The following is a 72089-nucleotide window of genomic DNA, read 5'->3' as shown; positions in this document are numbered from 1 at the left end:
TTGTTGTTGAATGCTTAAGCATTAAAGAGGAGTCCATTATCTGTTGTCTATGTTGTCCCGGTATGGATGTCTAAGTTGAGAATAATCAAAAGCGAGAAATCCAATGCGAGCTTTCTCCTTAGACCTTTGTACAGGCGGCATAGAGGTACCCCTTTGTGACACTGGGTTAAAACATATGTATTGCGGTGATAATTCAGGTAATCCGAGCTAATTAGGACAAGGTGCGGGCACTATTAGTATACTATGCATGAGGCTTGCAAGTTGTAGGATATAATTTACATGATGCATATGCTTTATTACTACCGTTGACAAAATTGTTTCTTTTTTTCAAAACCAAAGCTCTAGCACAAATATAGCAATCGATGCTTCCCTCGTCGAAGGGCCTTACTCCTACTTTTATGTTGAGTCAGTTCACCTATTTCTCTCCATCTTAAGAAGCAAACACTTGTGTTAACTGTGCATTGATTCCTACATACTTGCATATTGCACTTGTTATATTACTTTATGTTGATAATATCCATGAGATATACATGTTACAAGTTGAAAGCAACCGCTGAAACTTAATCTTCCTTTGTGTTGCTTCAATGCCTTTACTTTGAATTTATTGCTTTATGAGTTAACTCTTATGCAAGACTTATTGATGCTTGTCTTGAAAGTACTATTCATGAAAAGTCTTTGCTATATGATTCAATTGTTTACGCATTATCTTACCATTGCTTTGAATCGCTGCATTCATCTCATATGCTTTACAATATTATGATTAAGATCATGTTGGTAGCATGTCACTTCAGAAATTATCTTTGTTATCGTTTACCTACTCGGGACGAGTAGGAACTAAGCTTGGGGATGCTGATACGTCTCCGACGTATCGATAATTTCTTATGTTCCATGCTTGTTTTATGACATTACCTACATGTTTTGTTCACACTTTATGATGATTTTATGCGTTTTTCGGAACTAACCTATTGACGAGATGCCGAAGTGCTAGTTCCTATTTTCTGCTGTTTTTGGTTTCAGAAATTCTAGTAAGGAAATATTCTCGGAATTGGACGAAATCAACGCCCAGCATCTTAGAATCCCACGAAGCTTCCAGAACACCCGAGAGCCACCAGAGGAGGGCCCTGTGGGCCCCAGATGATAGGCTGGCGCGGCCAGGGGGTGGGCCGCGCCCCTCTACTGTGTCGCCGCCTCGTCGACCTTCCGACTCCGCCTCTTCGCCTATATAAAGGTCCCTGACCTAAATCTTCGATACGGAAAAGCCACGGTACGAGAAACCTTCCAGAGCCGCTGCCATCGCGAAGCCAAGATCTGGGGGACAGGAGTCTCTGTTCCGGCACGCCGCCGGGACGGGGAAGTGCCCCCGAAAGGCTTCTCCATCGACACCGCTGCCATCTCCACCGCCATCTTCATCACCGCTGCTGTCTCCCATGAGGAGGGAGTAGTTCTCCATCGAGGCTAAGGGCTGTACCGGTAGCTATGTGGTTAATCTCTCTCCTATGTACTTCAATACAATAATCTCATGAGCTGCCTTACATGATTGAGATTCATATGATGATGCTTGTAATCTAGATGTCGTTATGCTAGTCAAGTGAATTTTACTTATGTGATCTCCGGAGACTCCTGGTCCCACGCGTGTAAAGGTGACAGTGTGTGCACCGTGTGGGTCTCTTAGGCTATATTTCACAGAATACTTATTCACTGTTATGAATGGCATAGTGAAGTGCTTATTTATATCTCTTTATGATTGCAATGTGCTTTGTATCACTATTTATCTATGTGCTACTCTAGTGATGTTATTAAAGTAGTCTATTCCTCCTGCACGGTGTAATGGTGACAGTGTGTGCATCGTGTTAGTACTTGGCATAGGTTATGATTGTAATCTCTTGTAGATTATGAAGTTAATTATTGCTATGATAGTATTGATGTGATCTATGCCTGCTTCATAGTGTGATGGTGACAGTGTGCATGCTATGTTAGTACTTGGTGTAGTTGTGTTGATCTATCATGCACTCTAAGGTTATTTAAACATGAATATCGAATATTGTGGAGCTTGTTAACTCCGGCATTGAGGGTTCGTGTAATCCTGCACAATTAGTGGTGTTCATCATCCAACAAGAGAGTGTAGAGTATAGCATTTATCTATTCTGGTATGTGATCAATGTTGAGAGTGTCCACTAGTGAAAGTATAATCCCTAGGCCTTGTTCCTAAATACTGCTATCGCTGCTTGTTTACTGTTTTACTGCATCTGTACTGCCTGCAATATTACCACCATCAACCACACGCCAGTCGTAGCATCAAGCTATTTTCTGGTGTCGTTACTACTGCTCATATATATTCATACCACCTGTATTTCACTATCTCTTCGCCGAACTAGTGCACCTATACATCTGACAAGTGTATTGGGTGTGTTGGGGACACAAGAGACTTCTTGCATTGTGATCGCAGGGTTGCTTGAGAGGGATATCTTTGACCTCTTCCTCCCTGAGTTCGATAAACCTTGGGTGATCCACTTAAGGGAAAACTTGCTGCTGTTCTACAAACCTCTGCTCTTGGAGGCCCAACACTGTCTACAGGAAAAGAAGCGTGAGTAGACATCAGTAGCACATGTTAATTTACTTGGAGTGGCGGTGAAATACCATATATAGGTAGGTATGGTGGACACTTTTGGCATATTTTGGTTTTTGGTGGTTGGATGCACGAGTAGAGATCATACTCAGTACAGAATGAAGGCTAGCAAAAAAAAAGATAGCGACCAACTAAGAGAGCAATAATGGTCATAATCATTCATAGCGACAAAACTTATTAATTAAAGCATATGGTGATATTAAAAGTCTAAACTAAATTACCAATTCAACCCAATTGAAACATCAGAGGAGATCTTCCATTTGCATCACTATTAATATGAAACCTTTTTACTCGTACCCAACACAAATCAACTTATTTGAAACAACTCTCATTTATAATATTCATTAAAGATCAGAGAGCTAATCATATATAACTGAAGAATACTAACAAGCTCTGAACAAAATAGGAGTGAAAAACCAGAGCTAAACGCAGTACTAGCAAAAATAAAACGCTCGTTGAACAATAAGAGTGAAAACTAGAGCGTTCATACAATTAAAACGGAGCGTGTCTCTCTCCCAAACAAACATGGTATGATGGTGCCCACTATATTGAAAATAAAATACACAACAGAAAATAAAGACATTCCAAGAATAACACATAGTATATGAAGCAATAAAAATATAGTGAACAGAAACAGGACCTGATATTTTTATTGATGAAGAAGGGGATGTCTTGGGCATCCCCAAGCTTTGATGCTTGTACTTCTTGAATATATCTTGGGGTGAAATGGGCATCCTCAAGCTTGAGCTTTTGTCCATTCTTCATCTCATCTCATCATTCTTCTTTCCTACACTTGAAAACTTCCTTCATACAAAACTCATCACAAATCTCATTAGCAGCGTTAGTGCAATGATAATATTAATCAAATCTACAAAGTTCAGTATGACATATGAAAAGCATTTTAATAAGCATTAGATACTGTAGCACAACTTCAATAAGGTTCTTTGATCAAGAGAACTCAAAAAGGTGGGCAAAAAGATGCAAATGCAAAACAGTGCAAGAATCTGTCAAAACAGAACAGTTCATAAAAATTGATTTTTGAAAAATAGTTACGCTGCGTAACTCGAAAAACTCTGAACTAATGAAAGTTCGGTAAATACCTGGGGAAGATGCTCTTAAATTGGCAGCTCAAACTTACGCTCTGTTGATTTTTGGCGATTTTTCTCGTGACGAACTAGAAACAGTAAACAAGATTGCAAATCTCCTAAATACCACTTTCTTACCATTAGTGGCAATTCTTGGCACAAAAACAAAGCAAACATGATAAGGAGAGGTCATTACAGTAGTAATGATTTCCAAGACTCAACAAAGCAGTAAATAACAGAAATATAAACATATTGGGTTGTCTCCCATAAAGCTCTTTCTTTAGAGCCATTTAAGATGGGCATGATTATTTGATGGAGCTCTCAAACCCCCTTTTTTTTTTGTTGTTTTCCAATTATAAGTGAAACTGACAAAGAAACAAGAACCAAATAAAGAACCTAATAAAACTAAATAGGATAAAACCAAAGATAATAAAAGCAACTATATACAATGCTTACATGTGGATGGGTAATATTGAGTTTGAAGGAGACAACCTCATGTTGGTTGATGAATAGAGGGATGCCTTGGGCATCCCCAAGTTTAGATATTTGCATCTTCTTGAATATTCTCTTGGGATCCATCTACACATCCCCAAGGTTGAGCTCTTGCATCCTCTTGCTCATCTCATATCACCATATTGATTGGAACTTAAAAACTGCATCCACATAAAGCTTCACAAAACTCATTAGTAGGTTAGTACTCATTAAATAAAATCCATAAGTGTTCAAGTATCCATAATTTCTATAAAATCTATCAAATATTTAGCCACTGTAATACTGAAGTTTCTTATTATTTCAATCGTACGTCGAAAACGAAGGAAACTTTTGAATCCTAAGTATAATATTTAAACAAAGAGAATAGAAATCTGTCAAAACTGAACACTCTGTAAAGATATCACTCAATGAGATAGTTACGTAGCTCAAATCGAAAAACTCATGATTAATAAAAGACAGATCATAACCTCAGGTCTATGCAAAAAAAAATTCAGATCAAAATGCCATACTGAGATTTTTCACGAATTTTCGCAGCATAGCACAGAAAATCTGTCTCAACAGAATCAGTCCGTAAAGATTGAATTATTAGATCTGTCTACGTACCTGAAATCAGAAAAGTCAGAACTAACTAAAGTTAGATAGCAAGCACTACTATGCACTCAAGAAATTTCAGATCAAGATCACATTCTGGTGATTTTTAAAATTTTCTACAGTAGAGCACAGGAAATCTGTTTTCTAGGCAGCATAGTGACAAACTTGCATAACAAACTAGGGGTTATCTATACATTCTATTTACAGCGTGATATGTACACTATATACACTATATACACTATTTACAAGTTTTTAATGAAAAGATTCCATGGAAAAAATTGTTTTGGTTTCGCAGGCATGAACACAAGTGTTCAAGGTCGACCCCCACTTCACCATTACTCATCTTTCCAATCACTTTTCTTTTCTGAAAACATTTTTTATTTTTTTATATAAGAAGTACAACTAATTTTTTTGTAATTCGCATTCCCTATCCATACAAGAGATAGAGAACAACTAGATACAAGAAGTAAAACTACTTAGATAAAGCAAACAAGTGCACACGAAAATATTCACCTACGCTATGGCTCCCCGGCAACGGCGCCAAAAAAGGTCTTGATAACCCACAAGTATAGGGGATCGCGTGTAGCCTTTTCGATAAGTAAGAGTGTCGAACCCAACGAGGAGCTAAAGGTAGGATAAACATTCTCTCAAGTTCTATCAACCGCTGATACAACTCTACGCACACTAAGCGTTTGCAATATCTAGTAAATAAAACTAGAGCGATAACGGGTATGAGAGGTGACTTTGCAGAACAATAAAATACACGGAATAAATGTTAGTGCTGCAGCAATAAAACAAACTAAACTAACAGTACCATGAGTGTGGAAAGGTGGTGGTAATAGTGGTGGCTTTGTCCAAGATCGATTAGTGCAGATCTTGGGTTCAATATCTTCGATGCAGCTTTCTATGTATGAGAGGCTAAATATACATGCTCTCCCTCCGGGATTACAAGTACTATATGATTGGCTTGCTAGCAAACATCCGTAAATACTAGCAAGCATTAAGGTTTCCCCAACCATAGGATTAAGTAAATGGTCCTCTTACTCCCATACATGCAACTATCCGGTTCGCGTCCTTAGGTTTCTGTCACTCCGGCAGAACTTCCCCCTTCTAGTATACAAGTACTACCAACCCTATGGTGCTTGATCCATGCGCGCACAAATATAATGGGCACCAAGGACGGTAACATATCAACATACAACTCTAATGAACCAAAGAGAAACAACCAATCAATCAAAGAACAAATAAACTATGGCAACATGACATAGATCATAGGATTATAACTTATAGCATCAAACACCATGTTTACATAGGGCGGTTGATACGTCTCCAACGTATCTATAATTTCCGATTTTCCATGCTTGTTTTATGACAATACCAACATGTTTTGTTCACACTTTATATCATTTTCATGCATTTTCCGGAACTAACCTATTAACAAGATGCCACAGTGCCAGTTCCTGTTTTCTGCTGTTTTTGGTTCCAGAAAGGCTGTTCGGGCAATATTCTCGGAATTGGATGAAATCAACGCCAAACCTCCTATTTTTCCCGGAAGCGTCCAGAACACCGAAGAAGAGTCGGAGAGGGGCCAGGGGGCCACCACACGACATGGCGGCGCGGGCCAGGCCTAGGCCACGCCGGCCTAGGGTGTGGCGCCCCCAGGTGCCCCCCTGCGCCGCCTCTTCGCCTATAAAAGCCCTTTCGACCTAAAAACGCAACACCAATTGACGAAACTCCAGAAAGACTCCAGGGGCGCCGCCGCCATCGCGAAACTCCAATTCGGGGGACAGAACTCTCTGTTCCGGCACCCTGCCGGACGGGGAATTGCCCCCGGAGCCATCTCCACCGCCGTCTTCACCGCCATCTTCACCGCCATCGCTGCTTCCATGATGAGGAGGGAGTAATCCACCTCCGAGGCTGAGGGCTCCGCTGTAGCTATGTGGTTCATCTCTCTCCCATGTACCTCAATACAATAATCTCATGAGCTGCTTTACATGATTGAGATTCATATGAGTTTGTATCACAATTTATCTATGTGCTACTCTAGCAAAGTTATTAAAGTAGTTCTATTCCTCCTGCACGTGTGTAAAGGTGACAGTGTGTGCACCGTGTTAGTACTTGGTTTATGCTATGATCATGATCTCTTGTAGATTGCGAAGTTAACTATTGCTATGATAATATTGATGTGATCTATTCCTCCTACATATGCATGAAGGTGACAGTGTGCATGCTATGTTAGTACTTGGTTTAGTCTGTTGATCTATCTTACACTATAAGGTTACTTAAATATAAGCATTATTGTGGAGCTTGTTAACTCCGGCATTGAGGGTTCGTGTAATCCTACGCAATGTGTTCATCATCCAACAAAAGTGTAGAGTATGCATTTATCTATTCTGTTATGTGATCAATGTTGAGAGTGTCCACTAGTGAAAGTGTAATCCCTAGGCCTTGTTCCTAAATACTGCTGCGTTACTACTGCTTGTTTACTGTTTCGCGTTACTACTGCTGCAATACTACCACCATCAACTACACGCCAGCAAGCTATTTTCTGGCACCATTGCTACTGCTCATATATATTCATACCACCTGTATTTCACTATCTCTTCGCCGAACTAGTGCACCTATTAGGTGTGTTGGGGACACAAGAGACTTCTTGCTTTGTGGTTGCAGGGTTGCATGAGAGGGATATCTTTGACCTCTTCCTCCCTGAGTTCGATAAACCTTGGGTGATCCACTTAAGGGAAAACTTGCTGCTGTTCTACAAACCTCTGCTCTTGGAGGCCCAACACTGTCTACAGGAAAGGAGGGGGAACGTAGACATCAAGCTATTTTCTGGCGCCGTTGCCGGGGAGGAAAGGTAAAAGGCACTCATACTCCGGTTCCAGGTAAAGTACTTTTCTGGCGCCATTGTGTTTGTGCTCGAAGCTATTTCCTTTAGATCCTGCAATTGCAACTTTTTGTTTCTTGTTTACACTAGTTAGGCATAATGGAAAACAACAAAAAAATTAGTGAGCTTTTTAATCTTTTTCCTGATTTAGAATTGTTTGATGCGAAAATTAAAAAACCTATGGAACCTTATTTGCATGCTAGTAGCGATGTTATTAGTATGAATGCAATTACTGCTAATGCTATGAAGAAGTCTAAGCTTGGGGAAGCTAGTTTTTGTGGTCTTTTTAGCTTCCCATCTTTAGGGGAGAAAATTTGTTCTGATAATGCTTTATCTCCCATATGCGATAACTCTAATAATGCTTCTGATATTTTAAATCCACCTGCTGAAAGTATTCCGTATAAAATACCCATGAAAATTATTGAACATGTTATGGACAACCACTATAAAGGGGATGGAACTGTCCATCCTAGAGATCATTCTTGTTTTTGCACGAATTATGTGGGTTATTCAAGTGTGCAGGTATCTCTATGGATGAAGTGAAGAAGAAGCTATTCTCCGTTTCGCTGTCTGGTAAAGCGGCGCATTGGTATAAATTGTTGGAGAATAGGCATTCTCTTGGTTGGGAGGAAATTGCATCTCTCTTTTATTCTAAATTTTATCCTCCGCATGAAGTGCATATTGATAGGAATTATATTTATAACTTTTATCCTCGTGATGGAGAGAGTATTTCTCAAGCATGGGGGAGATTGAAATCACTAATGCTCAAATGTCCCATTCATGAGCTCCCCCGTAATGTTATTGTTAATAATTTTTATGCGAGGCTTTCAGGACAACACAAGGACTATCTGGACGCGTGTTCGGAGGGATCTTTCACAAGCAAGGAGGTTGAAGCTAGGTGGGATCTTCTTGATCGGATTGAGGACAACGCTGAAGGATGGGAGAACAATGAAGGTAAAGAGTCAGGTATAAATTATGATTATGAATGCATTGAAGCTTTTATGGATACCGATAAATTTCGAAATATGAGTGCTACTTATGGTCTTGACTCTCAAGTTGCTGCAAATCTTTATAAAGCCTTTGCTTCTCATTTCGAATTGCCTAAAAATAATTTTGATAAGTATCATGAACCTTTTAAAGAGGCTTGCATGAAGAATGAAATTGTTGTTAATTATTGCCATAAGCATGCTCAAACTCCTAAGAGTGCTATTTCCTATAAGCATGTTAATTTTTGTGGAATACATAGACCATGTGGAATTAATCAAATCAAAGATGAATATTGTATCCATCATGCTAATGAAAAAACTAGAAAGTGGTTTAGGGCTCTAGATGATCTTGGTAAAAAAGTTTGTGCCCTCTATCCTTTTATTTGTGAAGTTTGCCATGAAGTGGGTCATTTTAATTTTCAATGCTCCTCCAGTGATATATTGAACCCAATGAGTGCTGCAAATTTGTATTGTGATGATGAAATTACTCCTAATCAGCATGATGAACTTACTTTATTTTTGGGGTGTGAAGAATTGTCGAGAAAAATCTCTTTGTTACATATGAGTGATCTTGATATTGATGATGTCCTGCATGGGTGTTTTTCTTATTGCATTGATAATAGCCATACAAATACTTACATACAAAATATTTTAGAAGATGACACCTTGCCAAAATATGATAGGACTGCTGTGTGTTTTCAACTAATTAATGAAAAGGAGGGATTCCCCCAAGTTTCTTCTATTGTTTCTGAAAGTAAATCAGGTTATGCGGACAAGCCACCCTTCAAGCCTCTTCCACCTAAAGGAGGGAACGAGGAGAAGGAAGAGAAGAAGAAGAAGGGAACGAAGAAGAAGAAGAAGAAGAAGAAGGGGAATAAAAAGAAAGAGGTAACATCATATCCCCGCGTATATGAGATAACAATAGGTAACCGTAAGTATGTTGCTCCTAATGATTATTGTGATAATGAATCTGAATATGATGATCTTCCTATGCCCTTTACATACATTAGCAATCATGATTTGAATGAGCACACCACTTTTGATATTACAAATCTCTCGGGAAATTGATTCTATTTCTTATGATGACACTATGCCTCCGATCTCTAATGATTATTATAAAGAATGCTATGATGTAGGTTCTAATTATCCTTATGAAACTTGTCATAGTCATGATTGGATTACCAAAAACAATTCCCTTAATAGGCAACTTGTTTACCATGTTCAAATTCTTGATAATAATCTTACTCCAATTACTATTAATGAGAATAACTCTTCTTATGCCAAATTTAATGATACTTCTATGCATATGAACCATGATAAGAATGTTTTAAGTGATGGGTATATTGTGGATTTCATCAATGATGCTACTGAAAGTTATTATGAGAGAGGGAAATATGGTTATATGCATCTTAATGATATTAAGTTTCCCCTCTTTATGTTGAGAATCTTGAAGTTACTCGTGTTTTATCCTCTTATGCTTGTCACTTTGTTCTTCATGAATTCATTTGTGTACAAGATTCTTCTTCATAGGAAGCATGTTAGACTTAAATTTGTTTTGAATTTGCCTCTTGAAGCTCTCTTTTGCTTCAAATACTATTTCCCGCGAATGGATTATTAAAACTGCTGAGCCCATCTTAATGGCTATAAAGAAAGAACTTCTTGGGAGATAACCCATGTGTTATTTTGCTACAGTACTTTGTTTTATATTTGTGTCTTGGAAGTTGTTTACTACTGTAGCAACCTCTCCTTATCTTAGTTTTGTGTTTTGTTGTGCCAAGTGAAGCCTCTAATCGAAGGTTGATACTAGATTTGGATTTCTGCACAGAAACAGATTTCTATCTGTCACGAATCTGGGATTTTCTCTCTGTAGAAAAATCAGAAAAATATGCCAATTTACGTGCGTGTTCCTCAGATATGTACGCAACTTTCATTAGTTTTGAGTTTTCTGATCTGAGCAACGGAAGTATTTATTAGAAATTCGTCTTTACGGACTGTTCTGTTTTGACAGACTCTGCCTTTTATTTCGCATTGTTTCTTTCACTGTGTTGGGTGGATTTCTTTGTTCCATTACCTTCCAGTAGCTTTGAGCAATGTCCAAAAGTGTTAAGAATGATTGTGTCACCTCTGAACATGTGAGTTTTTGATTATGTACTAACCCCTCTAATGAAGATTATGAGAAGTTTGGTGTGAAGGAAGTTTTCAAGGGTCAAGAGAGGAGGATGATATACTATGATCAAGAAGAGTGAAAGCTCTAAGCTTGGGGATGCCCCGGTGGTTCACCCCTGCATATATCAAGAAGACTCAAGCGTCTAAGCTTGGGGATGCCCAAGGCATCCCCTTCTTCATCGACAAATTATCAGGTTCCTTCTCTTGAAACTATATTTTTATTCGGTCACATCTTATGTGCTTTACTTGGAGCGTCTGTATGTTTCTTGTTTTTGTTTTTGTTTGAATAAATGCTTGTGTGGGAGAGAGACACGCTCCGCTGGTTCGTATGAACACATGTGTTCTTAGCTCATAATATTCATTACGAAGGTTGAAACTGCTTCGTTAATTGTTATATGGTTGGAATTGGAAAATGCTACATGGAGTAATTGCTATAATGTCTTGGGTAATGTGATACTTGGCAATTGTTGTGCTCATGTTTAAGCTCTTGCATCATATACCTTACACTTATTAGTGAAGAAATACATAGAGCTTGTTAAAATTTGGTTTGCATGAGTGGTTTCTCTAGAGTCTAGATATTTTCTAGTAAGATGTTTGAACAACAAGGAAGACGATGTATAGTTTTATAATGCTTGTAATATGTCTTTTATGTGAGTTTTGCTGTACTAGTTCGTGCTTGTGTTTGCTTCAAACAACCTTGCTAGCCTAAACCTTGTATCGAGAGGGAATACTTCTCATGCATCCAAATCCTGAGCCAAACAACACTATGCCATTTGTGTCCACCATACCTACCTACTATGTGGTATTTCCTACCATTCCAAAGTAAATTGCTTGAGTGCTACCTTTAAACAATTCAAAATTTATCACCTCTGATTTGTGTCAATGTTTTATAGCTCATGAGGAAGTATGTGGTGTTTAGCTTTCAACCTTGTCATTTACTTTTGACGGACTCTCATATGGACTAGTGGCACATCCGCTTATCCAATAATTTTGCAAAAAGAGCTGGCAATGGGATTCCCAGTCCCAAATTAATTAACAAAAATAGACACTCCTCCATGGTATGTGATTGTTGGACGGCACCCGAAGGATTCGGTTAGCCATGGCTTGTGTAAGCAAAGGTTGGGAGGAGTGTCATCATAATAAAACTAAAATAAAAAGGCACTCCTTCATGGTATGAGATTGTTGGCAGGCACCCGAGGATTCGGTTAGCCATGGTTTGTGAAAGAAAGGTTGGAAGGAGTGCCACCCAAAAATAAAATAATTCATGGGAGCCGCTCTTGGAAGTCCGGTTGGCGAGGTAGTTAGTGTACCCATTACCATTCGTTGACAACAACAAACACCTCTCAAAACTTTACTTTTTAGGCTCTCTATATGTTTTCAAAACCAAAGCTCTAGCACAAATATAGCAATCGATGCTTTCCTCTTTGAAGGACCATTCTTTTACTTTTATTGTTGAGTCAGTTCACCTATTTCTCTCCACCTCAAGAAGCAAACATTTGTGTGAACTGTGCATTGATTCTTACATACTTGCTTATTGCATTTGTTATATTGCTCTGCATTGACAGCTATCTATGAGATATACATGTTACAAGTTGAAAGCAACCGCTGAAACTTAATCTTCCATTGTGTTGCTTCAATACCTTTACTAAGAATTTATTGCTTTATGAGTAACTCTTATGCAAGACTTGTTGATGCTTGTCTCGAAAGTACTATTCATGAAAAGTCTTTGCTATATGATTCAATTGTTTACTCATTGCATTTACATTGTTTCGAATCGCTGCATTCATCTCATATGCTTTACAATGGTATGATTAAGATTATGTTGGTAGCATGTCACCTCAGAAATTATCTTTTATCGTTTACCTACTCGAGGACGAGTAGGAACTAAGCTTGGGGATGCTGATACGTCTCCAACGTATCTATAATTTCCGATGTTCCATGCTTGTTTTATGACAATACCAACATGTTTTGTTCACACTTTATATCATTTTCATGCATTTTCCTAACTAACCTATTAACAAGATGCCACAGTGCCGGTTCCTGTTTTCTGCTGTTTTTGGTTCCGTAAAGGCTGTTCGGGCAATATTCTCGGAATTGGACGAAATCAACGCCAAACCTCCTATTTTTCCCTAAGCGTCCAGTAACACCGAAGAAGAGTCGGAGAGGGGCCAGGGGGCCACCACACCACATGGCGGCGCGGGCCAGGCCTAGGCCGCGCCGGCCTAGGGTGTGGCGCCCCCAGGTGCCCCCCTGCGCCGCCTCTTCGCCTATAAAAGCCCTTTCGACCTAAAAACGCAACACCAATTGACGAAACTCCAGAAAGACTCCAGGGGCGCCGCCGCCATCGCGAAACTCCAATTCGGGGGACAGAACTCTCTGTTCCGGCACCCTGCCGGACGGGGAATTGCCCCCGGAGCCATCTCCACCGCCGTCTTCACCGCCATCTTCACCGCCATCGCTGCTTCCATGATGAGGAGGGAGTAATCCACCTCCGAGGCTGAGGGCTCCGCTGTAGCTATGTGGTTCATCTCTCTCCCATGTACCTCAATACAATAATCTCATGAGCTGCTTTACATGATTGAGATTCATATGAGTTTGTATCACAATTTATCTATGTGCTACTCTAGCAAAGTTATTAAAGTAGTTCTATTCCTCCTGCACGTGTGTAAAGGTGACAGTGTGTGCACCGTGTTAGTACTTGGTTTATGCTATGATCATGATCTCTTGTAGATTGCGAAGTTAACTATTGCTATGATAATATTGATGTGATCTATTCCTCCTACATATGCATGAAGGTGACAGTGTGCATGCTATGTTAGTACTTGGTTTAGTCTGTTGATCTATCTTACACTATAAGGTTACTTAAATATAAGCATTATTGTGGAGCTTGTTAACTCCGGCATTGAGGGTTCGTGTAATCCTACGCAATGTGTTCATCATCCAACAAAAGTGTAGAGTATGCATTTATCTATTCTGTTATGTGATCAATGTTGAGAGTGTCCACTAGTGAAAGTGTAATCCCTAGGCCTTGTTCCTAAATACTGCTGCGTTACTACTGCTTGTTTCTTTGTTTTTCTTTGCATTACTCGCTGCAATACTACCACCATCAACTACACGCCAGCAAGCTATTTTCTGGCACCATTGCTACTGCTCATATATATTCATACCACCTGTATTTCACTATCTCTTCGCCGAACTAGTGCACCTATTAGGTGTGTTGGGGACACAAGAGACTTCTTGCTTTGTGGTTGCAGGGTTGCATGAGAGGGATATCTTTGACCTCTTCCTCCCTGAGTTCGATAAACCTTGGGTGATCCACTTAAGGGAAAACTTGCTGCTGTTCTACAAACCTCTGCTCTTGGAGGCCCAACACTGTCTACAGGAAAGGAGGGGGAACGTAGACATCAGCGGTACAGAGGTTTGTGAGAGGATGGACCACTGAATACAATAAGGAGTTGGTGATGGAGATGGCGGTGAAGACGTTGGAGGGCTCAGCGAGGAGCGCCGGGAGGCGGAGGCGTGGGCGGCGCCGGCGGCGGCGCGGGGGACTCCTTCCCCGCCGCCGGCATCATGGGGGAGCGCCGTCCCTTAGCATTCTTCTTTCTTGAGTTGGTGCTGGTGTAGATGAGTGTTTCCCCCTCCTTGGGAGGAGGATTTTCGTCACAATGCTTGCGGGCCTCCAAAAATAGGGTTTCCCATCAATATATAGTGTTGGAGATGCAATCTAGGCCATGGGATGGATGCCCGTTTGATCCAAGGGCTCTTGGGCACCTCTAGAACCTTCTTAGGACTCCCCTCTGTCCTTCATGAGCCTCACAACTCGTGGCTGGGCCGAAATATCCAGGTATGAAAAGAGTTTGTGTCAAATACTGATGCGCGTGGTTGACGTATTGTCTTTCCGTTCGACACACGTCCGTTGGGAACCCCAAGAGGAAGGTGTGATGCGCACAGCGGCAAGTTTCCCTCAGTAAGAAACCAAGGTTTATCGAACCAGTAGGAGTCAAGAAGCACGTGAAGGTTGATGGCAGCGAGATGTAGTGCGGCGCAACACCAGGGATTCCGGCGCCAACGTGGAACCTGCACAACACAAACCAAGTACTTTGCCCCAACGAAACAGCGAGGTTGTCAATCTCACCGGCTTGCTGTAACAAAGGATTAGATGTATAGTGTGGAAGATGATTGTTTGCAAAAAACAGTAGAACAAGTATTGCAGTAGATTGTATTTCAGTATAGAGAATTGGACCGGGGTCCACAGTTCACTAGAGGTGTCTCTCCCATAAGATAAATAGCATGTTGGGTGAACAAATTACAGTTGGGCAATTGACAAATAGAGAGGGCATGACCATGCACATACATATTATGATGAGTATTGTGAGATTTAATTGGGCATTATGACAAAGTACATAGACCGCTATCCAGCATGCATCTATGCCTAAAAAGTCCACCTTCAGGTTATCATCCGAACCCCTTCCAGTATTAAGTTGCTAACAACAGACAATTGCATTAAGTATTGCGCGTAATGTAATCAATAACTACATCCTCGGACATAGCATCAATGTTTTATCCCTAGTGGCAACAGCACATCCATAACCTTAGAGGTTTCTGTCACTCCCCCAGATTCACGGAGACATGAACCCACTATCGAGCATAAATACCCCCTCTTGGAGTTACTAGCAAAAACTTGGCCAGAGCCTCTACTAATAACGGAGAGCATGCAAGATCATAAACAACACATAGATATAAATTGATAATCAACATAACATAGTATTCTCTATCCATCGGATCCCAACAAACACAACATATAGCATTACAGATAGATGATCTTGATCATGTTAGGCAGCTCACAAGATCCGACAATTAAGCACAATGAGGAGAAGACAACCATCTAGCTACTGCTATGGACCCATAGTCCAGGGGTAGACTACTCACACATCACTCCGGAGGCGACCATGGCGGCGTAGAGTCCTCCGGGAGATGATTCCCCTCTCCGGCAGGGTGCCGGAGGCGATCTCCTGAATCCCCCGAGATGGGATTGTCGGCGGCGGCGTCTCTGGAAGGTTTTCCGTATCGTGGCTCTCGGTACTGGGGGTTTCGCGACGAGAAGGGCAGGTCAAGCGGCGTCGCGAGGGGCCCAGGAGACAGGCCGGCGTGGCCAAGGGCTGGGCCGCGCCGCCCTACCTCCTGGCCACCTCGTGGGCCCACTTCGTTGACTCTTCGGTCTTCTGGAAGCTTCGTGTGAAAATAGGCCCCTGGGCGTTGATTTCGTCCAATTCCGAGAATATTTCCTTACTAGGATTTCTGAAACCAAAAATAGCAGAAAAACAAGAATCGGCTCTTCGGCATCTTGTTAATAGGTTAGTGCCGTAAAATGCATAAATATGACATAAAGTATGCATAAAACATGTAGATATCATCAATAATGTGGCATGGAACATAAGAAATTATCGATACGTCGGAGACGTATCAGCATCCCCAAGCTTAGTTTCTGCTCGTCCCGAGCAGGTAAACGATAAACAAAGATAATTTCTGGAGTGACATGCCATCATAACCTTGATCATACTATTGTAAAGCATATGAGCTGAGATCAAATCATTCAAAGCAAGTATCTATATTGATATAAGAGATGATAATGCAAGAGTTAGACAAGCTAGAAGTTTTCATGAACTATTGCGTTAAAGACATGCAACCGTACAAAGTTCATTAAAGATGTATTAAGTATTCAGCATAGAAGTTCTATCCTTCATTCCAAGCATCAAGTAAATTTTCACAACATAAGAAGGATTCAGTCAAGTAAACATAAACATGAACGTCATGAATCAACTGTTTCGAAGTCTACTCAACCGGTGAGCGCAAGCATTTGGTATTAGCACCAGGATGTTATGGCATAAAGAACATTAATGGGGGTTTGGAAGGCCAAATGGAAGAAAGGCTTGCAAAGCTGTAAATGACCATTAGACAAGAGGAAGCCTTATGATCGAAGCTATGCAAGGAGTAGTGATTGCCATGCAACGGATGCACATAGAGCTATATGTGTATGAAAGCTCTCCAATGGAACTAGTGGGGGTGCATCCAACTTGGTTGCTCACGAAGACCTAGAGCACTTTTGAGGAGGCTCATCATTGGAATATACAACCCAAGTTCTATAGTGTAAATTCCCCACATAGTTATACTAGTAAAACATGAAAACTCTCTCATATGAATGTAGGTGCTAAACATGAGCACAAATGATGACTATGAATAATGCGGGTGCTAAAACATGAGCACAAGTGTGGATAAAAGATAGTAATGCTGCCCCCTTTTTCTTTATTCTCTTTTTTCCTTTTTCTTTTTTTTTCCTTTTTTTCTTTCTTTTCATTTTTTTCTTTCTCTTTTCTTTTTTTTTTCTTTTTGATGGCCTCCACGGCTCTTTTCATTTTTAGGGGCAACATCCTAATTATGACAACACACTTTTTGGTACAAATAACTCATAATGAATGAAACATGATGTATGAAGTTGTATGCCTCTGCCAGTGTAGCAGGATGTGCAATGATCTAGCGTAACATGGGTAAACCACACATCAGCTGTATATGATCATGCAAAGCAATATATAAATAATAAATGACAACATGGCATGTAATGTAAAAATGGATATTGCATGGCAATATATCTCGGAACAGCTATGGAAATGCTGTGGTAGGTAGGTATGGTGGCTGTTTTGAGGAGATGTATGGGCTTATGTGTAGGAGAACAAGAGAAAGTTCTCCCACGGGTTTGGATGTACCGGCGAAGTATGCACAATTCTCAATGTGAGCAAAAGGCAATGCACAGTACCGAAGAGGCTAGCAAATTTGGATGGTGGAAGTGCCAAAAACCGTAGCTTAACATTAGTCAAAAAGAACTCACAAGCTTATTGCAAACAACTAGCAGGTTCATCATTAAGAGCATGATTAAAATTTACTCCAAGGAGGGCCGTTCACGGTGGCACAAGTACCCCGCTAGCTCCCTCGACCTTCAGCACAACTTAGTTATTACGATGAACTCTCAGACATGGAAAGCTATCAAGTCCAACTACGCCTTCAACTATTTAAATAGAGTTTGTAATACGGCACAAGCTTAAAGACAACAATCCACTACTAATTTTAACTTATTTATCCAGCAAGCCTTACCATCTAAATACCTCAAAACATTTGCAAAGAATCAAGTTATCAAAACTCAATGTTCTACAAGTATTTTATTATACACTACCACATGCAACATTTCCCGTTTCCAACCATACAACAATTTAACGAAGAAGATTCAACCTTCGCCATGAATATTATGAGTAAAGCCTAAGGACATACCTGTCCATATGCAATAGCGGAGCGTGTCTCTGTCCCACACAAAGAATGCTAAGATCCATTTTATTCAAAGAAAACAAAAACAAAAACAAACCGACGCTCCAAGCAAAGCACATAAGATGTGATGGAATAAAAATATAGTTTCAGGGGAGGAACCTGATAATGTTGTCGATGAAGAAGGGGGTGCCTTGGGCATCCCCAAGCTTAGACGCTTGAGTCTTCTTGATATATGCAGGGGTGAACCACCTGGGCATCCCCAAGCTTAGAGCTTTCACTCTCCTTGATCATGTTGTATCATCTCCCTCTCTTGATCCTTGAAAACTTCCTCCACACCAAACTCAAAACAACTCATTAGAGGGTTAGTGCACAATCAAAATTTACATGTTCAGAGGTGACATAATCATTCTTAACACTTCTGGACATTGCACAAAGCTACTGAAAGTCAATGGAATCGAAATATCCATCGAACATAGCAAAACAGGCAATGTGAAATAAAAGGCAGAATCTGTCAAAACAGAACAGTTCGTAAAGATGAATTTTATTGAGGCACCAGACTTACTCAAATGAAAATGCTCAAATTGAATGAAAGTTGCGTACATATCTGAGGATCACTCACGTAAATTGGTATAATTTTCTGAGTTACCTACAGAGAATTTTGCCCAGATTCGTGACAGCAAAGAAATATGTTTCTGTGCAGTAATCCAAATCTAGTATGAACCTTACTATCAACGACTTTACTTGGCACAACAAAACATAAAACTAAGATAAGGAGAGGTTGCTACAGTAGTAAACAAATTCCAAGACACAAAATAAAAACAAAGTATTGTAGTAAAAAAACATGGGTTGTCTCCCATAAGCGCTTTTCTTTAACGCCTTTCAGCTAGGCGCAGAAAGTGTGTATCAAGTATTATCAAGAGACGGTGCATCTACAACGGGGTGTGGAGTTTTCTCAACTATGCATTTTATCTTTTCTATGTGAGTTTCAGAGGCTCCCTTTTCATTAGTCTTAGGTTTGCTACTCTCATCAAACAAATCTTCAGGAACAATCCAATCAAAATTCTTTTCTAGTGCCTCGCACATTCCCAAGAGCTTGCAAGGTATTGATGTTTTAATATCCCCCTCATAATTAACTTCATTAGTGTACTTTTGTCTATCTTTTTCCATCTTCTCAAGGGTACTGGCAAAGTTGGTATAAGAGCCTAGCATATTATATTTAGTGAAGACTTTTCTAGCTTCTCTTGCTATTCCCCCAAATTCCTTAAGAAGGGTTTCTAATACAAAATCTTTCTTTTTTCCTTCTTCCATATCACTGAGTGTAAGAAACATATGTTGAATCACAGGATTAAGATTAACAAATCTAGCTTCTAACGCGTGTACTAAAGAAGCAACAGCAATTTCGTAAGTAGGAGCAAGCTCTACCAAGTGTCTATCTTCAAAATCTTCAACCGTACTAATATGAGTGAAAAAATCTTCTATATTATCTTTCCCAAGGATAGACCCTCGGCCTACCGGTACATCTTTAAGAACAAACTTAGGAGGAAACATGATGAAATAAGTAAAGTAAATGCAAATAACTAATTTTTTTTGGGTTTTTGATATAGAGTGCAAACAAGATAGCAAATAAAGTAAAACTAGCAACTAATTTTTTTGTATTTTGATTTAGTGCAGCAAACAAAGTAGTAAATAAAATAAAGCAAGACAAAAACAAAGTAAAGAGATTGGGATGTGGAGACTCCCCTTGCAGCGTGTCTTGATCTCCCCGGCAACGGCGCCAGAAATTTGCTTGATGCGCGTGGTTGACGTATTGTCTTTCCGTTCGACACGCGTCCGTTGGGAACCCCAAGAGGAAGGTGTGATGCGCACAGCGGCAAGTTTCCCTCAGTAAGAAACCAAGGTTTATCGAACCAGTAGGAGTCAAGAAGCACGTGAAGGTTGATGGCACGGAGATGTAGTGCAGCGCAACACCAGGGATTCCGGCGCCAACGTGGAACCTGCACAACACAAACCAAGTACTTTGCCCCAACGAAACAGCGAGGTTGTCAATCTCACCGGCTTGCTGTAACAAAGGATTAGATGTATAGTGTGGAAGATGATTGTTTGCAGAAAACAGTAGAACAAGTATTGCAGTAGATTGTATTTCAGTATAGAGAATTGGACCGGGGTCCACAGTTCACTAGAGGTGTCTCTCCCATAAGATAAATAGCATGTTGGGTGAACAAATTACAGTTGGGCAATTGACAAATAGAGAGGGCATGACCATGCACATACATATTATGATGAGTATTGTGAGATTTAATTGGGCATTACGACAAAGTACATAGACCGCTATCCAGCATGCATCTATGCCTAAAAAGTCCACCTTCAGGTTATCATCCGAACCCCTTCCAGTATTAAGTTGCTAACAACAGACAATTGCATTAAGTATTGCGCGTAATGTAATCAATAACTATATCCTCGGACATAGCATCAATGTTTTATCCCTAGTGGCAACAACACATCCATAACCTTAGAGGTTTCTGTCACTCCCCCAGATTCACGGAGACATGAACCCACTATCGAGCATAAATACCCCCTCTTGGAGTTACTAGCAACAACTTGGCCAGAGCCTCTACTAATAACGGAGAGCATGCAAGATCATAAACAACACATAGATATAAATTGATAATCAACATAACATAGTATTCTCTATCCATCAGATCCCAACAAACACAACATATAGCATTACAGATAGATGATCTTGATCATGTTAGGCAGCTCACAAGATCCAATGAGGAGAAGACAACCATCTAGCTACTGCTATGGACCCATAGTCCAGGGGTAGACTACTCACACATCACTCCGGAGGCGACCATGGCGGCGTAGAGTCCTCCGGGAGATGATTCCCCTCTCCGACAGGGTGCCGGAGGCGATCTCCTGAATCCCCTGAGATGGGATTGGCGGCGGCGGCGTCTCTGGAAGGTTTTCCGTATCGTGGCTCTCGGTACTGGGGGTTTTGCGACGAAGGTTATTTGTAGGCGGAAGGGCAGGTCAAGGGGCGTCGCGAGGGGGCCAGGAGACAGGCCGGCGCGGCCAAGGGCTGGGCCGCGCCGCCCTACCTCCTGGCCACCTCGTGGGCCCACTTCGTTGACTCTTCGGTCTTCTGGAAGCTTCGTGTGAAAATAGGCCCCTGGGCGTTGATTTCGTCCAATTCCGAGAATATTTCCTTACTAGGATTTCTGAAACCAAAAATAGCAGAAAACAGCAACTGGCTCTTCGGCATCTTGTTAATAGGTTAGTTCCAGAAAATGCATAAATATGACATAAAGTATGCATAAAATATGTAGATATCATCAATAATGTGGCATGGAACATAAGAAATTATCGATACGTCGGAGACGTATCAAATACGTCACCAACTTTTGGAGTCTCGAGACTGCACGAACCACCGCAATAAATCTTCTCTGCCGGATGCATCCGTTGTCCGTTCTGGACGAATAAGATGTCCAAATTGTTCGGCCTGAAATTCTCTACAACTTTGTAGTTTACGACTTTTCCATCGGACGTCATTTTGATGGAGTTTTGAAGCGATATTTGAAAAGTGTTCAGCAGGGACAGATTCCGGGAAATTCCAGATTTCACCATAATGAGCTATTTCCTTCCATATTTGCCTATTTCCTGCACAACAAAGTTGAAACCAAGAACTTGTGCACTTTTGCAACTATTAATAGGTTAGTCCCTTAAAACATATAGTAATTGGTGTAAAACAAGCATGGAACATCAAAAATTATAGATACGTTTGCGACGTATTAACAAGCATTAAGCACAACAAGATTGCAGCAACAATAACTTCACAAACTTTATAGATAAACATAATATGACAATTTATCGGATCCCAACAAACACAACACCGATTACATCAGATGGATCTCAATCATGTAAGGCAGCTCATGAGATCATTGTATTGAAGTACATGGGAGAGAGAGAGTACCAACTAGCTACTGCTAGAACCCGTAGTCCATGAGGGAACTACTCACGGAGCATGATGAAGGCGGTGGCATCGATGGAGAAGGCTCCGGGGGTCGATCCCCGTCCCGGCAGGGTGCCGAAATAGGAACTTCTGACCCCCGAAACTAGGTTTTGCGATGGCGGCGGCGCTCCGGGAGTCTTTTTTGGAGTATGATAGATATATTTCGGGTTTTTGCGTCGTGGGGGAATAAATAGGCAAAGAGGCGATGTCGGTGGAGTCCCGAGGTGGGCTCCCCACATGCCGGCGTGCCTGTGGGCCTGGCCGCGCGGCTGCATGGGGAGGAGGCCGTGGGCCTCCCCCTGGCTTGCCCTTCTGGCTCCGTGTGTCCCTCGGAAAAATAGGAGGTTTGGCTTTTGTTTCATCGAATTCCGAGAATATTGCCCGAACAGCTTTTCTATAACCAAAAACGGAAGAAAACAGGAACTGGCACTGTGGCATCTTGTTAATAGGTTAGTCCCAGAAAATGTATAATAATGATATATAATGCATATAAAACATGTGACAATGATACATAAAACAGGCATGAAACATCAGAAATTATAGATACGTTGGAGACGTATCATTTACCGTCACAAGCAACTCTTTTTCTGGTGCCGTTGCCGGGGAGATCAAGACACGCTGCAAGGGGAGTCTCTCACATCCAATCTCTTTACTTTGTTTATTGTCTTGCTTTACTTTATTTTATTTTCTGTCTTGTTTGCTTTCTTTATATCAAAAACACACAAAATTAGTTACTTGTTTTACTTTATTTAATTCGGTTTTGCTTAGTTTATTTTTATTATTGTTAAAATGAGTAATCCTGAAGTTGAAGTTCGTTCGTTTAAGCAACAAGGGGGAGAGAGTTTTAAAGATGCTTGGTATAGAATTAGTGATGCTCATCATAGGTGCACTAAGAAACACTCCACTATTATCCTTCTTAGAAACTTTTATGTTGGTATCTCTAGCTGGAATAGGTATGTTCTTGATACTCTTGCGGGGGTAATTTCCTAGGCACTCCTGCTTTAGAAGCTAGTTGCATTATTGATAGTCTAGTTGGAATATCACCTGTTAATGAAGCTAAAATTGAAATCTCTCTTGAGGATGTCATGAAAAAGTTGGAGGCCATAGATAAAAATCTTCCAAGTGTTGAGACTAAATTGGGAATATTACTTGATAACACTGATAAACTTGATAAATCTCTAGGAGGAATTAATGAAAGAATTGTTGTTTTAGAAACTTGTGCTATCCATTATAATCAAACCCATAGGATTGGTGAAATTGAAGAAGCTATGGGAACCTTGGGTTCAACTTTTTCTTCTCTTAAGTTTAAGGAGAAAGCTTATGTGGGTAAGGAGCAAAAGTTCATGTATGTCTCCAAGGTGCCTAAGCCAAAGAATTATTATAAGCTTAAAATTGATAAAACCCTTAGTACCACTATGGGAAATTTAGATAATGGAGCATCTAAGATACCTACTGCGACAAGTTGTGTTTTTAAGGAAAATTATGATGTTGATGCTTCTTCTCTTGATGTTACTTGATTTACACTTTCTGCGCCTAGCTGAAAGGCGTTAAAGAAAAGCGCTTATGGGAGACAACCCATTATTTTATTTCTGCAATTTTTGTTTGAGTCAAGGTGCTTGTTACTACTGTAGCAATACCTTTGTATCTTTACTTTATTGCATTGTTGTGCCAAGCAAAGTCTTTGATAGTAAGGTTGATACTAGATTTGAATTTCTGCGCAGAAACAGATTTCTAGCTGTCACGAATTTGAGTAGATCTCTCTGTAGGAAACTCTAAAAAATCTGCGAAAATTCATGAGTAATCCTCAGATATGTACGCAACTTTCATTCAATTTGAGCTTCTTCATCTGAGCATGTTAAGTGCCTCGAAAAAATTCGTCTTTACGAACTGTTCTGTTTTGACAGATTCTGCCTTTTATTTCACATTGCCTCTTTTACTGTGTTTGAGTGGATTTCTTTGCTCCATTAAATTTCAGTAGCCTTGGGTAATGTCTAGAAGTGTTAGGAATCATTGTATCCTCTGTGAACATGTGAATTTTTGATTATGCACTAACCCTCTAATGAGATTGTTTTGAGTTTGGTGTGGAGGAAGTTTTCAAGGATCAAGAGAGGAGGATGATATAATATGATCAAGAAGAGTGAAAAGTCTAAGCTTGGGGATGCCCCCGTGGTTCATCCCTGCATATTTCAAGAAGACTCAAGCATCTAAGCTTGGGGATGCCCAAGGCATCCCCTTCTTCATCGACAACTTATCAGGTCACCTCTAGTGAAACTATATTTTTATTCCGTCACATCTTATGTGCTTTACTTGGAGCATCTGTATGTTTTTATTTTTGTTTGTGTTTGAATAAATTCGAATCCTAGCATTCATTGTATGGGAGAAAGACACGCTCCGCTTGTTCATATGAACACTGGTGTTCTTAGCTTTACTTTTAATGTTCATGGCGAAGGTTGAAAGCCGCTTCATTCATTGCTATTTGGTTGGAAACAGAAAATGCTTCATGTGGTAATTGGTATATGGTCTTGAATAATTTGATACTTGGCAATTGTTTTGAGCTCTCAAATAGATCATGTTTAAGCTCTTGCATCATGTAGTTTAAACCTATTAGTGGAGAACTACCGTAGAGCTTGTTGAAATTTGGTTTGCATGATTGGTCTCTCTAAAGTCTAGATATTTTCTGGTAAAAGTGTTTGAACAACGAGGAAGACAGTGTAGAGTCTTATAATGCTTGCAATATGTTCTTATGTAAGTTTTGCTGTACCGGTTCATACTTGTGTTTGCTTCAAACAACCTTGCTAGCCAAAGCCTTGTACTGAGAGGGAATGCTTCTCGTGCATCCAAAACCTTGAGCCAAAACTTATGCCATTTGTGTCCACCATAACAACCTATTATGCGGTATTTTTCTGCCATTCCAAGTAAATTACTTGCGTGCTACCTTTAAAAATTTCATTCCTTGTCTTTGCAATACATAGCTCATGGGAAAGTAGCCTAAAAACTATTGTGGTAAAGAATATGTCGCTTATGTATCTTATTTCTTATAAGTTGCTTGTTGAGCGGTAACCATGTTTCTGGGGACGCCATCAACTGTTACACCTTTGTTGAATATCATGTGAGTTGCTATGCATGTTCGTCTTGTCTGAAGTAAGGGAGATTTGCCATGAGTTGAATGGTTTGAGTATGCATATTGTTAGAGAAGAACATTAGGACGCTAACCAAAGCCATGTATCATGGTGGAAGTTTCAGCTTGGACATTAATCCTCAAATCTCTTATGAGAATATTATCCGTTGTTGAATGCTTAAAGCATTAAAGAGGAGTACATTATTTGTTTTCTATGTTGTCCCGGTATGGATGTCCTCAAGTTGAGATCTATCAAAATCGAGAAATCAAATGCGATTTATCTCCTTGGACCTTTGTACAGGTGGCATAGAGGTACCCCTTTGTGACACTTGGTTGAAACATATGTAATGCAATGACAATCCATGGAAATCCGAGCTAATTAGGACAAGGTGCGAGCACTATTGGTATTCGATGCATGAGGCTTGCAACTTATAGGATGTTTTATGCATAACACATTTGAATTATTACTACCGTTGACAAAATTGTTTCCATGTTTTCAAAATAAAAGCTGTAGCACATGAGTAATCCCTGCTTCCTGATACGTCTCCGACGTATCGATAATTTCTTATGTTCCATGCCACATTATTGATGATATCTACATGTTTTATGCATACTTTATGTCATATTTATGCATTTTCCGGCACTAACCTATTAACGAGATGCCGAAGAGCTAGTTGTTGTTTTCTGCTGTTTTTGGTTTCAGAAATCCTAGTAAGGAAATATTCTCGGAATTGGATGAAATCAACGCCCAGGGGCCTATTTTCACACGAAGCTTCCAGAAGACCGGAGGACTAACGAAGTGGGGCCACGAGGCGGCGCCACAGTAGGGCGGCGCGGCCCAGGAGCTGGCCGCGTGGCCCTAGCGTGTGGGCCCCTCGTGACTCTCCCGACTCTGCCCTTCCGCCTACATATAGCCTTCATCGCGAAACCCCCAGTATCGAGAGCCACGATACGGAAAACCTTCCAGAGACGCCGCCGCCGCCAATCCCATCTCGGGGGATTCAGGAGATCGCCTCCGGCACCCTGCCGGAGAGGGGATTCATCTCCCGGAGGACTCTACACCGCCATGGTCGCCTCCGGAGTGATGAGTGAGTAGTTCACCCCTGGACTATGGGTCCATAGCAGTAGCTAGATGGTTGTCTTCTCCTCATTATGCTTCATTGTCGGATCTTGTGAGCTGCCTAACATGATCAAGATCATCTATCTGTAATGCTATATGTTGTGTTTGTTGGGATCCGATGGATAGATAATACTATGTTATGTTGATTATCAATCTATGTGTTGTTTATGATCTTGCATGCTCTCCGTTACTAGTAGATGCTTTGGCCAAGTTGATGCTTGTAACTCCAAGAGGGAGTATTTATGCTCGATAGTGGGTTCATGTCTCCGTGAATCTGGGGGAGTGACAGAAACCCCTAAGGTTATGGATGTGCTGTTGCCACTAGGGATAAAACATTGATGCTATGTCCGAGGATGTAGTTATTGATTACATTACGCACCATACTTAATGCAATTGTCTGTTGTTTGCAACTTAATACTGGAAGGGGTTCAGATGATAACCTGAAGGTGGACTTTTTAGGCATAGATGCATGCTGGATAGCAGTCTATGTACTTTGTCGTAATGCCCAATTAAATCTCACAATACTCATCATATCATGTATGTGCATGGTCATGCCCTCTCTATTTGTCAATTGCCCAACTGTAATTTGTTCACCCAACATGCTATTTATCTTATGGGAGAGACACCTCTAGTGAACTGTGGACCCCGGTCCATTTCTTTACATTGAATACAATCTACTGCAATACTTGTTCTACTGTTCTCTGCAAACAATCATCATGCACACTATACATCTAATCCTTTGTTACAGCAAGCCGGTGAGATTGACAACCTCACTGTTTCGTTGGGGCAAAGTACTTTGGTTGTGTTGTGCAGATTCCACGTTGGCACCGGAATCCCTGGTGTTGCGCCGCACTACATCTCGCCGCATCAACCTTCAACGTGCTTCTTGGCTCCTACTGGTTCGATAAACCTTGGTTTCTTACTGAGGGAAAACTTGCCGCTGTACGCATCACACCTTCCTCTTGGGGTTCCCAACGGACGCGTGCTGTAAGTGTATCAAGACTGTTTTCTGGCGCCGTTGCCGGGGAGATCAAGACACGCTGCAAGGGGAGTCTCCACATCCCAATCTCTTTACTTTGTTTTTGTCTTGCTTTACTTTATTTACTACTTTGTTTGCTGCACTAAATCAAAATACAAAAAAATTAGTTGCTAGTTTTACTTTATTTGCTATCTTGTTTGCTATATCAAAAACACAAAAAAATTAGTTACTTGCATTTACTTTATCTAGTTTGCTTTATTTACTGTTGCTAAAATGGGTACTCCTGAAAATACTAAGTTGTGTGACTTCACAACCACAAATAATAATGATTTCTTATGCACACCTATTGCTCCACCTGCTACTACAATGAATTCTTTGAAATTAAACCTGCTTTACTAAATCTTGTTATGAGAGAGCAATTTTCTGGTGTTAGTTCTGATGATGCTGCTGCCCATCTTAATAATTTTGTTGAATTATGTGAAATGCAAAAGTATAAGGATGTAGATGGTGACATTATAAAATTAAAATTGTTTCCTTTCTCATTAAGAGGAAGAGCTAAAGATTGGTTGCTATCTCTACCTAAGAATAGTATTGATTCATGGACTAAATGCAAGGATGCTTTTATTGGTAGATATTATCCCCCTGCTAAAATTATATCTTTGAGGAGTAGCATAATGAATTTTAAACAATTGGATAATGAGCATGTTGCACAAGCATGGGAAAGAATGAAATCTTTGGTTAAAAATTGCCCAACCCATGGACTGACTACTTGGATAATCATCCAAACCTTTTATGCAGGACTGAATTTTTCTTCGCGGAACCTATTGGATTCAGCTGCTGGAGGTACCTTTATGTCCATCACTCTTGGTGAAGCAACAAAGCTTCTTGATAACATGATGATTAATTACTCTGAATGGCACACGGAAAGAGCTCCACAAGGTAAGAAGGTAAATTCTGTCGAAGAAACCTCTTCCTTGAGTGATAAGATTGATGCTATTATGTCTATGCTTGTGAATGATAGGACTAATGTTGATCCTAATAATGTTCCGTTAGCTTCATTGGTTGCTCAAGAAGAACATGTTGATGTAAACTACATTAAAAATAATAATTTCAACAACAATGCTTACCGGAACAATTCTAGTAAGAACTATAGGCCATATCCTTATAATAATGGCAACAGCTATGGTAATTCTTATGGGAATTCTTACAACAATAATAGGAACACACCCCCTGGACTTGAAACTATGCTTAAAGAATTTATTAGTACACAAACTGCTTTTAACAAATCTGTTGAAGAAAAGCTTGGGAAAATTGATATACTTGCTTCTAAAGTCGATAGTCTTGCTGCTGATGTTGATCTTTTGAAATCGAAAGTTATGCCTCATGAAAATCATAATAATAAGATTGTTACTACAGCAAATGCCATCCAAGTTAGAATTAATGAGAATATAAGATTGATGGCCGAATTGCGTGCTAGGTGGGAAAGAGAAGAAAATGAAAAAGAAGATAATATAGCTAAAGTTTGGACTATTACCACCACTAGTAATACTAATGCTACACATGTTGCTGCAACTCCTACTATTAATGGTAAAAGAATTGGTGTTGGCAATGTTTCCACTTCTAATGCAAAGCGCGAAAAACTGCCTGAAACTGCTAAAATCATTAAATCGCTCGTGATAAAACTGCTGAAATTTTTTCCAACATTGGGGATGATGATCCCATTGCTTTCGATCATAATGGTTTAGATTTTGATGATTGCCACATCTCTGAAGTTATAAAGTTCTTACAAAAACTTGCTAAGAGTCCTAATGCTAGTGCTATAAACTTGGCTTTCACGAAACATATTACAAATGCTCTCATAAAAGCTAGAGAAGAGAAACTAGAACGCGAAGCTTCTATTCCTAGCAAGCTAGAGGATGGTTGGGAGCCCATCATTAAGATGAAGGTCAATGACTTTGATTGTAATGCTTTATGTGATCTTGGTGCAAGTATTTCCGTTATGCCTAAGAAAATCTATAATATGCTTGACTTGCCACCATTGAAAAATTGTTATTTGGATGTTAATCTTGTTGATAATTCTACAAAGAAACCTTTGGGGAGAGTTGATAATGTTCGCATTACCGTTAACAATAACCTTGTCCCCGTTGATTTTGTTGTCTTGGATATTGAATGCAATGCATCTTGTCCTATTATATTGGGAAGACCTTTTCTTCGAACTGTTGGTGCTATCATTGATATGAAGGAAGGTAATATTAAATATCAATTTCCTCTCAAGAAAGGTATGGACCACTTCCCTAGAAAGAGAATGAAGTTACCTTTTGATTCTATTACTAGGAAGTGGAACGCGCGGCGCACGCCGCGCCCGTGCTGTCTATCAGGTGGGAGGAAAATTTTATTGTAGAAGGCTCCACATAGAGCCGTTCTTGTTTAGGCCCACTTAGACTGCAACATAGCGTTTTTGATGGGTTGTCGTTGTCTGAAACACAGAATTCGGCGAACGGTAGTCAGTGCGAGTGGAATTTATCTTTCCTCAGTGAAAAACAATGCGGATGGAGCTTCTATTACCTCCCCTTTGTTCTTCTTGGACGATGAATTTTTGCGGTAGGATCTGTATGAGCGATAGACGGAGTTGGGGATGCGATAGACGGAGTTGTTTTGGGATAGGCGGAAGAAGGGAGAACGGCGTGCTCATCGAAATTTCATCTGTCCCTTTTGGATTTGACGATGGGTGATCCGTCGGGCACAAACTGGAGAAGCAACTGGTAATGGCTTCCACCTAGGACATCTCGGGATTCGAGGCAGCGGAGCACATAGGGCAAGCAGAGCTAGGCTAGGATGCTTCGCTATTATTGGGGATGTGCATATGAGGAGGCGGCAGCCGTCGACTTTGCCACCGACAACGGTTCTTCGTCTTTGCCGCTGTTGCCTCCCTCCCTCCTTGTGCTCTTCCTATCGCATCTCAAGCGGAAGCAGACCGCCGTCGCCGTGGAGGTATATGCTTGATTTGACTGTTTCTTCATGTGTGCAGGTTGGGCTGGTGGTCGGCAAGCTCAGGGCCTCCTCCGACCACACCCTCGTCTACTCCCTGCTGCCCACGCCGCCCACCAACGCCGGTGAACCCGCTTGTTCCCTTCAGGCAGCCGCCCCGTAAACTGTCAAGGCCAAGTTCAAGGGAGGAACGAAAGGGGCGCCACAGCTTCTTCAGACACGCCGCCGACGCTCCAGTTTGATATCGATTGAGTCGCTGAGCATGCTTGCAGGTGCAATCTCCTGTCATCCATTTAGGGTTGCAAGATTTGGTCATCCTAACATTGCAAGAGGATAACATTAGTCGCTAGGCCTATACCCTTTCAATGTTTTAATGTGCATGGGTTGCCACCGTGCCACTACCCTGTTATCATACAAACACATAATTCTAGCTAAGAGCTGAGTGTCGTTCTTCTGTTTTATTTTCTTTGTTGGTAGGAATCACAAAAGTGTGTTCTCCTCTTTACCCTCTCGCTCCATGAAAGGGGAGAAATTAGAGGGAAAGCTTCTGTGAAACACACTGGCTCTATCTATTTATCACTCTTCAAATGTTTTATGTTCTTTTGACGTTTTCAGCTGATTCTTCTTGGCAGTAAGAGGTAGATCACTCGGTTGTTAGATTGTGCCATGATTCCGCGCATGAATTGAACTTCAAATTTCTTCCTGTATTTTGTTTATCATTCTTTATCTAGAAACCACACATATGTAAGAACTATCTCCAATGTTTCCCTCTCATCTCGGCATCTAAAAATCGCCAGTTCTTCGTTTCTTGTCCAATAGGGAGTTAAAAACGTTGGTGATATAGATGAAAATCTTGAACAATGAAGGTAGACAACATCATTCAGTGATATATAGTTAGATTAACCATGGTACCACAGCTTTTGCTATGTAGTAAGCCAGCATAAAGAGTTGGGGTACGGTTTAAACAGGAGATGGTGGAGTTGCAGAGCACACATGTGTACAGAAACAACGTGTCATTCCAAAAGACTCCAGTTCCGACTACCGGCTGCACAAACTCTTTAGAACTAACTATCAATATAAGAGACATAGAAGCCTGCAATTTTAGCGCTGGCAATAAAAAAAAAACCTCACCACTGCTGTACTGTTATAACAAAAAGCTTCAGCACAAGGCACTACCATACAGCGGAAGGATAAGCACCTATCTAGGTTGGTGGAGCTGAAAAAGATCCTGAAAAGGAAGGACATAAAACAACATTAATTCAGTAAGCATGCAGTGTATACATACTGAAAGCATGGATCTTTTCTAAAAAGAAGCTAACTCCATTTGGCAGCTGCAATAGGCGGATAAATGTGGCACGCGCTGTACTCTATAAAGCATCAACAACAAATCCTTATTATACAAAAACGCTTACTCGAAAAATCTATGCAGACTTAGTAGATGGCACCATTTTAGTAATTAGTTCGCCTTACATGACCACATAATGTTCCGACAGGGTGCTCTATTTTCTAACAGATCTGACGTAGCGCTTGACCTGAAAATAGCAAGTTCTATAATCCACTGAGTTAGCTGGAGAACATGATATAAGTTATTCGGAAAATTAATTGGAAAGTTTTGAGCCCTCTGCTACTGAAGTTAGTACATTACCTGTCCTGTTGCAGGCAAAAACCATCTTGAAATCAGCCCGTAGTTGAACACTGGAGTAATACTTTGAAACATGGCCCTTTAATTCGTGTGTACGACACAAAAAAACTGTAGCTGCAGAAAGATGTTTGTGAGGAAATTAAGCAATGATTCCTGAAGAAATAAATTCTTAAATTGTGGTGAATATAGCTACCTGATGCAGTGATGCCTTATCTCTGTCTCATGCACTGGCTACTGTATTATAGTTGAACAAATTACTTGTGAACCCTATAGAAATGACAATTCACCTCTCAAGGGCGGGAGCAGCTTGAGGTCAAAGTTAGAATCAGCTCACCTTCAAGCAAAGGAAAACGTTATCTGAACGGTAGCAAGCAGATGGTTGAGAATCTGAAATACAGTACAGTGGTTAATCTCCATCAGGGAATATGTCATGGAAGATCATTCAAAATCTCAAATACTGGTACAGTACTTAATCTCCATTAAGTATATATCTTGTCAATTTCTAGAGGAAACCACACCATTTATGGCATTGGCTACATTATTAGTAGGACAACCTATAGCACGCTGTGCCAGATAAGATGGATCGGAATAATTTCCAGAAAATTAATCATATATTGCATTAACAATAGCAGAAACATGGCGAGAATCAGGTTACAATATCATATTGGGTGGTATAAAAATCTAAGAAGGGGTAGCTTCCCTCCTTTGGGAGTGATTAGTACAATTCCGTTCTTGCATTGAGAACCCACTATGCAAACACCGCTAGATCCTGCCTCTCTTCAGGAGAGACCGTAGAATTAAAAAGCTTAACAGAACCACAGTAACATACTGAAACAGCGGTGAAACAGCTTAGATACATAGTTTGGTATGTAGTTGAGACTCTGCAGAGATGATCTTTTGGGAGACCGCAAAACCTATCTGAAAACAGAACAAAATAAGATTCCAGGATCAATCCAAGATTTTTTTTGTTGGGTCTCAAAGGAGAGCTAGCTCACCGTGTCCTTTGCTATAAGGGATTGGGAAAGGGCATTTTGCCCCATCCAATCGATGGCTTGGTCACCTCTAGACTCATGGCCGAGCCGCGGCGACCAAGCACAGCGCAACAACTCTCAAGGTATATCCATGGCCTAGCATGGAGCAGCCGCTCATGGAGTACCGGCCCTGTGGGCAGCCACTGCCAGACCCCCTCCATGTGTGCGCCGCTCCAGTATGATTTCCTCTGCAGCCATGGTCCTCTGAGCTCACGAATCCGGAGTAGGCGGCGGGGCTTCTGATCATCAAACGGGAACATGGCGAACCAGCCGGCGGGATCAGGGGTCAGGAAGCCGGAGCATCTCTAGCTGCTCCATGTAGTCGGTAGTATTCCCTAGGATGGAGGTCCCGTCCATCTTCCTCAAAACCCAATCACACACCAAAAATCCACACGATTTGAGATTTTCATCCTATATCTCTTTTATCCAATCTTAGAAAATACTGAAACTTGTAGTACCTACCTTGCTGCTACTTCTATTGGGCGCGAAGAATGGAAGCCGTCAACGTAATCGCCGCAGCTGGCACCACGCAAGACTCGAACGCGCAGGCAGTAGCCCGGGCTCCAACTTGCAGCCGCTGAGGCTGACCTCCTCCTGCAGGCTCCATCATGTCCAGGAAAATCTAGAAAATTAGACGGAATCAGCTCGTCCCAATAAACTCCCTGCCTTGGGCTGCACCACATGCAGAAAAATCTAGAGGATTAGCTGCAATCAACTCCTCCCAATAAACTCATCCGCGCTTCCAACCGCCTCGACGACGGCGTCGATGCGGTCAGCAGATGGCGGCCTGGCGGGTGGCCTGACGGCGATGGGCGTCGATGCGGTCCGCAGATGGCGGCCTGGCGGGTGGCCTGACGGCGATGGACCCTGCTGGGAGAGGGAACGGCGACGCAGGCCGCGGCATACACGCCATGACGCGAGGATCGATGGAGAGACAGGCTGGGGCTTAGGCTGTGTTTTTTTTGGGAAGCGGTGGAGGTCGGAGGCGGTGGAGATCTGGAGGTTTCCAGAGGAGACGCATAGATCGGCACCTTTTAACTCCACTTAAGTGCACCCGTGAAATCGGATACGAAATAACCACTCATTATACCAAACAAAGAAAAATCGGGAGCTTTCCCTAGCACTGCCACTGTAAGATGCGGTACTATAGATATCTACGCGTCCATCTCTGATTGGAGTAAAAGTGTGCGTGAACAGTTACCAAAACGATGTGGTAACGGCAAACAGGTTCAGCTTTGATATATAGTAAATATATTAGAACAAATTATGATGTTGACACTTCGTCTCTTGATAATACTTGATACACACTTTCTGCGCCTAGCTAAAAGGCGTTAAAGAAAAGCGCTTATGGAAGACAACCCATGTTTTTACTACAGTACTTTTATTTTATATTTGAGTCTTGGAAGTTGTTACTATTGTAGCAACCTCTTCTTATCTTAGTTTTGTGCATTGTTGTGCCAAGTAAAGTCGTTGATAGTAAGGTTCATACTAGATTTGGATTACTGCGCAGAAATAGATTTCTTTGCTGTCACGAATCTGGGCCTAATTCTCTGTAGGTAACTCAAAAAATTATGCCAATTTACGTAAGTGATCCTCAGATATGTACGCAACTTTCATTCAATTTGAGAATTTTAATTTGAGCAAGTCTGGTTCCTCAATAAAATTCGTCTTTACGAACTGTTCTGTTTTGACAGATTCTGCCTTTTATTTCGCATTGCCTGTTTTGCTATGCTTGATGGATTTTTCGATTCCATTAACTTTCAGTAGCTTTGTGCAATGTCCAGAAGTGTTAAGAATGATTATGTCACCTCTGAACATGTAAATTTTAATTGTGCACTAACCCTCTAATGAGTTGTTTTGAGTTTGGTGTGGAGGAAGTTTTCAAGGATCAAGAGAGGGAGATGATACAATATGATTAAGGAGAGTGAAAGCTCTAAGCTTGGGGATGCCCCGGTGGTTCACCCCTGCATATATCAAGAAGACTCAAGCGTCTAAGCTTGGGGATGCCCAAGGCATCCCCTTCTTCATCGACAACATTATCAGGTTCCTCTAGTGAAACTATATTTTTATTCCATCACATCTTATGTACTTTGCTTGGAGCGTCTGTTTGTTTTTGTTTTTGTTTTATTTGAATAAAATGGATCCTAGCATTCATTGTGTGGGAGAGAGACACGCTCTGCTGTTGCATATGGATAAGTATGTCCTTAGGCTTTACTCATAGTATTCATGGCGAAAGTTTCTTCTTCGTTAAATTGTTATATGGTTGGAATCAGGAAATGCTACATGTAGTAATTGCTATAATGTCTTGGATAATGTGATACTTGGTAATTGTTGTGCTCATGTTTAAGCTCTTGCATCATATACTTTGCACCTATTAATGAAGAAATACATAGAGCATGCTAAAATTTGGTTTGCATAATTGGTCTCTCTAAGGTCTAGATAATTTCTAGTAAGAGTTTGAACAACAAGGAAGACGGTGTAGAGTCTTATAATGTTTACAATATGTCTTTTATGTGAGTTTTGCTGCACCACTTCATCCTTGTGTTTGTTTCAAATAACCTTGCTAGCCTAAACCTTGTATCGAGAGGGAATACTTCTCATGCATCCAAAATCATTGAGCCAACCACTATGCCATTTGTGTCCACCATACCTACCTACTACATGGTATTTCTCCGCCATTCCAAAGTAAATTTCTTGAGTGCTACCTTTAAAATTTCTATCCTCTACCTTTGCAATATATAGCTCATGGGACAAATAGCCTAAAAACTATTGTGGTATTGAATATGTACTTATGCACTTTATCTCTTATTAAGTTGCTTGTTGTGCGATAACCATGTTTCTGGGGACGCCATCAACTACTCTTTGTTGAATATCATGTGAGTTGCTATGCATGTTCGTCTTGTCTGAAGTAAGGGAGATTTACCGCTAGAATGGTTAGAGCATGCATAATGTTAGAGAAGAACATTGGGCCGCTAACTAAAGCCATGATCCATGGTGGAAGTTTCAGTTTTGGACAAATATCCTCAAATCTCATATGAGAAAATTAATTGTTGCTACATGCTTATGCATAAAAGAGGAGTCCATTATCTGTTGTCTATGTTGTCCCGGTATGGATGTCTAAGTTGAGAATAATCAATAGCGAGAAATCCGATGCGAGCTTTCTCCTTAGACCTTTGTACAGGCGGTATAGAGTTACCCCTTTGTGACACTTGGTTAAAACATGTGCATTGCGATGATAATCCAGGTAATCCAAGCTAATTAGGACAAGGTGCGGGCACTATTAGTATACTATGCATGAGGCTTGCAACTTGTAAGATATAATTTACATGACATATATGCTTTATTACTACCGTTGACAAAATTGTTTCTTGTTTTCAAAATCAAAGCTCTAGCACAAATATAGCAATCGATGCTTTCCTCTTTGAAGGACCTTTCTTTTACTTTTATTGTTGAGTCAGTTCACCTATTTCTCTCCATCTTAAGAAGCAAACACTTGTGTGAACTGTGCATTGATTCCTACATACTTGCATATTGCACTTGTTATATTACTCTATGTTGACAATATCCATGAGATATACATGTTACAAGTTGAAAGCAACCGCTGAAACTTAATCTTCCTTTGTGTTGTTTCAATACCTCTACTATGAATTATTGCTTTATGAGTTAACTCTTATGCAAGACTTATTGATGCTTGTCTTGAAGTACTATTCATGAAAAGTCTTTTCTTTATGATTCAGTTTGTTTACTCATGTCATTTACATTGTTTGGATCACTGCATTCATTACATATGCTTACAATAGTATGATCAAGGTTATGATGGCATGTCACTCCAGAAATTATCTTTGTTATCGTTTACCTGCTCGGGACAAGCAGAAACTAAGCTTGGGGATGCTGATACGTCTCCGACGTATCGATAATTTCTTATGTTCCATGCCACATTATTGATGATATCTACATGTTTTATGCATACTTTATGTCATATTTATGCATTTTCCGGCACTAACCTATTAACGAGATGCCGAAGAGCCAGTTGCTGTTTCTGCTGTTTTTGGTTTCAGAAATCCTAGTAAGGAAATATTCTCGGAATTGGACGAAATCAACGCCCAGGGGCCTATTTTCACACGAAGCTTCCAGAAGACCGGAGGACTAACGAAGTGGGGCCACGAGGCGGCGCCACAGTAGGGCGGCGCGACCCAGGAGCTGGCCGCGCGGCCCTAGCGTGTGGGCCCCTCTTGACTCTCCCGACTCTGCCCTTCCGCCTACATATAGCCTTCGTCGCAAAACCCCCAGTACCGAGAGCCACGATACGGAAAACCTTCCAGAGACGCCGCCGCCGCCAATCCCATCTCGGGGGATTCAGGAGATCGCCTCCGGCACCCTGCCGGAGAGGGGATTCATCTCCCGGAGGACTCTACACCGCCATGGTCGCCTCCGGAATGATGAGTGAGTAGTTCACCCCTGGACTATGGGTCCATAGCAGTAGCTAGATGGTTGTCTTCTCCTCATTATGCTTCATTGTCGGATCTTGTGAGCTGCCTAACATGATCAAGATCATCTATCTGTAATGCTATATGTTGTGTTTGTTGGGATCCGATGGATAGAGAATACTATGTTATGTTGATTATCAATCTATGTGTTGTTTATGATCTTGCATGCTCTCCGTTACTAGTAGATGCTTTGGCCAAGTTGATGCTTGTAACTCCAAGAGGGAGTATTTATGCTCGATAGTGGGTTCATGTCTCCGTGAATCTGGGGGAGTGACAGAAACCCCTAAGGTTATGGATGTGTTGTTGCCACTAGGGATAAAACATTGATGCTATGTCCGAGGATGTAGTTATTGATTACATTACGCACCATACTTAATGCAATTGTCTGTTGTTTGCAACTTAATACTGGAAGGGGTTCGGATGATAACCTGAAGGTGGACTTTTTAGGCATAGATGCATGCTGGATAGCGGTCTATGTACTTTGTCGTAATGCCCAATTAAATCTCACAATACTCATCATATCATGTATGTGCATGGTCATGCCCTCTCTATTTGTCAATTGCCCAACTGTAATTTGTTCACCCAACATGCTATTTATCTTATGGGAGAGACACCTCTAGTGAACTGTGGACCCTGGTCCATTTCTTTACATTGAATACAATCTACTGCAATACTTGTTCTACTGTTCTCTGGAAACAATCATCATCCACACTATACATCTAATCCTTTGTTACAGCAAGCCGGTGAGATTGACAACCTCACTGTTTCGTTGGGGCAAAGTACTTTGGTTGTGTTGTGCAGATTCCACGTTGGCACCGGAATCCCTGGTGTTGCGCCGCACTACATCTCGCCGCCATCAACCTTCAACGTGCTTCTTGGCTCCTACTGGTTCGATAAACCTTGGTTTCTTAATGAGGGAAAACTTGCCGCTGTACGCATCACACCTTCCTCTTGGGGTTCCCAACGGACGCGTGCTGTACGCGTATCACTTCCCTCTGCGAAGAGCCTTTCTTGTACTTTATGTTGAGTCAGTTTACCTACTTCTTTCTATCTTAGAAGCAAACACTTGTGTCAAATGTGTGCATTGATTCTTACATACTTGCTTATTTGCACTCATCATATTACTTTGTGTTGACAATTATCCATGAGATATACATGTTGAAAGTTGAAAGCAACTGCTGAAACTTATATCTTCCTTTGTGTTGTTTCAAAACCTTCTATTAAGAATCTATTGCTTTATGAGTTAACTCTTATGCAAGTCTTTTTGATGCTTGTCTTGAAAGTACTATTCATGAAAAGTCTTTGTTATATGATTCAGTTGTTTAGTCATTATCTTTACCATTGCTTTGAATCACTTCATTCATCTCATATGCTTTACAATAGTATTGATCAAGATTATGATAGTAGCATGTCACTTCAGAAATTATCCTTGTTATCGTTTACCTACTCGAGGGCGAGTAGGAACTAAGCTTGGGGATGCTTGATACGTCTCAAACATATCTATAATTTCTTATGTTCCATGCTAGTTTTATGACAATACTCACATGTTTTATATACACTTTATATCATTTTGATGCATTTTCCGGCACTAACCTATTAACAAGATGCCGAAGCGTCAGTTCCTGTTTTCTGCTGTTTTTGGTTTCAGAAATCCTACACAGAAAATATTCTCGGAATTGGACGAAACAAAAGCCCACGGTCTTATTTTCCACGGAGCCTTCCAGAAGACCTAAGAGGAGACGAAGAGGGGCGACGAGGCGGCCACACCATAGGGGGGCGCGGCCCCACCCCTGGCCGCGCCGCCTTATGGGGTGGGCCCCTTGAGCATCCCCCGACTCTGCCCCTTCGCCTATATAATCCTTCCGTCGCGAAAACCCTAGTACCGAGAGCCACGATACGAGAAAAGTTACTGAGACGCCTCCGCCGTCAATCCCATCTCGGGGGATTCTGAAGATCGCCCCCGGCACCCTGCCGGAGAGGGGAATCATCACCGGAGGGCTCTACATCACCATGCCCGCCTCCGGACTGATGCGTGAGTAGTTCATCCTTGGACTATGGGTCCATAGCAGTAGCTAGATGGTTGTCTTCTCCTCTTGTGCTATCATGTTTAGATCTTGTGAGCTGTCTATCATGATCAAGATCATCTTATTGTAATGCTACATGTTGTGTTTGTTGGGATCCGATGAATATGGAATACTATGTCAAGTTGATTATTGATCTGTCATATATGTGTTGTTTATGATCTTGCATGCTCTCCGTTGCTAGTAGAGGCTCTGGCCAAGTTGATACTTGTAACTCCAAGGGGGAGTATTTATGCTCGATAATGGGTTCATGCCTCCATTGAATCTGGGACAGTGACAGAAAGTTCTAAGGTTATGGATGTGTTGTTGCCACTAGGGATAAAACATCAATGCTTTGTCTAAGGATATTTGTATTGTTTACAGTACGCACAGTACTTAATGCAATTGTCTGTTGTTTACAACTTAATACTGGAAGGGGTGCGGATGCTAACCCGAAGGTGGACTTTTTAGGCATAGATGCATGCTGGATAGCGGTCTATGTTCTTTATCGTAATGCCCTAAGTAAATCTCATATTAGTCATCATGATATGTATGTGCATTGCTATGCCCTCTCTATTTGTCAATTGCCCAACTGTAATTTGTTCACCCAACATGTCATTTATCTTATTGGAGAGACACCACTAATGAACTGTGGACCCCGGTCCATTCTTTTACATCTGAAATACAATCTACTGCAATCATTGTTCTCTGATGTTCTTCGCAAACAAACATCATTCTCCACACCATACATTTAATCCTTTGTTTACAGCAAGCCGGTGAGATTGACAACCTCACTGTTAAGTTGGGGTAAAGTATTTTGATTGTGTTGTGCAGGTTCCACGTTGGCGCCGGAATCCCTGGTGTTGCGCCGCACTACACTCCTCCACCAACAACCTTCACGTGGCCTTCATCTCCTACTGGTTCGATAACCTTGGTTTCTTACTGAGGGAAAACTTGCTGCTGTACGCATCACACCTTCCTCTTGAGGTTTCCAACGGACGTGCGCTTTACCGTCACAAGCACCGCTCTCCTCCTTGGAGGCGTCTCCATGAAGGCCTCCCTATTCAGTATCTCGAGGCATGAAGACAACTACGCTCTGCCAGTTATGGGTGTGCTTTGCTTTGACATGGAAGGTCTACTGGTTCAGTCTCGGCGCTAGCTGCCACGGTGCCACCCACCACGACCACCCCCATCAGGCGCAGAGTAGAGGAGGAGCAAAAGGAGGAGAGACAAGATGGAGAGCGACAACGAGAAGGGCGGCGAAAGTGGGCACGGGGAGAATCAACATGAGAAAAGGGTCGAGGGAGAGGGAGACGAGGCCACATCGATGGAAGGAGAGAAAGGCTAAGTCATAGCAGTGGGCATCAAACATGTTGATGACTTCCAAGTGGAGGAGATCAATTATAGTACCTTTGAAAATAGAAAAAGTTGTCAAACCCACGAGTAGCCGAAGGTATTGGTTAGAAAATTCAACAAGAAAATAATGAAAGATGCAACGGTTTTGGGTTTTTGGTTTATAATTTGCAGTAAATTAAATTGTAGGTTATTTAAATAACAAGAAAGTAAATTGCAAGAATGTAAATGTTCATTATGAGAAAGCCCAATCCTCTAAGTTGCAAGAGGACTAGCTCGATTGTGTACTTATATGTCAGAAACGTTTCCGAGGGTGGCATGGATGAACTCGGCATAAATATTTCTAAAACAGTAGGATAAGCATCTTGTTGAGTTTTATTCTCGTTGGACAGAGCCTAAAATAGGTGAATCCATATACATGTGCAACTACACCCCTAATTGGTTCTAAGGTTACATACATGTGCAAGCAAATGATTAATTAATACATAAATATTCAACCATCACATAAAGTTCTAAGGTCCCCGATCAAGAACCCCCATAATGCAAATAAATCCTCGGGAGCCGGTTTCTGTCATCTCTGTCCCTCCATACTCTCTCGTTACACTAGAGTGCAGCCCTATTAGACCATAAAGGTGAAGTAATATGCAATCGATGCTCACGTATCGCCATTATAGAGCCACATAAAAGATTAAAACTCAACAAAATACTCATTGCATACTATATAGAAATCATAACAAATTAATCATATTCCCTCGGGAACATGGGGAACTACTCACAACTTTGAGACACGATGATGATCAATATCATATGTATTACAACACAATCTCAAAATATAACTTCACCAAAAAACAATGGCAAGTAGCCAAGGACAATCATGCACACAACACTTCAACAATATCTGGGGTCCGATCTACCAAAAATTATGAGGTGGATGACATCGATCTTAATATAGAGATGGTGTTAATGATGGTGTTGGTGAAGATGGTGTTGTAGACACTCCCCCTTAAGCCAAGGATGAATTGTTGATGATTATGGCGCTGATTTCCCCTCAACGACGGCCACGTGGCAGTAGGATCTGGCCTCTCCCGAGGTGGAAGAAGGTTTCCGCTGCTGCCTCGGAAAATTCTAGGAAAAATATGGCATATATAGGGTCTTTTCGCGTGGCTGATGCATGTAAAATGCATACATGAACTTTGTTCTTTATTAGCATGAATTTCCACATATTTGCAATATATATGATGATAATACCATGTTCTACATTGATTTATGGGGATTTACCAATGATCCCCTTTATTTGGTTTATAACTCTGCAGAACAGGAATTCATGTTTTGTGTATTTTTCATTTTCAGAGACCTATACGAAGTCAAATTGAGCTATAATTTCTGGAGGGTTATTTTTTTCATCGGGAGAAGCAACATGGGCCTTTGAAGCACATCTGGAGCGGCCTGAGGCCCAAAAGAGGGAATGTGGCACGCCCAGGCAAGGAGGACGCGCCACCCATGCTCTTTTGGCCGTCGATCGTCCGATCACTTGATTCTTTCTCAAACCGATGTATTTTGACCTAAAAATGACTATATATATGACCCGTAAGGGTTCTGTAGAGGAGAACGCCACATAAACACGTAAACGGAGGCTGCAACAGAGAAGATTGGAGGGGGAAACTCCGCCGGATACGTCGCCGGAGGGATGTCCACCTTCTCCACCATCTTCCTCATCATCACCATGATCGGGGGGGGGGGGGGGGGTAGTTCACCTCTGGACTATGGGTTTGTGGCAGTAGCTTGATCTATTTCTCTAATGTTCTTCATAGTTCTTAGTGCCATATGAGCTGCCCAACATGATTATGGTCAAATATGTAATAATATATGGTGAATCTTTATTCTATGATATGATGATATGATGCTATGATATTTGACTATACTTTGTGTAAGATGTATTGGTAGATGCATATTATGTACCCCATTCTTAAGTATTGGTTCTGATCGAACTTGTATTCAAGAACATGTGTGGGGTGATGTGTGTGTTAGATGGAATATCATGGTTTTAGTGATTGAATAGTGACAAGAAATTCATGATCTATTATGGTTTTGTCTTTTCTTTTTCTACCTCCCTAGGGATAAATTAAATGCATGTGCTATGTTCTCACGTGACAAAAGTGATGATCTTGTTTATTCAAGGTAGCAAATTTGATATTCAAACATCATGTCAACGTACTTATGGCTATACTCTGTTAATTCTTAATACAAGATTTCTTGAAGTTTTTCCTGTCTTGTGGAGCATAAGAGAGATGTGTTGCATCATCTCTATGTTAAGACTTGATGCCCATATGAATGCGTATCTTACACATGTTAAAGTTACTAGCAAATAAAGGCGCGACGGCACGCCGCGCCCGTGTCGTTACATTTTTTTTGAATTGTTAGTTTATTTGATTATTTACAGAGTGCCAGGATGAAAGTGTGGTGTACTAAAAAAGGGAACGGGGACATTTTGGCAATTGAACGGGCTATACGGCTGTCTATTGAACGGGCTATACGGTTGTCTGATTTGGTGGGCGTACTACAATACACAAGTAGTACATGGGTGACAACAGATTTTCATTTAAAAAGAGGGACTAATAGGAGCTAACTTGGTTTTATATTTTTGGCAACAAATCATGAGGTGGAACCCAAAATAAAACGACAGCCCAGAGGAAATCTAATCGGAAATAACAACATGACCAGGTTGATGGAGAATGAAAGAAAGCTCCAAGAGACAGTGACCCAAACATCACGCATTCATGCCCATCTCAATGCAGACCAGATGGTAAATCCGAAAGCACATAATACCACGCCAGCGAAGAAGCAAGCCCATGTACATGAGACGGAAAATATGAATCACGTTGAACATCTCAAACATGTAAACTGAACCTTCCTTCAACCGTCCTCTGAAATTATCAATGGAATTGTCTGGTGTGAAGCCTTACATTGTATTTGCCTGAAATGTAAACAAATAATCTTATGAGTTATTCTATATAGGAAACAATCGAGCTTGCTAGCAAAGAGTACTTGTTGGTTTTGCATGCATCCAAGACCAATATCGTCTCCCTCATATTTTGCCTAGACTAAGTTGCACCGGTAACAGAAGAACTTGGAAGAACAAAACTCTTCTTACATATATGGAAGTAACAATCTCCACTGTCTAAGTTTTTTTATTCGTCAGTTAGTGGTAATGATGAAATAAGTTACATGTATGTATAAAAGAAATGGAAGTCTGTCACCCTGCTAATGTTGAAGTGAAAGTACAATTTTGGTGGTTCTCGGAAAGAAAAAATGTAAATATTGTCGTGCTAATGAATAGGAAGTTATAATGCACCATAACTGCTGGAATTCTCTCAAACTACATGTAGACACAAACAGTTTTCTGGAATCTGCATACTTATTCAAACCCAAATGAAAATACTAAAAAGATGGCAGATAGCTCACCTCATGTGTATTGGTCATACCAATGCTAATAATCTTGCAACGGCTAGTAACAGAACCAAGAAGATTGGGCTCACCTTGGCAAGCTACTATTATCTTGCATGCATCAGCTCTTCTATCCGTTCTCAAGCGATCTTTATCCTCAAGTAAGCATCAATGTCACCGCCCCCCTCCTAGCCCAACACACTTCACCAGGATCAAATCAGCAGCGACCCACTGATCATGGGGGGAAACCTAAGTAACGAAGTTGGAGAACAGACTATTTGGAGTTAATCCGGGACCAATTCTATATCTGATGCATTAATTATATTATTTTACAAACCACAAACGTCGTTTAAATGGCATCAGCTGGTTGATTTTTTGTCTTCTCATGCCATACAGTAAAGGAAGAGATAAAGCAAAAAAAAAGAAGCAGGTTTTCATCAATTTACTCAATCTAAAGGGAGGACAGAAATGAAATGGAAGAACCAGTTAGAGGTACATATCACTGTACTATATGCACACCAATTCAGAACTTTAAGTAATAATTGCTCTCCTTGTAGACATAAGGACCTAACTGAAGTACAAAAGGGAACTAAAATTGTAGCTAAAACTGAAGCACTTCGTCAATATATTTAAAGTAAATAAAAGTGCATATTTTCATACGTATTGTTTCCTTAATGCACAAAATAGGAATCACGATCCAAGATGATAAAGATGCAAGTATTAGTTTATATATATATGACAGAATGGCACACCTAGACACATCAGCTAATCTCCTGCTCAAATAACAATTTATGCATATAAATCAATTAGGATAGTAGGAAGAACTAACGAATCCAATCAATACTCAATTCAAGTCAGCGGGGAAAACTGACAGATAAGAGAATGAAACACATAATCTGTCACACCTTTCCCACTGAAGTCTTGCTGACACTTATTTTTGCAATCCTCAATAAGGCAGACAGCTTGGATAACTCAACATCACAGAGCACGGACAATTACAGCCAGCCTCTTTCATTGATGCTAGCAACCTCCCGTATGTTCATTAATGGTAGCAAGCTCCCATGTCAAGCAGACGTGGTCGGAGAGAGGCATGTTACAGTGTACTGAGTATGGCCCAAATCGGCAAAACTCTATATTGAACAACAAAAACTAAGAAGGAAACTCATCATTCAGAGTTCAGAAATGCACACTAAATGGAGACCAATCATGCAGCTCATCGTTTCAGCCTGCACTACCAAAAAAGCAAGCTGTATTATTGTGCTGTAAGAGCAACTCCATGTTACCTTCGATCTTGCAAACATCTAGCAGGGCATAAATTAGGAAGATACTGTTGTGACATGTAAGCATGATTTCAATGTGAAAAAACAGAGAATCGTATCATCTGCAATCTATATGTGGAACTAAGAAAAAAACTGAATTCAATTCTTTCCGAACTGCATTATAAAATGGCAATTCAGTGTTCAAATCTTGGAGGAAGTACCTCATGCTCAACAATGATGAAGTCTGGCTTGTATAATATCTGCTTTATTTCCTGATCCATATATTGCCAGATGCATCCAACACACAAATATTGTCCTCCTATTTAGAAATAGTGAATTACAGTATTAGAGTATGTGATATGAGAATATTGAAGGCAAACCTAAAATTTAATTTCTAATTTTTAAATATTTTTTTCACTGTTTGGAGGACAAGTACATCACCTGGATAAGAGAAATTTCCAAACTATTTCGAGTATGGGAAACAGAAATGACAACTAATAGAGTGTTGAATGCTCCATATCATCCATAATTATTGCAAGGTAATTTGCATAACTTGAAATAAACTAAGAGAGCATATGCTGGCATTTTGTTGTACGAAATGAACTACATGGTTTCTTATGCACTAAACGACGCGAGAAGAACAGGACAAATACTTTGGAAAACAATGGATGCAGTCGATCTAGATTAGAACATGTGGCGCCATACAAATCAGTCAATTGGAAAACAAAGCATGTTGTTCTGTTATTTCTAATCATCTGATCCTTGTAACAAAAGCCAAACACAGTGCAGAAACCTGCATTTTCATAATTTTTTCAGTAGCAAAGCTAGTTATGCATCCATACACTTTGATTACATGTGCAGAAATCTGCATTAATCCTTGTAAAAAAATTGATCGCCGTTGACACACCCAATAAATGTGAAGTGTGCACAACTTGATATTCTATCACTCAAGTAAGATGCAATAAATTAAGATTTGAATGGTTCTGATGTTCGGACACGATGCAATGGAAGTGAAAAGTAGACATGTTAAGAACCATTATATGGATATTGCCTGCCACAAAATATAGCATAAATAAACACCATGGAACAATTCACTAAAGTTACTCATTAATGTCACATAGATGGGAGGAGAAAAACAGTGTGCATATATGTATGTCTATATTCTCTTTTTAAAGGCCAGAGGCCACCTAGAGACTATTAATAATAGGTTTGATGTTTCAGTTATAGTATGATTCCTTCATACCACCATAATATATATTATGGCTTTGAAAGCAAATATGGTGAAGGTTGTTTCCTTTTTAGTAGTGAATCAACTCCTAAACATGGCCATTTTCGTCAATTTGGAACTACAGAAGAGTAAAACTGAAAGCTATAGTGTATGTTTTAAGATGAGACGTATTAGAAATATGTTGTCCTTGGACTTCCAGTACACATAGGTCCATCAATGATGTAAATCTGTAGATACGGTTTGGATGTCTACTCCTACTACCCCAGTGAACGATGGCCAAAGCTCTGTAGGTAGAATATGTTGATTTAACTTAAACTCATAATATGACCCATCAAAAACTTTGTATGTTTGCACCTTGAATTTTGTTTAGCATCCTACAAATTGAACACAGGTTTTAAGTTGCATGGATGAACATAAAATCAGAATAATGCATTACCATTGTTGTAAATGAAATTGGAAATGGGAAGAAAGAATAATCACAACACTATCATCCTTAAATTATATATGTAAAGTAGTACTTGAATAATATTTTGAAATGTGCACAGATACAGTTACATATAGTTGTGGAGTGGATGAGCAACTGAAATAGACTGGAAGCTTCTTTGAAAGGCTACACTCGGATGCCAATCAACTACTGACAAGTCATGCATTTGACTAATAATAAAGTAATAATTATAATCGGATAATAGGATTTGGGTGTATTAATCAGTAAGCTAGGCTAGTAATTTTTTTAAAATATAATTATTTTCCGAGACAACTACACTGTCGAGCCAGCATAACCAATTGCATACATTTAAGTCAGATGAATGGTTTTTTCACAAAAAATGGACGATTCATTTAATATTTTTGCCATGATTGATTGTGTCTCTTGATATAAAGAGAGGTTAGTCAAACAGATAGTCCAGTCTACTCCATATTATCTAAAGGTTGCAGTTGGCGCAACCTAGAAACTGAAATATGCATGCAGATCGAGTGGGTGGTTATGAATACAATTATGAATGACAAATATCTGAACCAATATGTAGAGATTCCGGTTGAAGTTTGTAAAATAGAGTGCATCATAGGCTTGTTTTAATAATGGTTTACTCTTCTCAAAAATATCATTGGAATATATCATTTACTATGACATGCACAAATAAGCTGAATGAGAGGTAGTTACTCAATAAGTTAAGCACAGGTCAACTAACAAAAGTCTGGTGAATTATGTAGTAATGTAGTCAATACTAACTGTGGTAAAAGGACTTCTCAACCCAAAATTAAACATATATACATATTTCTTCAATATTATAGAGGCGTCGTAACTAACTTGTCAGTTGTCACTGCAAGTCAGCATGAGAATTTGGTGACATCATCAAAAAGTTAGCATCATTAACCTCAACTATCATAATGAACTTTGCATTCCTAAAACTATTTGTATTTCCAATATAGATTAAACTTAATAGGACATGCGATCTCAACATACATAAGAGTCAAAGCAAGTGATTGAACAATCAATCGATGAGCTAAAATAGATACTATCAGCAGATTCATATCAAGAGAATATGAAGAGAATTTTGGCCAGATGAAGTTTGGTCAAGAAGCACAATAGCCTTGTGGCCGTCCCTTTTAGAACCTCCTTTGTCGTGTCCCTTGTCTGCCCGGGATCGTTCGCCGGCCCCTTCATGTCCCCAGCCATTCCGCTCGCCATCCCCGCACACAAATCAAATCAAATGGAGAGCGTCAGCATATGTACTCTCAAGTGCTCGACCAGAGGAGTAACAAAGAATAAACACAAGCGAAAAAACACACTGTGGCGTGAGCTTCAGAGGCAGTGTGCTGGGCGGTCTCACGTGCATAATTGATGGTCTGGGCATGTTTGCTAGAGGCGGCCTCCTTGTTGCTGTCATTAAAATTTGAAGTACCTAGAACACGAACAGATAAATTAGACGAAGAAAAATGCCAATACGCTCTTGGCTCATATACATGTTTCAGATTCGTGAACAATAGACTACATGAAACCATGAGGATAGTGCCATTTGTGTGAAATTAACCTTTTTATGATTTTGAGTGCACTCAGCATATAAGAAATTAGCTTTCAATAAAGAAAGAAGAAAATGAACATATTAATAACACAATTAGTCGGCTGCTTGCCTACAGAAATTCCCCGCCTCCGGATAACAATATCAATTATGTTGATATGAACTGTATAATTGCCATGTGAATTGGCATGGCTCTCAGAAGTAATAATTTTTTTCAGTAGGAATCAACCAGAAGAAACCATCCATCAGTTGCAGCAAGGCCAGGACCACCAACAACACCACCATACGTACATCTTTGATTGTGGTGGTGAAAAGCACAAACCATAGGGAGATGCAACTGGCCAGCCTGCCGTAGCATCAAGAGCAGGAAAAAAACCTGCAAAAATCGACCATTAAATAATTGATTGAAAATCAAAAAATCAATCTGGAGCACCACATCCAAACAGAAGAGAATTAAGGCCAACACACATCAGCGTACACTTGATTATATGAATCGGGAGCATCACGTACCAGACAATTAGAAGGAGATGTGGCCTGCAACCTAGGGCGGCTTGGAATCAAAGATACCTTGGCCAAGAGGAGATCTGACCTAGAGAACTGAAGCTATATGCAGCTAGAGAACTCCAATCCCAGGGGAAACCACAAAGAAAGTAGGCCGGTTCTCCATCACCTAGATCTATCCGATTTAGGCCGCCCGAGATAAAAGAAAATTGAGACAGAGGGATATGAGTTGGGAAGCACGTCTCTATATCTCTATACCTAGAAAAGAAGAGGAGCACCAGGATGAACATGTAACCAGCCAATAAATCAAGGGAAGTGAAAAGTGGTGGTATGAGAGGTAGGGGTCTGGGAAGATCAGAGGGCGGCACCACAGCTCTGCTGCTCGGTCGGTAGGCTGGCCACGCTCAGGCTTGCTGGCCCGTCTCCACGCCGACGACGTCGCCCCCGCCCCAACCGCCACACGCTGATCGGTCAGGATGAAAGTGGACAAGTTCACGGAACGGCCGCGTTTGCCCACGTTAGCCGCATGCACTCTAAGCAGGATTAGCAGGAACCTGCATCCGCCATGCATGCGGGCTTTGCAGGATTAGCAGTTTCCGCGTCCGCGCGCGATCGCTACCTACGCATGCTCTGGCAGTTCGCTCTTCCGCTGTGTGGCCTAGCTCTGGCAGTTCGCTCTTCCCCTGTGTGGTACTATTACATGCATTTTGGTCTACAAACTAAACAAAACATTCATGTCTAACATGAAATCCCTTAGAATATTGATTACTTTCTAGAAAAAATTGTAAATTAAATTTCTTGCAAAGTTCATGCGAAACTAGCACAACTATTCAACTGAAGCATTTCTTGTAAAGTTCGTGCGAATTTCAAAAAACCCCACTTTTGGATCTAATGCATGCCATGTTGGTTTATACCTAAACGTTCATAACAATACACATACTTAATAAAGCAGCTCTTATGGTTAGATTAAATCTAACGACATCCAAAACATGGCAAGAAGCATGCATTCAGCATTTCAGATATGAATTGCTCGATTTCATCATATGAAAGTACGCTAGCTCACTGGCATACAGGCGTGCTTCTAATCAAGGTGAGGATGCTGCCAACAGTTATAAGTTCCTCAGTGAACACGATGCAGACATGACACCATCACACCAAAAAGATAAGGGGCTTGTACTTGCTCCTGTGCCTAATTTAACCGCGGCATAGTTGTTCGAGCCTCAATCTCCCAAGGAGGAATACATGACCAGAGTATTCATAGCAGGCAACCTTTGAAGGCTTTCCTTAGTGCAGCTTCGTCCAAATTCCTACCTATAAACACAAACTTGTTGATTCTCTTCTCATCAGGCTCCCATGGTTTCGCTGGGCATCCTTCCAGCATGGAGTGCACACCCTACGGTTTTTAGTTGTTGTCAGTAGCGAAATTGTAGAGGCACCGAAACAAAAGCTTTATGTGGCAACAAAGGATAGCCAATGACACACAACTTAGATCACGCAATAGGCGTATAGATTACTTTCAAGCAAAGAGGTAAATTAGCTGACCTGGAATACAAAGCGTCCAGTTGACTCATTTACAGATATAACACCCTGTAATCTGTACAAGTCTTCACCTTTCTCATCAACCAGTCTCTCTAGCCAATCATTAACCTTGAAAAAACAGTAGTGTCAAATCCTGCAATGCATACATGGAACTATCAATCAGGCTGTCATTGAGCTTTGCCACCACTCCACCCTCCAATGGAATTCTCATGATAGGATTCCGATGCTTATTGAGCTTCTCAGAAATAACAATAATTCTAACCTGTTTGATACTGGTTTTAGTCTGGAGCAGGTGTGATTCCTTTATCTATTCGAATCCTAAATAGCAATGGTATTATTATTGTCAACGAAATCTGGGCACAACATATGTCACAAACAACCAATACTTAATGACCTTATTCTCAATTATGAAAAATCAACATGTTTGGAGCAATACATGATTTCAGAGAAGTTAATACTACCAGCATGGCTGAGGTCAGTGGCAGAGCTGCATTATAATTGTGTGGTCAATTGACAACACAAAAAATTGGTGAGCAAAGAAACAACAGCTACGGATACACCAGAATTGACACCATAAATCACAATACTTGACATAATTGCGGTTTTTTAAAAGCTTTGACGAGATAAATCAAGCATACACCAGAATTTTATGCAGTGCCTAATTAAATGCTTGTTAAACACATGACTGTATCAGGAAATAGTAAGTACTGCACCATGTAGAACATGATAAATTCAGAAATTTTGCCAGTACAATAAAGCTGATCTCCCATGACAATATGGCATGCACGTTAGCTGAACACCACAGACAGAGTATTGGTTTTCATCTTTACCTAACTTGAGGACAAAGTCCAATACCTTCAGGACAAAAAAAAAAAAAAACGAGACACAGAAATCTCGACAAGAATTGACTACAGCATGTTCCCCTAGCACCACATGGGCATTTCGACAAACAACTACCGGATGGAGGAATGACATGTAGAGATGGATCAGCGTGCGAGGAAGGACATGTACTAAGTACATCTGAGCAAGAATTGACTACAACATGTAATAATCCATCATAGATTCAGGCAGTCGGCCGGGCTCACCTGAGAACGGGCAATCGGCTCCTGCATCTTCTCCTCCTTCCCCACCACTCCCGGCACCTCTTCCTCTTTCCCCGCCACCCGCGGCATCTCCTCTTCCTTCCTCGCCGCCCTCGGTATCTCTTATTCTCCTTGTCCTCCTCAATCCGCACGAGGCGACAGGGACAGCGTCGGCTGGCCGTGGCCGAGGTGTCTTTGATGACGAAGGGAGGTGCAGCCTAGGGAGGGACGACGACGGCGACAAGCGTAGGCACCGGCGGCGCAGGTGGGGATGGACGGAGCGGGGCTGCAGATCGTGTTTCGGTGTTTGGAGGCGCAGAGAAGACGGACGGCGGCGCGGGTGGGGAACATGCGGGTGCGGACGGCGGGCCGAGAGGGCAAAGCGGGACTGGGCCACAAAGCCCGCTTTGGGGTAGCAGGTTGTCCGCGACGCCACGAGGCGTTTTTTTGGCGGCGCGGCTTAGCGGGCCTGCGGAAGCCTGCAGCCACTTTCATCCGGACTGATCGGCGCGCCCTGGCCCGATGCAATGGTGAAGCCGCCTGCTGATGGGGAATAGGGAGGGCGCGCAAGTAGGGGGACAATGTGGTGACAGGGAAATGGAAAAGGAGGAGCAGGGCACCGTGGCGGCCATGGAGAGGAAGAGTGAGAGAGAACAACATGAGAGATGGAGGGTAAATTGGCTCGGGGAAGATGCAGCCGGAAGCGGTGTGGGTGCCGCTTTGACCATCCCCAGCAATGCTACAGCCACCCGTGGAAGGACACGAAAGAAACTGTACATGTGTTTTTAAGCCTTTCAACAAATGGTAGAGAGCCCCAAAAGTGCACACAAAGAGTTCTTGCGGGAATTAAAACTACCTAAACCTATACGTGTCAACTCAGGGTAAATCTGAAAAAAAATTCAAAACTCTAACAAAAAAGAAGTTAGTTACCGAATAGTATAGTACTTATTTTCTTTATATCTCATTGATGAATTGTTATTGTCCACTACAACTTAAAAGAGAGAATGATCAAGTGAACCCATAAATGCCAGTCCAATTTTAATCATAAGAAACACCTTTCCATTGCATTTATTTTACTTATTATTTGCATCACTATTTTAATCCGAGAATCCAAAAATATTTATATTTCTTATTTGCACACAAAAACCCCAAAACAAACAAACCTTTACCTCTTTTACTTAGTTTACTTTACTTGTTTAGTTTACTTTACTCTAGCTACTACTTTATTTTACTTTTACTTACACAAAACCTTGTGCTTGACAACCACACAGTGGAGTTGGAGACACAAGACTTTATTTTTTATTTTGCAGGATTGCTAAAAGAAAAGAGGGAGAGATAACTCTTTACTCCATTCCTCGAGAGTTCAATATAACCCTCAAGTCATCCTTGTGGGGAAAATAATTTGCTAACACAACACTCTGCACGTGGAGTCCCAACGTCATCCGTGGCCGAGAGGAACGTAAAAAGGGGAGGCCAAGGCGATGCTCGGAGGCCAAGATGGCCCAAGTGGCGTGGTCCCACCTTCTGACCGTGCCGCCTAGCCTCTTTTGAGCATCGTGGCTCCCCTCGTGTTATCCAAGTGCCCAGGGTCTTTGTTCCGATGAAATATTTTCGTGGTATTTTCCCCGATCGATTTGAAGCCCAGAGGCTCCCTGAAACGTTTAAAATATGAAAAAGAAGGTTTTCTGGCTATCATAAATTAAATATCAAAACAAAGAGCTCTATAGGAAAGTCTCATAAATCATCTAATAACGCAAAATAGTATAATAACAATGCATATAACAATTATAACTAGTCATATATCTTGCTATTATGATGATGCAAAATTTACGTATCACGTGTCTATAAGTAGGGGAGGGACTAGCTACCTGCAATTCGTCAACGCCATGACTGCCGGAGAAAATAGGGATGTGAGGAATCTTGGAGTGGTAAAGCTTGTCCTGGGAAGCCAGTGCGGATCTAGTGGCTTTGCGGCTGGTCATGGGTAAGGATGACCATGGGTAGGTTATGGGCAGGGTAGAGCAATACCATACCCATACCCGTATAGTCAATGGGTACAAACTTCTACCCATACCCATACCCACGGGTATTAAACTTTCCCATACACATACCCGACGGGTACCTTGTGGGTATGTCAAATTGTACACAAGTTACGCGCAATTTTATATTTATCGATAGAAAATTTGATTATAAAGAATTATCTCAAGTCAATAACATGTAGTATAGTACACACCAGTTAACAACATATAGAAATCACAATCTCATATTCTAACTCATATGTCAACAAAAGTAAACGTGTCACGCGAGAAATCGACAATAAACGGGTAGGGAATGGGTATACTCGTGGGTACGAGGCTATACTCATGTCGTACCCATGACTTAACGGGTAGGGTATGTATATACCCATGGGTACAAAAGTGTACCCATACACTACACATACGGGTACAGTACCAGTGGGTAAAATTTCCATGATTACTCATGGGGGTCCACTAGCATTTTATAAATTTTGGAAATAGATGGAATCAATTTCTCCCCTCTCCTCTTTTCTCTGCATCTGAAAGCACGACCGGCATGTGAACAGACCGGCATGTGAACATTCTATATAGAAACCACACCCATGCTTTTAAGTACATACATATTTCCGTGTTCTTATTATGTCATGGATGTACTTATTATTTCATAGAAGTAGATTTTTGTGCCTGCTATACTATCCCCATCAGATGTTTTGCCTCCACCTTGTTCCGCCATAGAATGCCATATCACCCCACTTGTTCTGGAGGTGGTTCATTGAGATCAACATGAATTTATTTACATAAATGCAATATTAAATAGATGAACATATAATAGTTTGATAGCATGTTAATGTTGTTTTCAGAAAATTGCAGTGTAATAAGTTTGCAAGTTTCTTTTGATTACCAGGTTCTTTGTTTCTGCAGAAACTAAGTTACTTCAAGTATACAAATATTATGTATATGTTGCTAAAGTTCATGCGCGCCTTGCAGGCAATTTACAAGTAGATCAAGAGCGAAATCTAATCATTCTATTTATTTCCACTTTGTGACCTATAGCAACATTTTTCTACTTGTTTTTAATTTCTGTTAGTTGTAAGTCTATTCTCACATTATTTTGGATGGAAATATTCATCGCATAGTAGGGAATCATGTTCTTCTACTTCTTGGATGAAAGTAGATTCTTGCTTTGGGAAAAACTAGATTTTGTGCTAGAGTACAAAGGTTCATTGAGATTTAATCTCCAATTCAGCATTACAACGATGTTCAGTCTCGTGGAACAATCTTCTTTCTATTGTCACTTTTAATATGTACTTTGCAAAAATCATCACAAGCCTATCCGCTTTTCAGTTGTTCTAGCTCCATGGTTATGGTTAAAACTTGTAATCATATGTGTGTATTTTACTAACTTTCTTACCATCAGGTTCTACCATATTCTTATTGTATCATCCATATTTGGTCATATGTTCATGTATCATGTTTTTTTCCTGCACTCCTACCACTTTAAGGATGCAATTTTCAGTCGTTGTATCCGTTCTTGTGTTAGAACTCTTGTAACAGGAACTAAACATGATTTTATTTTCCAAAAGTTATTTTTTTTTGGATGTGAGTTATTTTTTATGTTCTTCATATAAAAATAAGAACATCCATGTTTTATTCTTTCCTAGATGTATTTTTTGAGGCAGTCTGGTTCGTGTGATATGGAGAAGAAGATCTTGGAGGTTCTATTCTAATTTAGGAATCATAGAGAACAAATGAGATGTTACTTCCTCATAGGTTCATTAAAGATTACCTCGTCGTAGGCTCAAGCTTGCGTGCTTCAGCGATGTATATCCTACTTTGTCCAGTCTAGTACTCATTATTTCTTCTATCTTAGATCTAGATGGACTTTCCTTGGTTTTTGACGGTGTTGGACGTGACTAGAGGAAGAGGAGGAATAAGATAAGAGTTGGTGGTTTTCATGATTGTGCTTCCTTGGGGCACCTTTTTCTTGCTGGTCCCAAGTAGCATTAGAGCGATGCGCCCGTTCACTCCCACATCTAGCTTGTTACTATTTTAATTATGTTTTCAAAATAGAAAAACCTGGTCGAATGATTTTAACCACTTTGTAGTTGTGTCCTTACGTGCGAGAGCTTGTGGATAATCTCCCACATGGAAAACATAGGAAACAACCGCAAAGACCACTTATGTCACCTATAAGGGTATTCTAATGTTCCTCGTGAAAGAAATATATCTAACCCGATGCCTCCTTACATTCCCAAATTGTTCTCCTTTCGAAGGTATTAGCTTCAGAAAATTGTATCAAGATCAAGCAAGAACACGGATGCGCTAACGTGCAATGACTTTCATGCTATCTGCTCAATCCGTTGCTTGCTTCTCTTCTGTCTTGGAAAAGTGAGGATTTCCTATCTAATCCAAGGGAAGAAAGAGTGCATAAATAATAAAGAAGGACCCAACAACAAAATCAAGATTGTTCCAACCTTGGCTCGGGTCCGTCTAGGAATGGAAAATAGTTCTCTCTCTCTCATTTGGTCTCGATAATGACAACATAAGCTAGTGAATACTTCAATCGAATTCTTTTCTACTACCCATAAAGAAGAAATGAAGTAGTAGGTAGGGTGAAGGGATACATGTAGGCTACATTAGCGCGAAACAAATTTTCTACCGCGTAAACTAGGATTGTTGTAGTCATAGATCACGGGATTACCACTAGACGTGCAATTGCAGAACTCGATGAAGCATGTCGAGGCAATGTAGTCGTACTACATCCTCTCTTCCTCGTCCCACGAAAAGGTCCCTCTTGTGCGGCTCGTCCAGGTGCTAATTATGCAACACCTCCAAGGTATCCACACATACGGAGTGGAAGCATTGCACGCCGGACTGTTGGATCCGCACGTGCACCTGAGGCGTGAAAGGAGTGGCTGCTGGGTGGAGTTGTTCAACCCTAATCATCTCACCCCACCCGTTGTTATATAGGCGTCCATGTTGGGCTCCAACTCTTGAGGCCCATTACTACCCCAAGCCTGGTCTAATGCGGATCCAATACGAATTAGGCTTCCGACCCCCTAAGTGTGTGGCTCTATAGGTTCACATGCGAATAGACATAACACTAGTATTTCTACTCGGACAATAGTTGGTAGCGACATTTAGCAAGAGTGCCAACTCCTAAACGCGCGTAAAGATCATACCAAACGAACCATCACAATGTTCCAAGCTAACCATTCTTTCTCGATCCTGTGATTCGGAAACTTTTACTAGGTTAATGCTTAACCATATGTTGCACGACCATACATTTTTGGATCCGATCACTTGAGGGGCCAGATATATCTCTCTTATGAAGAGAGGGGCAAATTCCATCTTGATTTACCATGCCTCACATCATGCTTCATGACAAACCCGAAAACTATCTTTATAACTAACTTGTCACGTTTTAGCGTTTGATATCCTCTAAGTAGATCGATTCACATCTCAAGTACATGCGATAATCTCAGATCTAAAGACAAATCGTGCACATTGTGTAGAGAGAGAACTGTAAGTATAATTGACATGTCTCGTGTTTATGTTCATGCATGTGTCCATATTATTGGTTCGACATCTCCATATCTATGACTTGCGAAATCTGGTTATCAACCAATCGATGTGCTAGTCTAATATTCACACGTGTCCTCACATGAACTTCGAATAAGGTCAACTTTAGAAAACCATGCAAGTAAAGAGTTTCACAAATGATATACGTTAGTGCCAATCAATACAAGTTGACTGATATGGATATTCAAGAAATATTATAATAACTCATGGGTACAACGAAATATAATCATTTCTATGATTGCCTCTATGACATATTTCTTTCACACACGGATGATAGGATTTGAAACTGTAACATTTTATCCTTCTTTTATGGCTAAATTGGATTTTCTACCAGCTTTATCTACCTTGTAGATCGATCAAATAATTTCTAGAATAATGGGATGCAAAGGTGGACTGATAGATATATACTTCGAAGTTTTTCTATGTAACTTTTAGTTTTTTTTGTTCAATATGATTTACTTTTAAAAAAGAAAATTAGATATAAAAAACTAGTTACAAATTGGTACAAAAAAGAGATTTAGCCAATCACATAATTATATATATTCAACTCGATAAAATAAAATAATACTTGCTCCGTTACATAGTATTAATTAAGAGCCCAATACCCTAATTTATATGTTTTAGAAAACGATTTTCATTTCAGGCACGTCTTGTGCGTAGCAAAAACGCCTTCTGTTAAGCCGTCTCAGCCAGCAAGCACACGAAATAGTGCTTCTCCAGTCCAGCCTTCCCCGCAGCCACCGTCGGAGGCGACGGGAATGGCTTCCCGCCTCCTAACCAGATCAACCGCCGCGTTCCTCCTCTCCCATCTCCGCGCCCGGACCCCGAACCCTATCCACCACCTCCTGCCCCATGGAGCTTCCATGCCCTCCCTTCTCGGACCCGCTCACGCTCTTCCTGCCGCCGCCAGATCATTCCCCCTTCTCGAGCCGACTCGGTGGTTCTCTTCCCCGGCGCCGGTGGTGGAGGCGCCGAGGACTGCTGATGGCCTGACTGTGGACTCGATCGCCGACAAGGGGTGGACCATCCTCGCCGAGGCCGAGAGCGACTGGCGCAGCCACGCCGCCGCCGTCGCGCAGTCCATCAAGCTTATCAAGAAGCGCCTCAAGGTCCAATTTCTTTAGGACACTCGATGCTCTCACATCTTGCTATGATTAGTAGGTCAAGTGCCCAATATTATTGCCTTTTTTTGGTTTGGATGGGCGTCTCAGGTGATCGTTCCTCTCAAACATATCCACAAACAGCTAATGTGCGTTCCAGGTGCACGCTTATATGCGTGTGCACGCGCGAGGACCTATTTTTTATACACATTTTGTTGCATAGCTGCGAATAGACTGTAAGGTTCTCGAGCTCTATTTTGTTTGCGCAGTGGAAATGGCTGCTGGAGAGATCGAAGCAATTGGCTGTAGTATTGGAGAGACCGGACCTCTGGGAGGATTCAGTTTTCGCTGGGAAGGTTAGTCGTGAGCAAGGTGAGATCATGGGAAAGATTAAGTCAGTGAACCAATTCGAGCAGCAATTGATGGAGCACATTGACATGTTGAGGCTTGCACGTGAAGAGGGCGATAATGAACTTGAGACGGTGAATATCTATCTACATTGCTCATTTTGCATAATTACATATTGCATACCTCCAAATTCAGTTACATGGACCTTTACTGGAACACTTCATGGTGCAAATGAGCTGCTTGTTTATCTGCTTTTTAACTGCCTTGTGCAGGAATCCATGAGAGCGTTAGCCAATATGAGAATAGATGCAAAGGAGAAAGAACTCAATGCATTGCTTTCTGGAGATCATGACCCTTACCCTTGCTTCATTGAGGTATATTCGTTGCATCATCCTAAGCAATTTAAGTGAAGTCCTCACTCTATAACTCTTGTACAGTTGCTGGAAAAATTGGAGCAGTATTGTTTCTTTTATGCTTCATAGTGTGCGGCATTCCTTACATTGATGTCATAAGCAGGTTCAAGCAGGAGCTGGAGGCGTTGAGAGCATGGATTGGGCTGCCATGATTATGAACATGTATAGATCATGGGCTCAACGACGGGGTTATACAGTCACTATAATAGAAGAAATGCCTGGTGAACTAGCTGGAATCAAGGTTTACTTATTTTCTAATCACTTCCCATCACTCAATCCAGTCAACTCACCACATTATAGGATGTGGAATCAAGCCATGTGGTTTTTTTTACTATCTGTGAAATTCTTATTCAAGGATGATTCTTAGCAGAACTTTTGATCCTATTCTTAATTCTTGCTATTCCAGAGGGCTACTATCAAAGTTGATGGTGAATATGCGTTTGGATATGCCAAATCCGAAATAGGAGTTCATAGATTAGTGCGGATTTCTCCGTTTGATAGTGGAAAGCGGCGGCACACTTCCTTTGCTGCTGTGGCTGTAATACCTATTCTTGGTGATGCTTCTAGCCGATACCAAATAAACGAATCAGATCTTCGAATAGAACGCTTTCGTTCTGGTGGACCTGGTGGCCAGCATGCCAACACCACAGAAAGTGCTGTTAGAATTGTGCACATCCCAACTGGTACAACTGCAACTTGTCAAAATGAAAGGTAATTTTGATGCATTCAGTATTCACATGTCTAATCATAGCTCAATTAGTAAATATTAGTTTGTTGAATATAGCCTAGCATCTTTTTTCATATCGTCTTAACTGGTAAGCTATTGGGACTTCCTGAACCAAATTGTTTCCAAGAACCCAGATTCTTAGTCAAGCAGAAATATTAGTTTGGCTTTTTCTTCGTCTGCATGACCAGAACATATCTGCTACTAACTTGCTCGTAATAAATGCAGATCACAACATATGAATAGGGCATCAGCAATGGCAGTGCTCCAATCTAGGTTGGACCAGCTTGAGATTACCCGTCAAGCACAGATGAATGCAGAGCACACACAATCACTCAATGAAATAAGCTGGGGCAACCAAATAAGATCCTATGTGCTCCATGTGAGGCTTCCATCTTTTGAGATAAATAATATGAGCTAGCTTCTTTGGCAAGGATAGAGATACCACTTCCGTTTGCAATACCCTTGATATGCTTCAGAGATAATCCACTGCATAGTGCATACATCAATTTCTTTTTTACATTGTTTGCGTCCTCGCATGCTACAGTTTGAGAATCCAAAATGAATCGAACACTGCTAACTTAGTTCTTAATATACATTATGTTATTTTTGAATTTTCTGTTATTTAGTTTTGTAATGAAATTTCAAAGAAAAAAAAATGCAAAAAATCTTCTAGAGTGTCTTGTTATTCAAATGGGCTAGCTCATCGAGATGTTTAAACATCATAAGCTAAGCATATTTGTACCATTGTACTTGTATAGTATTTCTGACATTGCTGATATATTTTCCTTTGTACAGCCATACCGTATGGTCAAAGATCTCCGAACAAACTATGAAGTGTCTGATCCTGATTCAGTCCTGGAAGGCGACATAGATGATTTTATTCTGAACTTTTTGTCATTAGCACTGGATAAAGCTGATGAAAGTGTCTGAACACAAACCATGCTTATCATTTATTGTTAGCACCAAACTGACTGTGATAGTGTCCAGCTGATAGCAGGAAGGGCTATTATTTTCTTTATTACTACGCTGACAAATACAACAGATACCTCAGGTGGCGAAAGGTGCGGAATAATTGTCAAGTTAGTTTAGTTGGATAAATGCTTTAGCCTGTGTTAGTAGTTAGATATGGTAATCTAATGAAAGTATGCTTGTTTAGAGAAGCTAATATAATGGAACTATAATGAAAGTATGCCTATATCCCGATTTACATATTGCTTCTATCATTGGTGAATGGTGATTGAACATAGTGTCTGTTCTCAAGCTGGCACGTCGCTGTGATATCAACCTGCTAGGGAATCAACCATTGTAGCAAATTTTCCCTTTATTTTTATTGTTATATACTAGTCATTTTCCATGAAAATATACTGTAAAATTACAAGATGGTAGTGCTAATGATCTGACTTCAAACATATATTTGATTTGTCAGGTTCATCAAGTATAAGAGGAAGTGCAGTTTCTTGCTTCTTGCTGTTATTTCTAGAGATTTAGACTCCTTTCACTTGACATAATGTTCAGATACACTGAGGCTACTATAATTCCTTGTATTTTGTAGTGTCGGTAATTCAGTATTCATAGTGTGAGTCCACTGTGCTTACCGATGTAGATTTTTTTTTATGCCTTGCCGTTTAAATAAAGCTGTAAACTTTCTATCTCAATTTTTTGTTGTGGAAATGAAGAAAGAATCATGCATAACAGTTAACACAGCATTTTGAATTTTGGATGGGTACTAACACGACCTTGCATTTCCCAACAGAAGTCAGTACGAACAACACAGTTGGTACCTGCCTACTTATACATAGAGAAATTTGTATCTGTAAAACATTACATGTTCCATGTTGACATCCAAACCAATGGAAGGAGCGACTTGATAGATCACTATGGCTTGGCGGCCCTGAATGTCGGGTGCAGAAGCCGGCCGATCTCATCGTCGTCCGCGTCCATCGGCCGTCCGGTGTCGTTCCTAACACGGCGCACGGCCGTGGTGTTGAGCGACTCGTGCTGGAAGCCGTAAAGCTTGAGTATCTGGTCGTCGGCGAAGTTGAGCGCGCGCTCCATGCCTTGCCGGCACCGAGAGGCCTCGTAGCTCGCGCCTTGCTCCCCGCACGGCTTGCATCCGACGAAGTGCGTGACGAGCGGCCAGCGGTCGTCGCCGAGCCCCGGCCGCCACTTGCTCCTCATCTCCTCGTACCTGTCGACGATGGCCTTCCAGTAGCCGTGCAGCAGGTAGGAGCTCTCCAGGAACACCTTGTCCGCCCACTTGTCTCTCTGCGTCGCCAGCAGGTACACCAGCGCCGACTGGTCGTCCGCCTCGTACGCCGCCCGGTTCGACAGCGCCTCCGCGAAGATCTTGCCGTACTTGTCGCGCACGGGGCCGCGCGGCCCCATCTTGGCCCAGGCGTCGAGGAGGTCGAGCGACCACCGGCAGTTCCGGATGACGAAGCTGCCGGCGTTGGTGCCCATCCAGTTCCTGGCGCCGTACACCGCCTCGTCCCAGCCGTGGATCACCAGGTTGTGCGCCGCGTACTTGCCCCACGGCGGCTCGAACAGCATGTCCGTGAACACCACGTCGGAGTCCACCCACCAGAGGAGCTCCGTCTCCGGGTGCGCCACCATCAGCGCGCGCAGCAGCGGCAGCTTCGTCCAGAACCCCGACATCTCCGCGTCCAGCACCGCGTTGCTGTAGAAGATGTCGAAGCCGTGGACGCGGCAGTAGTCCGCCTTGTTCTTGAACGCGCGGAGGAGCACGTGGTCGCCCTCCGGGTCGCTGCACCGCCGCGGCGACGACCCGGTCACCACCAGCACGCGCGGCCGACCCGGCGCCACGTAGGCCGGGAACCCCGGGTGCGCCGCCAGCCACGACGCTCTGCGGGCGTCGTAGTCCGGCACGGCCGGGCCCAGCGAGTACGGGCGATCGGTCAGCTGCCGCACCGGCGGGAGCGGCTGCTGCTCCTCCCGACGCTGCTCCTCTATGGGAACAGCCACGGCGGCCTCGGGCGCCAGTGGCTGCGCGAGGCGGGAAACAGCCACGGCGGCCTCAACTGACGGTGGCGGCGCGAGGTTCACGGGCGCACTGGCCGCCGGAACGTCGCGGCGGACGTACTCGATGCGGATGCGTGGGAGCGCAACGTCGGACGTGAACAGGAAGAGCGCGCACGGCGCGACGATGAGCAGGACGACCGTAATGATCGGCACGGTGAACATGGGTTTCTGCCTGGCTCGCCTCTCCCCTCCCGCTTGCCCGCCGGCCTGCTCCTCCGCCATCGCCGACGACGGACGAGACATGCAAGCGCGACGCGGCTCTACCCTACACGCTCTACTCCACTCTACTCTCGCACGGTAGTACCACCCCTGGTTAAATCTAGAGAGGCGATCGATTACGCGTCGGGGTTTGGAGGTAATTCATTGCCTTCCTTGACGGCGACCGGCGCCGGCTGGGCTTGGAGTCCTTGTGAACGCCTGCACAGTAGATTATACTCCGGTCGTCCTAGTGGTTGCCATCTGGCCTGCCGATTGTGCACATACGTAAAAATGGCAGGCGCATGTGAGGCGGACGTTTAAGATAGCACCAAATCGCGTTAGCCAACTAACAGAAATTAATCCATTTCCTAATCGCGCAAGACATACCGCTTTAGCGATGACAATAATTCCAACTTTTCCGCGTCGCCAGCAAATGCTGCTGTTGCAATCTTGGCTAGGTTTCCTTGTGGCGATCTCGTCGTGGCGTTTGTTTCCAAATATATGGAGGTACGATTGCTAGCCGTGGAATAGAGGGAGACAGACACCTCTGCGAAATGAACTGAATGTTGTGATTTCAGACTGAGAAACCGATCACATTTCAGCACCGCCAACTCACAGGCTCTTAGCAAAACCTGGATTGGAAGCAGAACAACGTGAAAACTCGCTCACAAAGAACAATGTGAAATAAAATGTCTGCATCGATCAGTGCCGTGTAGTTTCCTTTCTTTAGCAGCACTCGTTCAGTGTAGAAGAGCTGGCAGTCACGCACTACCCATCTTACAATTCTAGCAGTTTTAGTTGTTTCGATATCTTCAAGCACATCATACAGTCGACAAAGCATTTGTTCCGTGCACCAGAGGTCCCCTGTACGTTTTAAAGATTAAAGATTTCCAAAAGCACCAAGCTGAGCTAAACCTGCAGAATATCATTGTCAAAATCTCACCAGATCCAAACCTTAAAGACAAACATAACCAAGATCACAACTTCAAAGCGGCCTACTTAACATGTCTATTTTATTTCAAGAGCCTTTTATACAAAATCCCAGACACATTTATAACACAGCAAATGTAGGCGAGTCCAGGGAAAATGTGACGCAGCTTCTATTCCTCTTCTTATGACCATATCTGATCTTCAATTTTTATAGTTCTCTTCCTTAAAGTAGAAGCCTGGAGAGAAAGCGTCATCGCCTGAGAAGTGCGTCTGCACCTGCTAAAACATCAGTTTTATCACCTCTTGTTTGTAACCCAGACTAGTATCTAAAAAATGAAGATGCATACGAAATAATCTCTGTAGGTGTTTTTATCAACTTCAGTTCAAAACATGCTCGATTTCTTAACCTCCATAGTGCCCAACACAAAACTGTGACTCCAATAACATGCAAATATGTCTTGCCTGGATTTTCTGTTGTTGCTATGCACGTAAAATATTGAGTAAGATTTGCAGGTCTATCTCTGGCACCAATTGATTTGCTAAATACACACAACCTGTACTTAACTGCGTGACAAAAAATGAAAATATGATGAATTGTTTCCAAATGATCACAAAACCTGCATTTGAAATCCCCCTGCCAACCCCTTTGCTGCATATTATCTTTAGTTGCAATGGCGTTATGCCAAATTAACCACAATTAGATCTTTATCCTTGGTGGAATCCTAGCTTTCCAAAAATGTTTAAAATTTATTTTCGCCATATTCCCATGCAATTTCTCATTCCATGATTTTACAGAGAAAATGCTAGATTCTGTCAAATTCCAAATAGGTTCTTATCCAACCACTTTCTATAATTAAATTGCCAATTCAACAGAGGTACATTAGCATCATAAACTTTCTATTCATTACAAAAAACAAAAAGATGTAGAAACATTTTCTTCAGAGGATGAGATGTGCACAAAGCATCATCCCAAAAACTTATCTGATTCCTATCCCCAATTCTCATACTTCTGTTTTCCATATATGTTTGTCTAACACTAAGAATAGCACCCCAACAAGCAGAATCAAATTGCTTATGATCAACCAAACCTATAAGTTTGAAATGGACATGCTTTGATTCAATCAAATCTTGCCACAGACCCTCACAACTTTCTAATTTCACCATTATTTACATAAAAGACTTATATTAAGTTTTTGCAAGTTTTTCATCCCCAAATCCCTTTCTCTTTTGGTCTATAAATAATTTTCCATTTAAACATATGGTATTTTCTAGTAAAATGTCTCCCTTGCCAAAAGAATCGTCTCTCAATCTTCAGCAAACTTCATTGAAAGTATCAAGAACTCTAAACATAGACATGTCATAGATGTAAATTCCGTTAAGTGAGGTATCTGTCAAGACCTTTCTCACACTAAGAGACATAGTACCACCTTGCCAGTTGCCACCCATCCAAATGTTTCAAACTTATTTCCTCAATAAATTGAAATCTTTAATTCTAATTCTAGAACCACTCACAATAGCCCCAACATATTTCATAGGAAGTTATAAATTTCAGCTGGCGCACCGGCGGGAGCGGCTGCTGCTCCTCCCGCCGCTGCTCCTCGTTGGGAACAACAACAGCGGCATCGGGCGCCACCGCGCCAGTGGCGGCGCGAGCCTGGAAACAGCCACGGCGGCCTCAGGTGACGGTGGCGGCACTTTTAGGCTCGCGGGCGCACTGGCCGCCGGAATGTCGCGGCGGACGTACTCGATGCGGATGCGGGGGAGCGCCACGTCGGACGTGAACAGGAAAAGCGCGCACGGCGCAACGATGAGCAGGACGACCGTAATGATCGGGACGGTGAACATCGGTTTCTGCCTGGCTCTCCTTTCCCCTCCCGCTTGCCCGCCGGCGTGCTCCTCCGCCATCGGCCACGACGGACGAGACATCAGACATGCTGTTATATTATGATCCAAATTCCAAGAAGAGGCTAACTTCTGACGAGCGGAGCGAGGCCCATCGCCGGTAGGGTTTTGTCGCATCATTGTACACCCACGGCGTTTGTAAACACCACCGAAATAGTGAAGTTTTGCTGGCTGGCGCCCGTGGTTTTTTCCCTTGTGTGTTGCAAGGGTTTTCCACGTTAAAATCTCGTATCCCCTGCAGTGTTTTACTTTTCGTTCTTCGTTTATTGTGCATCTCTATTATAACACATGCACCTTACACGCTCTACTCCTCCGCCATTTTTTTGATGAAGGCGTCAGTGTTACTTAGCTTATATCCAGAATCGTCTACATTTTTTCGATGAATTGATCCTACATTCATATGCTGGTAGCGCCAGCTCTGCCACAAACAGTTGGACTCTACGTTTATACTTGGTAGGAAGTTTGCGGCGCAGCGCACGCCGCGCCCGTGTTGTCTACGGTGCGGCATTATTTTGAAAAAACGACATTTTCAGGCTTAAGAGTGCGGGTTCCTTTTCAAAAACAGCTGAAGAAACATCTAAAACTTAACCGCGTCCTTGGTATGAAGATTGTTGGTTACAATTTTGTGAAAATAATATAATATTTGGGTTGCTGGTGTACCGCGGAAGCAAGATCGTTGGTTACAATTTTGTGGAAATAATACAATATCTGGGCTGCTGGAGTACCTTGGAAGTGCCAGTGAAATAGGTGGCGGATGGTGGAATGCTTTTGTTTATAGATCGTTGGTTAAAATATTGTAGAAATAAAACAATATCTGAGTTGCTAAAATACCGCGGAAGTGTTGAAATAGGCAGTGGATGATGGAGTGCTTTAGTTTTCCGTGTTTCCACAAAAGGAAATGGTAGTATTTCTCTGACCGACAGAGGCAACGGGTGATAGACTAAATCAATCTTTGTAAAGTTACCATAGAAGAAGGTCATTCCAGGTGAAAATGTGATGGATGGTGGAGTAAGTATATTTTTTTTGATGTTACCGTAGAAGAAAACAACATTATTTTTCCCGAGTAAAAGTGGTGGCGGATGTTGGATTTTTTTAAAAAATCATCTTTGAAGAATTATGCACTACTAAATAAATATCAACAGGTAATTACTATCCAGAACAACGGTTGAGGTTGAAGATTCGTGTAATAGTTACTACCATTGTGCGTCGTTTAAAAATGACCGGCAGAGAAATATGTGACCTTAAATAATTAATAGTAGGTAGTTAACGACGTGTTCAAGATGTCTACTGAAAAATTGCTTCCTACAAAATTATAGGTACTTGCCACCTCGCGAAAAAATTACTGCCCTAAGTAAACTTGAGGTTGAAAGTACCACATTGTTGCACTGTTGAGAAATTATCGTCGCTAGAATATGCGCCCTCAAATAATTAAATATTAGGTAATCAATGACCTATTTCGTAGCTGACATCGAAAAATTACCGTTGACATTTAAGGATTGCATCGAACAATTGTTTTGAGGAAATTATAGATAGTAACCGCCTGGCAAAAAAAACTAACTATATTGTTAACATGACAAATTATTACGAAAACTAACTATTTCAACCGACGATCTAATGTGAGAAATTAGAAACTGAGTTTTTAAATATTGTTCACGCGACATATTATTTGGAATACCGATGATCTACTGCAAAAAATTACCATAAGATTCTTTTGAAAATAGTATGAATTTTTAAAAAAATCCAAAAGAAAAAGTGCACTGTTCATGTAAGTACCAGTGCTCAAATGCTTGAGGCAAGAGCAAAAGTTGTGTATCGTATCCTGACGTGTCTATGTCTAGAAAACCTAGCCATACGTGTCATCATTCCTTTATACACCATGTCACAGAACCTGCACTACAAAATGGCAGGAGTGAAGAGTAGTACAGAAGTCTATCATCTAGAGGGCAAAAGGGTTACGTGACCAAATTTGATTGGATGAAAAGGTGAAGTGAACAGTATCCAAATTAATATGGTTAAGGTAGTTAACGACGTGTTCAAGATGTCTACTGAAAAATTGCTTCCTACAAAATTATAGGTACTTGCCACCTCGCGAAAAAATTACTGCCCTAAGTAAACTTGAGGTTGAAAGTACCACATTGTTGCACTGTTGAGAAATTATCGTCGCTAGAATATGCGCCCTCAAATAATTAAATATTAGGTAATCAATGACCTATTTCGTAGCTGACACCGAAAAATTACCGTTGACATTTAAGGATTGCATCGAGAATTGTTTTGAGGAAATTATAGATAGTAACCGCCTGGCAAAAAAAAACTAACTATATTGTTAACGTGACAAATTATTACGAAAACTAACTATTTCAACCGACGATCTACTGTGAGAAATTAGAAACTGAGTTTTTAAATATTGTTCACGCGACATATTATTAGGAATACCGATGATCTACTGCAAAAAATTACCATAAGATTCTTTTGAAAATAGTATGAATTTTTAAAAAAATCCAAAAGAAAAAGTGCACTGTTCATGTAAGTACCAGTGCTCAAATGCTTGAGGCAAGAGCAAAAGTTGTGTATCGTATCCTGACGTGTCTATATCTAGAAAACCTAGCCATACGTGTCATCATTCCTTTATACACCATGTCACAGAACCTGCACTACAAAATGGCAGGAGTGAAGAGTAGTACAGAAGTCTATCATCTAGAGGGCAAAAGGGTTACGTGACCAAATTTGATTGGATGAAAAGGTGAAGTGAACAGTATCCAAATTAATATGGTTAAAGCAAAATGGGTCAGCTTTAATATATAGTACTAGGAAGTTTGCGGCGCGGCGCACGCCGCGCCCTTGCTGTATATGGTGCGGTGTATATGGTGCGGTAGATGTAGTTTACCATGCAGGGAGGCATGTATTTTGGTCTTGTCACACAGAAACTAAACCTCAAGGTTCATCTTTAACCGATAACTGCAGGAAGAAAGAGGTAGAAAGCAACTTTTTCTTTAGGTTAGGAAACCCAACGTGCTTGCTCTTGTGACCCAAACCTAATGCAACAAACTAATAAGAAAGTGACAGAAGTTGTGCTCGGTTTTCTTTCTTTTATCACCAAGTGGCCATATACATAATATATATTTATCTAGTATTTATGGAGGTAAAATGAAGAAAAATTGAAAAAAGATACACCGCAAAATGATCTAGAAAAGGAAGATCCAGCTGCGCTGCACATAATGGAAATAAGTTGATCAGTCAAATAAATTACTTTAGTCTTTACAGATCAATCGAGAAATCTGAAAACACACTGATTTGGTTCTTATAGGCATAACAACAAAGGCTCGTTGAGCACCAAAATCACAATCAGAGTACCTAAGATTTGTGAAGTTTTTGCGCCAATCTTTCAGAACCAGCAATGATGTCTTCCATCTACTGAACAATAGAGATTTTAAAACGTAGAAATTAATTGGTGAAGAGGAAATTGACTTGCAGCTTGAGGTTGTCTGGCCGAAGCGCGCGAGTTAGCAGTCCAGAAGGGTGAACTGTATGGCCGGACACGGGATGAAATAGCCGCACTTCACCTGTGTTGTCGTGTGGTCGGCGGCAAGGTGACTTCAAGGCGATGAACGATAAAACTACACCCTGTTAAAAAAAACTAAACATAATTTTGATGACCATAGGTCAATAGGAGATTACCAAAACAACCTTAGGTAGTCATTAGTTGTCACATTGTCTGATGGCTACCTGAAGAAAATTCCAACTGGCCTTTGCCTCTCAACAATGAACATTCGACCGTAAGCAACTGAAAAACTTCTACACACTTTTTAACAAACCATGCTAATATTTGATTTGATATCGAGTCATTAAAATATTGCAAAATTTTGTTAGTTATCACCATCTTCGTAAGTCTTGATATTTCATTCCTAGCAAAGTCTAGTTAGTAGCACTCCCCATATGCACAACTAAATAGTTCCCTTAACGACAACTAAAAAATATTCCCAGTGACATTGAAACTCAAGTTTTAGATCAAGCAAGACCATTGTGATTAAAGAGAAGAGTTGCTGTACTCCCTTCAACAGTAGCAACACCTTGATTTCATTTGCATGAACTAAATTATAGATCTAAGCTCTTTTATACAAATTTCATATACTAAAACCATGTCCTGCTTGTCAAACATAAAACAATGGAAGTGGAAGGTTCTCAGATTAATTTTTCAACTCATTAAACATTTCTTGCATATGACAACATCAGCCAGTAAGAAACACATTGCCACTGTGTGGAGTAAAGAATGAATTTCTCAGAATTCAGAATAAGAAAATGGAGCGGTTATGTATCATTTATCTATGTCTATGACAACATTAGCCAGTAAGAAAAATATCACCATGGCGTGAAGTAAAAGAATGAATTTATCAGAAGTCATAATAACGAACAGAGCAATTATTTATCCCTTATCTAAGAACAAAGAATACATAACGTGGAGTAGACCTGACTACATTTGTACTCCAGTTCATGCTCCCAAGCTAATATAACAAATTTCAGATATTGGAATAAAACCACTCAATGGCGTTTTAACTTTCTTTCATCCGAAAAGAGGGGAAATATTTCCACCACTAATAGGTAATCGGAAAAATAGTCGCTTATCTAGCTAACTGAAGCAAACAAAAATGTCACTTCTTTGACTGAAGAAAGCAAGAAAAGATACAAATCACTTACCGGTTAAGTATCTGATGCAGAAAATGGTGTGGAAGGAAAAAAATATTTGGCGATCCAAAATGTTTTGGAGCAATTTACATACATGTACCATTCACTGAAAACCTGACAGAACGGTAGTGTCCCCCTACGCGTGACTGCAGAGCATCAAATGAAATTGCTTTACATGCGAACAGAAGAAAGTTTTCGGGCTGAGGAATCGAATCATTAACCTCTGCTTTGGGTAATTTCAATTCTACATGTATGATCTGTTTCCCTGTATTTGCTCCACACGGCGGCAACAATAAACGACTCGAACCTGTATATCAAACCTTCCTTTTCTTTATGTCTGAACTGGTCAATTCGATTGGTTGGGGTGCAGCCTTCCATTTTGTTGCCCTGAAACATCAGTTAATGTTTGATGTATTATCACCTAAAGAAATTAAATTTCGATACTAAATGATCATACAAAGATGAAAAAATAGTATCCCTTTACTATACTGCAGAAAGCCATTCACCTGAAATATAAGGCCAGTAGGTGCATGTACGGGCATGCTTGACGGAAAAAATACAAAAGTGTCTACTGACTCAAACATAGTGGCTGAATATTTAGAAGGTACCTCTTGGTCAATAACAATGAAGTCTAGGTCAAACAAATTTTGTCAGTTCGCTTAATCCCTATGTTTCCCGATTCAAGCGACACACACAATGACCTTCCATTGAAATCCTGGAGGTCACAGATCCTTCACCAAGGTTGTCTGCATGGCTGCTCCTCTAGTCTCCCTGTAAGAAAATACATTTAGTAACGGTGGACATGAACAGTGGTACAACTCGCAGCTCCAATAATGCAAAAAACTAAATGTAAATTGGCCAAGAAAAATGGATGCTAGCATAAGGGACAATCTAAGCCAACGAATAAATCAAAAAAAAACATTAACTGATGCCAAATGATTTTGAATATAAATATTATTATCCATGATTTTGAAAATCAGATAATTTGTGAGCAGACCTTGTGATTCAGAAAGACCAAAGTAATACGAACTAAAATATACAAATATGTCGTAATGTGTTTTTTCTCAGACATGTATTGCTCATTGGTATGCTTATGTATCATCAATGCAGAAGACACACGCATTGCTCGTCACTTTATGCTTATGTAGTA

The 72089-nt window shown here is 41.2% G+C and overlaps 3 protein-coding genes and 3 long non-coding RNA genes across 13 annotated transcripts; 1 reads left to right on the top strand and 5 right to left on the bottom strand.

The window, feature by feature from the left end:
* Positions 1-31359: 31359 nt before the first annotated feature.
* Positions 31360-34138, bottom strand: LOC127295640 (uncharacterized). Of its 2 annotated transcripts, none has more exons than XR_007847971.2 (6): positions 33497-34138; positions 32999-33391; positions 32197-32921; positions 32007-32117; positions 31774-31893; positions 31360-31589 (listed from the first exon to the last, which is right to left on the bottom strand). It is a non-coding gene; the product is annotated as an uncharacterized lncRNA (long non-coding RNA). The 2 variants fall into 2 exon arrangements; XR_007847970.1 differs by having other exon boundaries at positions 31774-31909; positions 33497-34137.
* A 9374-nt stretch (positions 34139-43512) lies between these two features.
* On the bottom strand, positions 43513-45955 carry LOC127295638 (uncharacterized). Of its 2 annotated transcripts, none has more exons than XR_007847967.2 (4): positions 45859-45955; positions 45284-45604; positions 44397-44627; positions 43513-43908 (listed from the first exon to the last, which is right to left on the bottom strand). It is a non-coding gene; the product is annotated as an uncharacterized lncRNA (long non-coding RNA). The 2 variants fall into 2 exon arrangements; XR_007847966.2 differs by having other exon boundaries at positions 44471-44627.
* Positions 45956-48398: 2443 nt separating this feature from the next.
* LOC127295639 (uncharacterized) lies at positions 48399-49854 on the bottom strand. Of its 2 annotated transcripts, XR_011743648.1 has the most exons (4): positions 49753-49854; positions 49394-49642; positions 48996-49259; positions 48399-48766 (listed from the first exon to the last, which is right to left on the bottom strand). It is a non-coding gene; the product is annotated as an uncharacterized lncRNA (long non-coding RNA). The 2 variants fall into 2 exon arrangements; XR_011743647.1 differs by having other exon boundaries at positions 49394-49854.
* Positions 49855-50374: 520 nt separating this feature from the next.
* On the bottom strand, positions 50375-52380 carry LOC127295637 (uncharacterized). 3 transcript variants are annotated; one of them, XR_007847965.2, is made up of 4 exons: positions 52009-52380; positions 51186-51241; positions 50927-51056; positions 50375-50777 (listed from the first exon to the last, which is right to left on the bottom strand). XR_007847965.2 is itself a non-coding variant. In XM_051325604.2 (3 exons), exons 1-3 carry the CDS (start codon positions 52093-52095, stop codon positions 50640-50642), a joined length of 330 nt encoding a protein of 109 aa, XP_051181564.1. In that variant the 5' UTR covers positions 52096-52370; the 3' UTR covers positions 50375-50639. The 3 variants fall into 3 exon arrangements, 1 of the variants encoding a protein (XP_051181564.1); XR_007847964.2 differs by lacking the exon at positions 51186-51241 and having other exon boundaries at positions 52009-52368; XM_051325604.2 differs by lacking the exon at positions 51186-51241 and having other exon boundaries at positions 50927-51031; positions 52009-52370.
* Positions 52381-58276: 5896 nt separating this feature from the next.
* LOC127295636 (peptide chain release factor PrfB2, chloroplastic) lies at positions 58277-61845 on the top strand. Of its 3 annotated transcripts, XM_071819226.1 has the most exons (8): positions 58279-58711; positions 58972-59184; positions 59323-59424; positions 59567-59704; positions 59870-60174; positions 60416-60569; positions 60986-61251; positions 61617-61845. In XM_071819226.1, the coding sequence occupies exons 1-7, from the start codon at positions 58361-58363 to the stop codon at positions 61118-61120; spliced, it is 1398 nt and encodes a 465-aa protein (XP_071675327.1). In that variant the 5' UTR covers positions 58279-58360; the 3' UTR covers positions 61121-61251; positions 61617-61845. The 3 variants fall into 3 exon arrangements, with proteins under 3 accessions (XP_071675325.1, XP_071675326.1, XP_071675327.1); XM_071819224.1 differs by having other exon boundaries at positions 58277-58711; positions 58972-59424; XM_071819225.1 differs by lacking the exon at positions 61617-61845 and having other exon boundaries at positions 58277-58711; positions 58972-59424; positions 60986-61436.
* Positions 61846-61950: 105 nt separating this feature from the next.
* LOC127295635 (probable glycosyltransferase 4) lies at positions 61951-63627 on the bottom strand. Its single transcript, XM_051325602.2, has one exon. It carries the CDS (start codon positions 63470-63472, stop codon positions 62066-62068), a length of 1407 nt encoding a protein of 468 aa, XP_051181562.1. The 5' UTR covers positions 63473-63627; the 3' UTR covers positions 61951-62065.
* Positions 63628-72089: the final 8462 nt, after the last annotated feature.

Source organism: Lolium perenne, chromosome 4 (genome assembly GCF_019359855.2).
Source record: "Lolium perenne isolate Kyuss_39 chromosome 4, Kyuss_2.0, whole genome shotgun sequence".
Classification (NCBI taxonomy): Eukaryota; Viridiplantae; Streptophyta; class Magnoliopsida; order Poales; family Poaceae; genus Lolium; species Lolium perenne.
Note: the sequence above shows the minus strand (reverse complement) of the source record. Positions and strands in the feature narration are given on the sequence as shown.

Bases quoted from the DNA above. Each gene is read 5' to 3' on its own strand.
- LOC127295637 (XM_051325604.2), bottom strand. From the start codon at position 52,095: ATGCCGCGGGTGGCGGGGAAAGAGGAAGAGGTGCCGGGAGTGGTGGGG. The intron at 51,032-52,008 runs GTGAGCCCGGCC...TGTTTTTTCAAG, and splicing joins AGCCGATTGCCCGTTCTCAG to GTTAATGATTGGCTAGAGAG. The intron at 50,778-50,926 runs GTCAGCTAATTT...TAAAAACCGTAG, and splicing joins CTGGACGCTTTGTATTCCAG to GGTGTGCACTCCATGCTGGA.
- LOC127295636 (XM_071819224.1), top strand. From the start codon at position 58,361: ATGGCTTCCCGCCTCCTAACCAGATCAACCGCCGCGTTCCTCCTCTCC. The intron at 59,705-59,869 runs GTTTACTTATTT...TTGCTATTCCAG, and splicing joins GTGAACTAGCTGGAATCAAG to AGGGCTACTATCAAAGTTGA. The intron at 60,570-60,985 runs GTGAGGCTTCCA...TCCTTTGTACAG, and splicing joins TAAGATCCTATGTGCTCCAT to CCATACCGTATGGTCAAAGA.
- LOC127295635 (XM_051325602.2), bottom strand. From the start codon at position 63,472: ATGTCTCGTCCGTCGTCGGCGATGGCGGAGGAGCAGGCCGGCGGGCAA.